The sequence below is a fragment of the Chelmon rostratus genome, chromosome 14 (genome assembly GCF_017976325.1).
Source record: "Chelmon rostratus isolate fCheRos1 chromosome 14, fCheRos1.pri, whole genome shotgun sequence".
NCBI lineage: Eukaryota > Metazoa > Chordata > Actinopteri > Chaetodontiformes > Chaetodontidae > Chelmon > Chelmon rostratus.
In genome coordinates this window covers 7,378,465-7,450,313 of record NC_055671.1, presented here as the reverse complement: position 1 = coordinate 7,450,313, position 71,849 = coordinate 7,378,465, and the positions used below count along the sequence as shown (strand labels likewise).

The 71,849-nt window shown below is 40.8% G+C and overlaps 4 protein-coding genes across 4 annotated transcripts; 3 read left to right on the top strand and 1 right to left on the bottom strand.

Moving 5' to 3' along the window:
- The first annotated feature begins 3,565 nt into the window (after positions 1-3,565).
- Positions 3,566-4,977, top strand: hrh2b (histamine receptor H2b). Its single transcript, XM_041952991.1, has 2 exons — positions 3,566-4,186; positions 4,498-4,977. Exons 1-2 carry the CDS (start codon positions 3,566-3,568, stop codon positions 4,975-4,977), a joined length of 1,101 nt encoding a protein of 366 aa, XP_041808925.1.
- Positions 4,978-18,806: 13,829 nt separating this feature from the next.
- On the top strand, positions 18,807-38,846 carry kcnip1b (Kv channel interacting protein 1 b). The gene is made up of 8 exons (XM_041951963.1): positions 18,807-19,564; positions 34,796-34,920; positions 35,755-35,824; positions 35,905-35,975; positions 36,062-36,169; positions 36,253-36,357; positions 36,788-36,850; positions 37,350-38,846. The coding sequence occupies exons 1-8, from the start codon at positions 19,477-19,479 to the stop codon at positions 37,395-37,397; spliced, it is 678 nt and encodes a 225-aa protein (XP_041807897.1). The 5' UTR covers positions 18,807-19,476; the 3' UTR covers positions 37,398-38,846.
- Positions 38,847-41,005: 2,159 nt separating this feature from the next.
- Positions 41,006-47,232, top strand: npm1a (nucleophosmin 1a). The gene is made up of 11 exons (XM_041952440.1): positions 41,006-41,140; positions 42,489-42,568; positions 43,880-43,999; positions 44,269-44,362; positions 44,555-44,664; positions 44,750-44,826; positions 45,284-45,341; positions 45,428-45,508; positions 45,697-45,807; positions 45,931-46,005; positions 46,633-47,232. The coding sequence occupies exons 1-11, from the start codon at positions 41,092-41,094 to the stop codon at positions 46,681-46,683; spliced, it is 906 nt and encodes a 301-aa protein (XP_041808374.1). The 5' UTR covers positions 41,006-41,091; the 3' UTR covers positions 46,684-47,232.
- Positions 47,233-50,380: 3,148 nt separating this feature from the next.
- On the bottom strand, positions 50,381-54,619 carry cldn7b (claudin 7b). Its single transcript, XM_041952124.1, has 4 exons — positions 54,166-54,619; positions 51,900-52,064; positions 51,723-51,807; positions 50,381-51,371 (listed from the first exon to the last, which is right to left on the bottom strand). The coding sequence occupies exons 1-4, from the start codon at positions 54,386-54,388 to the stop codon at positions 51,221-51,223; spliced, it is 624 nt and encodes a 207-aa protein (XP_041808058.1). The 5' UTR covers positions 54,389-54,619; the 3' UTR covers positions 50,381-51,220.
- Positions 54,620-71,849: the final 17,230 nt, after the last annotated feature.

Here is a 71,849-nt window from a genome sequence, read left to right as displayed (position 1 = left end):
TATGTCTCGTTTGCTCTCGCTACACATTCACATGACATTAGTGAACATTTAGGTGGCTGCTACACCAAACCATAACTACAGCATTTTCCCAAGGCAAGATATATGTTTTTTCATGTGTACAGTCATTTAAACATTATTGCACATTTGAGTTAGCTTGTGGTTTTGCATTTCATACTCTCCTTGGGCTATTTTTTTTTTCATTATGTCTCGTAGTCATTATTGAAACAGTGATATGTGTGCTTGTATATATGTATACAGTCCTAAAATATACTGATAACTATATATCAAAGATGCCAATCTAGATTTTTTTATTTTTACAATAGCTGTAGTCTGTTTAATTTGCAGTTAATGTGTTTTAAGTAACTACATTGCCTCAATCTCAACTCTTACAGTCACTGAAGATTTAGGTCAAACGTGACAGTGTAGCCAGTTGATGTGATTATTAGCAATCATGCAGGAGTGGGTCCAAGTGAGCCACAAAGCAATTAAGTTTATGTTTCCGAAGAGACGTTCATGGAATCAACACAATCCCGGCTAAAGCAACAAGGACAAAGGCGGCCTTTCTTCAGTTTGTGGCTGGAAAAAAAAGTGCAAGAAGCTCAGTAGATGAGGACAAGGCAAGGATACGCACACACTGTGCACAAATCATATAACTTCTCCTTGGATGTGACTTTGGCAAATTGGCAAAGGACGTCCTATACTGCTCATAGTGGTGTCACTTTTCACATGTTGTTAAATTGTCTATATTGTTTGCCCACCATGTGTCATTCTGGGTTAAGTTGTGTGTGTACAGCATGCGGCCAAAGTTTACACTTGGTCCAATACATGCACAGTGCGCAATAAATACCAGCCTTCCACATCCAGTCCTCTGCGTAGTAATGTTTGTTGTTCAAAGAATATGTGTGTTATGGCGCACTGTCCTCATGTGAAGAACATTTGAACATTGTTCCTTGACACTTCTCTTAGACTGGGAAGCAGGAAAAGAATCATTCAATTAATTATTAAATGATCTGGGCTTCTCGTTGTGTAATATAGTGTTGCGTTTCACCTGTTACTTTCGGTCTTGTGGTGCATCGGCGACGAGGCAAAGTGAAAGCGGAGACAAACGTGGATCATTTGCTTTTATTTGAGTTTTGTATTAAATCTTCTCTGTCACAGCTCAGCACCTCTCTCTGAACCTTTATCCCCAGTAAAGCTTGATTCTTGTGGCACCAAATGAGAGCAGCAGGCTGACCAGGGACACAGCTCCATCTAAACTCCGTCAGCGCTGAACAAACAAAGTCACCATGGAAACAAGAGGCGTTTATCCCTGAGGGGAATCTACTGACATTATAAAAAACCTTAAAATCTTGGATTCTCTGAATGGCCGAGTACAGCTGAAACAATGGCTTCTTTTAATGAATTAACCTACAGCTTGAGAACACACAGGGTAAAAGTTTCATTTGAGTTGATGAACTATTGTGCATTTGAACTTGTGTGTGCACATGTGTTATAAATGAATGAATGAATTAAGTTCTGTATTACAACCATATCTCATGTGAAGCAGCAGGGCAGGGATCATTAAGCTGCTGGTTGTGGTGCTTTCTTAGAAAACCCTAAGACATATGTAATGCGTAGATATCTAAAATAATTCAGTGCAGTAGCTGTTTCCAAACAGTAAAAGTGAGACAAATGCATTATTTTTTTCATTAAATCTCCATTTGTGCATATATTGATTATTTCCACCAGGAGAAATTTTAAGGATAAAATTGGTACTATTGTACTTTTCATTATGATGTTAGAATAAGAAAACGCTAATCCACCAGCCCCAAATCATTTCCAGTTCCCTTTCTGGATACCTAAAACTTTGTGAAACAGCAACATTTGACATGAATAATACACACTCAGTCATATTTTTGACGAATTTAAAGTTTGAGGATGCAAACATATTAAAGTGTTCTTTAAGCAAAGTTTCCTGACATTTGGCTTTAAAAATAAAATCATTAGAATATAATTAATGGTGGTCACATATGGTTAAAGCATCCTAACTACCTCTCTTAAATACAGAACCATCTAATGTCCACTAATGTCTGCTGTTGCCTCTGCTTTATAATCATCAAACCTTAATTAGAGAATTTTAGAACTATTGGTCCATGCCAAAAGTCATGTATTTTTTACGGGAGGACAGGAAGCAGATGACAGATTCACAACATTACTATCAGACATTCAGAATGTATACGCTGCCAGAGCAAACTGTCGAACAGCAGAATCAGGGAGTTAGAGCTGGACTGCTTTTTGTATTGGCCAGCACTTTTTATCATTCATTTTAGCAGAAAAACACTATAAAACACTAGAAACACAGCATTACTGCACATGTTTATATCTGGTTACTGTAACTTAAAGCTTGCTGGTGATGCAAGCGAAACGTGAAAAACACCCCTTGGATTGGCATCATTAAACGTCATTAGCTGTTCCTGGGAATCGGTGCAGCTTGTTTATGAGTGAAGTTGCTCTTTGAGGTCGCATGTGTGGAAAAGGTGACAAGTGATAGATGATGATAAAACATATAGCTGAGCTTCCATGCGAGGCACGACAGCTGGGGCTTTGAAAGAGCGCCTGACAGAAAAAAAGTCTGGTGATGGATCATATTTTACTCATCCACATATAGTTCAATATTCAGCTGTCTCACCCTCTCAAAAAGAAAAAATGCTTGAGTGAGGATGTTTGCGTGTCTTTAACATTCTAAAAGCAGCCAATAGAATGTCTGAAAATACATTTTCAAAAAAAGCTTCATATTTTTCTTTTCTTTTTTTAGACTGGAGAGCTTTGTTGACTTTGCTCCTTGGACTGTGACTGAATGTTTTATGATTGTTTTTAAGATCTTGTCTTGAATTAGCCTGACAGTGATGCACGGTATAGCACAGCCCACGCTCCTCTCTGTGGTAAATCGTCCCGTTTCCAGGGGACCTCACCATAATGTATGTTTATACAAAGGCGCATTCTCTTTATCTCTGTGTGTGCTGTTAATCATCCACGTCAAGTACTTGTTTCATGGATGTGTGTGTGTACGGACCTCCAGACCAGAAGGTGGTCAGATTGGAGTTCCCCAAAGAGAAGTAAGCACCAAAGAGAAAGCTGAACACCAGCTAGGCAGCAAGCCAGCACTCCACCCTGCATAAACATGCTCAAGTTATGCCTTATTCTGCTCTTAAACATGAATGTATATATTTCCTTGTAGAACATTGTAAAAAGGCCCATTTAAATGATTTTCTCAGTGACCATTTTGGATTTTCAAGTAATAAGCATTGCTCTTGTTCTTCACCAGGGACGTGTTCACTTCAGAGTCCAGCAGCAGTGGCACTGTGAGAAAAGAGATGGCTGGGAAGAGCTTTCCACTCTGTGATCCACCTCTAAACCTGATTACCTTTGTGCACAGGAGCCGCGGAACAGATCGCCTGATGGAAAAGTGAAGTGGCAGGAGTTGAGACATTTCTGAGATAAGTGGATGAGCCTGTTTAAACATTTTCTACTGAGATAGCAACGGCGGCACTGTCTCAGTGACCCAGTGCCAGCGGAGGAGGTCACCATGGTCTCCACAGCTGTCCGCTGGCTCTTCTTGGTGTCGTTCATTATTCTGACCATTGGTGGGAACGTGCTGGTATGTTTGGCCGTGGGGCTCAGCCGTCGACTTTGGCGCATCGCTAACTGCTTCGTGGTGTCGCTGGCAGTGACAGATCTCCTCCTCGCCCTGCTGGTGCTGCCTCTGTCTGCCACTGTGGAGCTGCGCAGCGGAAAATGGCCCCTCGGAGGAGCCCTGTGCAACATCTACATCTCTCTTGATGTCCTACTGTGTACATCCTCCATCCTGACCCTGCTGGCCATCAGTGTGGATCGATTCCTAGCCATTTCAGCTCCCCTTAGCTACTCCCGGAGAGTTACCCCTCGAAGGGTGACACTGGCCTTGATCGCCATCTGGGCCTTGTCACTGACTGTGTCCTTTGTGCCCATCCACTTGGGCTGGAACACAGCGGACTACAGGGTGCAGCACTTGGACTGGGGCATGGGGGACGAGGACAAGGAGGGACGTTACTGCCAGTTTGAATGGAATAACAACTACGTTCTTATTTATGCCTTTAGCTCATTTTACCTGCCTCTGCTGCTTATGTGTGGAATGTATCTTTGCATATTCAGAGTGGCACGAGAACAGGTCAGTGTTCATTTTCATTTTGTAAAACACGCTGAGGTGGACTATAAAAGGTCATAACTTAAGGCACGCATTACTCTATGCACCTGTCTGAGGCCGCTATTTTGGAAATCAAAACAAAATATGATCTAATGTGAGTGATTTGCATTTTGTGCGGGAACTAATATTTGCAAAAGGCATTAAAATCAAACACAGGCCATATTCACTTGTAATGTATAGCTGAATTAAATCCCTCCTCATCAGACCAGTGAGTGAGCTCATCTCATATTCTGTTTCCACCGGCTCTCTAACCTTTTCTTAACCACTCTTTGCAGGTGCGGCGTATTCGTGCTGCCACTCCATCATTTGCACGCTCAGCATCAACTGCAGCCATAGCCCGAGAGCACAAAGCTACAGTGACCCTAGCAGCTGTGCTGGGGGCCTTTGTCATCTGCTGGTTCCCTTATTTCACCTTCTTCACCTGCATGGGCATGAAGGAAAAGACAAACCCCCCCAACATGCTCCACTCTGTGGTCCTGTGGCTGGGCTACTTTAACTCGGCTCTTAACCCCATCCTGTATCCAGCCTTCAACAGGGATTTCCGCAGGGCCTACGCAGAGCTGCTTCGCTGCAGAGGACTGTCTCACAGAAAACTGCAGTTTAGTCTTGTGTCTCTGCATAAACGACTGACCTTCGCTAACGGACAAAGGGTTCCCCAACGGTCTGAGAAACATATAGACACGGTTAAGAAAGAAACTGAGGGGAAGAGCCTCACCCTACATGAGAGAAATGGCATCCCCGATGAGCCAAGCTGAAATGTCACAGATCTGTTGTTCCACGGCTGGACTGTAGGCTGGTAGCAAAGCCTGAACGTAACGTATATTACAAACCTGCTCCACTGCTCACAGCACTAGATTAGCTAACCATTTATAGTGTCAGGTTGATGCTTAGTGTATAGTGCCAAAGATGATACAATTTCCGTAAAACTCAAGGCACAGCATCAGGAATGTACATAACTTGTTTGTTAGTGGATACGAGTGCAGCACACGAAGCCCATGCCTTTAAATAATGGGTGCCCACTATTTTCTTAATAACATCAGTTTTACAATCAATGAAATTCACAGTACAGAAATATCTGTTTATTAGACACACGCAAAGGTCAAACAGCAATTCCGATCAGAATAAAGAGTAACCAGAGCAGAGCTGAGTGGAGTGAATGGATGACTCAGTACGTTTCCCAGCACGCTGCATGGAGACACAGGTGGTTAAAAGTTTGCAAGCTGTTTGTTTTCCCTCGCCTCAGCCGCGCCGATGAAAGTGAATCAGTGACCAGGAGGTTTCAAGTTACATTTGATATGTACAGTATGTGTATGTTTTTACCTGAATGACTTTCTGGATGTTGCAACCGATTAACTGCAACAAGACATCTGGACAAAATACATCAAAAAGAGTGTATTTTTTTTTCTGCACATACCAGCAACACAGTGGAACCTGCGAGTTGTGATGAGGAGCAGCTGCATTAAAGAAGTGACGCGATTTGAAGCGATGATCCCAACAAGTCCGACTTGTTTTTAAGACTTCTACTGCACATGCACTGCATCGCAATATAAAATACAACATCACCATCCGTGAAATTATCATCACAGCTTTGCTGCTTTTATGCATGTGTGGAATATGTGCCAGGGATTTTTTTCACATGCATTGACATCAGTGAATATATCTCGACACTGCAAACCTGTCAGTTATGCTCAGCAGCGTAAGATGAGGAAAGTAAATGGAGTCTACTCGACAAATTGTGAAAGATAACTTTGAGATGGAAAATTCAAAATTAATAATTTATAATGAAAATAATGATAAATTATTTATCAAACAGGCTAATACATGTTTTTATGTATTTAGTTATATACTACCTAATTTTAATCAAGTGCACTTTTGCATAGGCTATAGATATATAGGAATACTGCAGATACTGCACTGTACAAGGAATAATAGTCTTGTGTTGGCTTTATTACTTATGTTTAATGATGAATTTGAATGAAGACCATCAATGGTAATATGCAGCTTCTCAAGCCCTGTCAGTAACAAGACAAGGCAGGCTGACAGTGATTGTAATGAAAGTTTAATGTGATCCTCGGCGCTGTCAATGGTCGCTTGAAGTAGCTTGATAGAGTAGGTTGAAACAGGGAAGGGGGATGAAATCCCTGTTGGGATGAATTGATGACTTGCCTCAGCCTTGTAGAAGAGGGTATGCTGCTGAGGAGGAGGCATTAGATCACGCTTAGATTCTCGAATATAGGGTCTAAAAGTGGAAGCGATCAAGCCAGCAGCTGCACGGCGACAATATGAAATGGAAGTAATAAAAATGATCAACTCTAATTCAGGTCAGGTAGCAGAGGAGCAAAAAGTGAGAATGGGGGTTCAGGACCATTTATAGGTAGCATTAAATGCAGCTGAATCCTCTGAACTAAGGAGAATGAATTTGTAAATGTGTCACGTTCAGTTCATCTCCAGCACGGGAAAGGTCTCTCAGAGTTTGAGTGTCACATGTGCAGCAACATGGAGGTAAAAGAGTTCTCTATGAAACTTGCTGGAATCCACCAGAGGAGCTTCGGTGGCTTTATGCACGTATATCAAGGCTGAGCTTGTGCAGACATGGAAAGAAGAAAAGAAATGGGATGTTTACAGGCTGCAGCTCTGTATAGTTAAAGATTACTAAGGAGAAATGACTTCCTGGAGCCTCTGTTGGCTGGCACTGCCACACCAGGTGTCCAAAAAGTCACTGCTCCCAGCCAAGACATAGTTACAGCACAGAACTCCCTCCAACAAACTGTTGTTTTGACATTTTTTTTTTTTTTTGTCATGATTATACAGGATAAAAATGTCTTTTACTAAGCTGATAGGTGAGCTTTTGAACTCTGGACAGAGCCAGGCAAGCTATTTTAACCTGCTTTATGCTAAGCTAGGCTAATTACCTCTTTGATTCAACTTAATAGTTAGCGCACACACATGAAGTAGTATGGATCTTCTCATCTAGTTCTCAGCAAGAAAACAATTAAGTGTAACTCTAAAAATGATGAATTATTCCTTTAGAATTAAATACTCCACATGTGTGATTTCCCATGACAGGCTGGTTGTCTCACTACCGTGTTGGGTGTGTGTAAATATTTAAAACAACTTCACTCATTATCATACTGTTATCACTCGCCAAATGTCACCATAGTCAAATGTTGCAAAAATGTATTGTTTATACAAATGTATTGTTCAATTTGTACATTTTCTAAAACGATCCATTTATCTTATATATGTATGTACGTATATCAGTTCAGGCAGAACTGTTGAAGCAACAGAAAAGAAAATTTAAATTTAGGTCTGTGATTCAAACAGCTGGTCAGAATAATGGAAGCTGCTTCTTGATGAGTTTGGAAAGTTGGTTTAATGTGCAATCATTTGTTGCCTTTGCCTGCCAATGGATGCATTTGAAAATTAGTGGTGAGCCTGTATTAGACTTGCGTTCAATCTTGGAAAGTTTGGATGCTTCTTTTCTCAACCAGAGACCTTACAGAGTATAAGACACTAGAAAGATCATTTCCATTGGTGACATTTCTTAATGATTGGTTACAAATGAATAATGATCTGATATCAAATCATTCAAAAAGATGCAAATGCATCTGTGTTCTTGCTCTACACACCATCAGTCCTGCTGACTGCTGCTGTCCATGCAGCTTGTTGTTTCAGCTATTCACCAAGTGATTGATCATAGGAAATATGGAAATTTCTTCTTTTCATAAAGAGAGTTGAGTTTGCAATTCAGCTTTTGCAACTAAATAATACAACTGCATATGTGCATGCTGTATATCAAAATGTACATTATAATTAATGCATTTCATATATCATAAATATACTATTGCATGTATACCTAATGCAAAAACGAGGTTATTATGCATGTATAGATAATAGAAACATTTGTGACATGATGCATTAGTTCTTTTTTAAAATGCATTCATAGTGGCAAGTCAGATCCACGAACAGATTGCACGCATTGAAGCCTCATTGGCCTGGGTTCTGTGCAAATGTTTGATGATAAACAGTGTGCTGCCACTGAACCTGGACTGAACCCCATAAAAATACAGAGCGAAAGCAACAATGTGAAAAATAAAAGCATCCACCACTGACTGGTACCAGCCCAAGACAGCCAAGCCGTGTGATAGGACTTCATCCGGTGGTCTTTGGTCTTCAATTGTTGTTGTAAGTAATGGGACTAAAGGTGTGCTTAATGATACAGCTAAAAATGTAATCATGTTAAAGCTGAGTTAAGAGAGTACATGTCCACAATGGTCCCAGCCAGTGTGCGTCATTGTGTGCTTTATGGCAATACATCCCTTGCTCAAAAGTGTGCTAATCCAATATTGTGCTTGTCCCGTTGCTTATGTAAGGCCTGGTGACCGCGCTACCTACTGAGCTAAGATGTAGAGTCTTTTGTTTTCGTTGTGGTTATCTCTGTTTACTCTTGGTCATTTCCTGTGTTACATCTCTATGGCACAAAGATGAAGATAAAGAATAATGTACAACAGAGCAGCATTTTTATCTCAGTGTCAATAGTTGCATTGTTATTGTTTTGGTGTGTGTGTGGGTGTGTGTGTGTGTGTGTGTGTGAACAATTATTTATTCATGGAAATGGGGCACAGGCAATTCAACCAGATAGACGTAGGTACAGTGTTTACAGTGTTGGGTGTGACTACCAGAATAGAACAAGGACAAGAAGAACACTGTTCCAGTCTTACTAATAACCATCTCAGGTGAATGAAGGGTGGACTTATAAGATAAACTAAACTAAGATAAGATAAGATAAGATAAGATAAGATAAGATAAGATAAGATAAGATATGATAAACTTTATTAATCCCCAGATGGGGAAATTCGGTGTTACAGGCATCATCTATAGAAATAGCAATAGCAAGGCAATGGCAAATAAAATAAAATAAAAAAAATAGAAAATAAGAAGTTGACGATATATATGTACATTTTATACAAAAAACAATACTGAAATATATTGACAGTGGTAAATATTGAGAAATATTGAAAAATTGCACAAGGATTGAAAAAAAGGTCACATGGTTGGCATGGATAAGTTAAGTATAGTATTTGCTCTATTGCACAGTAGATAAATATATGTGTGTGTGTGTATGTGTCACAGCGGAAATAAAAATATATATGCATAGGTGTAGTATTTAAGGGAAAAAAAGAACGTAATATTGCACAGACTATAGCATGTATGAGATCGAGGGATGTCAACAGTAGTGCAAAATAACAGTATGTGTGTGAACACAGTGCTACACTATACAATAACCTGACAGCTGTTGAATGAAGGACCTGCTGTAGATGCTGTATAGATTAGCATAAACTTTGAGACATTGTATAATCAAGTAGGCACAAGTAGCCTATTTGTTGGCACACTAACATACATTTTTGCTCTTTAGAGACTAATGTAGCCCAAGTCTTGAATATGTAATGAACAGGGTGCACTTAGGTCATAAACAGCTTTAAAAAGTAGCTGATTTTGGGACATACGCTTGTAAACTTTGTTGCAGACAGATATAAGATTGATATCATTCTCGTATCTGTTGGTAAAAATCAAGCTAGAACTGGTTACTTGGTTAGATTAGCTTAGCACAAAGACTTGAAATGGGAGACAGCCAGCCTTGCTGTGTCCAAAAGTAACATTCACCTCCCAACACCATTAAAGCTCACTAAATAACACCTTTTATCTGGTTTGTTTGATCCATACAAAAACTGAAATGCAAAAAGCATACACTGTGGATTTATGGCTGGTCATGTGCCCGCTGTGCTTGGATTCGTAACTTGCTGGACTGTTTTAAGGAAACTGTAAAACAAGCAAGGGTCAACAATTTATTTGCATGCAAGTTACATTAATGTTATGATTTATAACGAACTGGAGCCTCTTATGCATATGTGATTGAGGTTACTGACAGACCAAAAATAGGTTAATGCTATGTAATGAGTTTTTGATATGGTGACCAGGCATTAGGTAGATTAGCCACAGCAGGGCACCAGATAAGTGGTTTACAGCCCAAGTGTTGATTTCATCACAGCAGAGAATACTTGATTCATAATTACAATTCATTATTTTCTGCTCTCAGGAGTTTTTTTATAAAATGTTTGTTTGCCATGAAATATGCCTTTGCTGTATTAAAACTAATGGTTATAGCTTACCAGTGCACAACTAATAATCAGATGGCGTTTGTTATGTTTCATTTGAATATGTGATATTCACGTAACATTAGTTATTGTTAGCCCTGAGAATCATTGTGAAGCAGCCTCTAAAGGGGTTAGGGTTAGGGTTCTAAATTAACAGAGGGATGATTTATATACATTTTGTTAACTGTATTTGTTTACCCTACATTTGCAACTTCTTTTGTTTAATATGCCATAGTCAATATTTTAATATGACTCACCATGAGCCTCATAAAATATGCCTAAAATCATATTTGAATGCTTTTTGAACACCAACAGCAAATAAATGAATGCACACATTTGTTATTCTCTGAAATGTGTCGTCTCATTTGGTGAAGGTATTCCTTCATCATCTGTTGGTTTTAGTCTGCTTCCTTATTCATCTCCCATAGACTTCAATAGTACCAAAGTCTTGCCCAAAGCAGAGCATTAAAATACTGGTATTATGACGTGATGGCCCTTCGTTCTTTTATTGTTTCCTTGGAGCGTGAGCTTGTGAGCTTTGGGGATGCTGGTAGATGGATTTTGTTGCCTTTGTGCAGAACCAGGCTGACTGTTTCCCCTAAGTCAAGCCAGTTTATACTGTACATAAAAACTAGCTCATATTTACCATACAAATAAAGGAGTGATATCAACCTTCTATCTCTCTGCCAGACAATATAATGAACAAACGTATTTCACAAGATGTCAAACTATTCCCTGATATACAGAAATGTATTCATAGAAAATTTAACATTTGTTCCAGCAATTAAGCTGAGTTTGTTGATTCATTCTCTGAAATGTCGCTGACTTTGACAGCAGATACTAACTTAGGACCTGGGAATAGCAGGAACGTCATTCTTTACATTGTCTGTGGGGAAAACAGCCCCACCAAATATGGGCTAGAGGTGTTTTTCTGAGTAGAGAAGGATGACAACACTTCTCTTCATCCTTCAGAAGATGAGAAAGAGCTGTGCATTGAGCACGGGGGCAAAGGAATCACTGACAAAAAGCCCACCGCTGCCAACAATTTAACTGTAGCGGCGGCATGCTCGGTGCTGAGGCAGAGGAGCGCCAGTGTGTGTGTGTGTGTGTGTGTGTGTGTGTGTGTGTGTGTGTGGGTGTGAGTCAACTTCTGAAGAAGCCAATTGTAGCGATTTTGTCAACTGCTTTCTCTGAAGTGAAGAAGTGGAGAAGTGGCGGCACTCGGGCCTGGATTAGAGGCAGAGACGGCAACTTCCCCAAGGACCCAGACCAGCAGGGATCCCAAAACACTGGCTGCAGTTTGTTGGTTTGCGGTCCTGTCTTGTCCACCTGTCTTGTAGAGGAGCGCTGTGTCGCATATTTAGCAAATTACCACAAACAATCTGGGGCTATAGCTACAGTATGCAACAGGGCCTCCTCGTTGCTTATTGTGGCCATGCTGAAGGTGCTGCCTTTACAAAGGGGCAGCACATATAGATTTGGCTTTCAGTGAGTGAATTCACAAAGATATGTTGTCTGTGGTGTCTCCATGTTGCATACTGCAGCCTTCTAAGAGAGAAGAGCACACTAACGGTTCTGTGCTTCTATGTTTCTCCACTAGATGGCAGTAGAAACTAGTTTTCACGCTACAGACTTGATCCCCAGATATGATATGTGGACCTCTCAAGGCCCTGTTCTTTCTCCATGTGCTATGCAAAGACTCAGGACTGAAAATATTGATGATGGAGTAGCAGATAGGATTATGCCACAAGGAAGAATCAAACATTGTATTGGATGATATTTCTGGAAGATTCCTGAAAGACACACTGACTACATCATGGTCTGGTCCCTCATGCCATTGAGGCAGCATGCACTCAGAGGGTTGGACTGAGAGTTTCAGAAGTCCATTTGATTCATTAGAAAGGCAAGTCATTAAACACAAAAACCCCTCATAAATGTTACTGTTGGAAAGAGAGAGTCAGCTTTGAGTTTAGAGTGTACAAAAAGACTAAAAGCTTTGATGTTTTTTCTGAAAGTTGCATAGTGATGCACAGTAAAGATGGAGATATTTCAGTACATGAGGACTCTCGATCAAACGGAGCAGGAAAAAAATGTGGAACTATGTCAAGGAAATTATTGATTTAAGAAAATAAGGAGAATGACTTCATCGCCTAAGGAAAGGGGTTCATTATTTAGGACTTTTGGATGGTGCATATATTTCAAATTTGCTTCTCCAGAATCCGTCAAACACTGATTTTGATTTTGATCTTAAATTCAGGAATGATGGACGGATGTAGGTCAATCACTGGTCAGTTTAAAGAGCACAGCTTATTTATTTTTTTGGTCTGATTTACTTGTCATAAGAATGTGATAAGAGTGTTTGAATAACCTCATACATTATGCAACTGAGTAGGAGGTATGGTGGGTGGTGAGGTGCGAAGCGTAAAAAAAGATTCCTGTTTTGGGTTTCTCGTGTGGTTGTAAATACTGCCACTGCACATGACTGGAGTGCTGGCCGGTGTTTGTTAAGTCGCATGTCCTAATTGTCCCCGGTGGACCTGATCAGGACAGTGGTTGCCATAGATAATTAAACAAATTTCTTCCGTAGGCTGCACTGGGTGCAGTGGATTTTGTGGAGGTTTGCCAATTTCTCAGACTAAACACAAGCAAATAAAAAGCTGCTAAGTCCAATTTGTACATTTAATGGCGGCTACATTCAGTGTCTTTTCTAATCTGCAGCTCTCTTGTGTCTGAGACCAAACGACTGCGATAAATTATGTTTATGTCTTCATCTGTGCTGGAACACAGTGTGCAAGCCGCAACAGAGGCAGAGCCTTAATGCGGAGGGCTGTAGAAGAATGCAGCTGAACTGATTTATAAGCTTTACAAAGCATACAGTCTTTTTTTCTGAACTTTTCTTCCTTAACTGACATGTTTCCATTGCTTGTTGCTTTGTACTGTGATTTAGCCACACTAGCAGCATGGCTCTCGTCTATCAGTCATATTAAGTGTGGGCCCCACAGGATAAAGAGTAATAACTTTGGTGATCATCTGCCACATAAGGCAACATATTTATTTCTGCATAGGCCTCCTATGGTTTATGACCAAATGTGTGCAAAACAAATGACATTCCCTCTGCAATGATCAGTGCATAGACTGTATAAAACAATGGATGTAGTCCCCATGACATCAACCATAGACATTAGCAATAGAAAACAAACAAAACCATCCTTGTACTAGTCTATAAACATGCTTATTTCTGTTGTAAAGTTGGGGGTCTACAGCGACTGACTAACTTTTGGAGCCAACCTCAAGTGGACATTCAAGGAACTGCAGTTTATGGCACCTTCGCATTAGCTTCATTTTTAAGTCCTGGAGCTTGGACGCTTATTAGAAAATGCTAACATGCTAATCTGCTAAACTAAGATGGTGAACATGGATATCATTACAATTACTAAACATCACCAGCATTGTCATTGTGAGCATGTTCATATAGCGACGTTAACATTTATCTCAAAGCACCGATGTGCCGAAGCACTGCCTGACAGTGTGAGTAACAGCTGAATGTTGCAGATTAACTTCACTTCCAATTCACATAAGTTTCGTTTGCAGCTTTCAACCACAGAACAATAACTTACTTATGTTCTTTTTCCTGCTACGTACAAGACTGTGTTCAAATGTTACCGCATGTATTTCATGCACTGACATAAACCTGGTCTACTTTATACAGCAGCTTTTGGCTGTTTGAAACTTAGGCTGCTTACTGAGACTCTAACTTGTGGTTTTGAAAAAAAGATTATGAAAAGCTTTTGTGTTACAGCCAATATGTGTTTGTGGGTCTGTATGTGTTTTTGTGTGTGGGTGTGAGTTTGTGTGTGGGTCTGGTAATAAAGCAGCTGTTGGCTTTGCCTCACACTGCCAGATATCTCAGCTCCATGGCCTCCCACTGTTCTTGTCGCTTCTCATCCTTCCATGTTCAGTTGAGTGCTAAACTCCCGTCTAGAGATCCACAAGCAGGCTTGTCTGAGCATGCTCGGTGCGGGGGCTTTGGAGACTTAACATCTGAGTGTGGGAGGCAATGCAGTGCTGCTGCAGGGTTCAGTGGCAGCTGCCTGCACCCCGCAGCAGTTTTTATACTGACAACACTGAACGGCCAACCCTGAGGAGACAAATCTGAGGTATCACTCAGCAGGATGATGAAAATTAATGTAAATAATATTATGGGTTTAACTTTCAAAGCAAAGCAAGTCAATATCACTCAAAGTTTAGTTTAGTTTTTATGAACCCTTAAACATCTTCTTGTTTCTTCTTCTTGTTATTCACTTCACTATGGCAGCAATATTTTCCCCAAACTATGGCAATGTAATTTTTTGTCAGTTTATTTCTTAATATCTCCAGATCACCATGGACACTGGTATTTTTAATGTAGCAGATTTTTTTCCCTTCGTCTTCACCTTCTTTTCTTTCTTTTAGTGATGCTGATCACAAATATGATGGGGTATTGCTGCCAGCTTAAAAAAAAAGCTAAGTTTAACATTAAAAAATATGAAAGAGTAACATTATTTTGTCCTGGAGGCACCAAAATGCAGTCACAGTGAATACCAGCTGGAGAAAATATGTTTTTTAGGAATGTAAATCATGTTTGTGAACAGCACATTGACCAAGTTATCAGCTCTGGTGAGATTATTGCCATTCAGTATCCTACATAACGTGCTATGTAAAAGCTTTGGGTCATGCTCATAATGAGGGGCTACATAAATAACTTGACAGCGCTGTGGAGAGAAGACCCCAGGTGTGATGCAGAAATTAAACCAGTGAATTATGTGTGATGACATTGCCATGCCTGCTAATGGTCTTCAGGGGGCAGACATGATTCCAATGAGTGGGCGGATGCATGCGTTAATGGAAATGTCAGACGGTTTCTTTCTGGACTCACAAGGTGTTTTGCAACTGTGGTGGAAAGCAACTTAGTGCATGCACTTTACTTAAGTACAGTTATGAGGTACCTGCACCTTACCTAAGTTTCCATAGTTTATGTTACTTTATACCAATACTCCCCAACTCAGCTTTTGATACTGAAATGTCACTTTGCTGATAATACATCTGCACTTGTACTTATGCAGGACTTTGAATGTGGAGCTTTTGCTTGTAATAGAGTGTTAAATACTGTTGTGTTGGTACGTTTACTTAAAAAAAAGGTCTGAGTACTTTTTCCAACAGTGTTTGTCTTTACAAAATAGCAGCACATTTTCATTGATTTTCATGGCTAAATCAAATGTTCTTACAAAAGGCAGAAAAGAGCTGGTTAATACTGTTAATCCATACAAATCTAATGTTAATTGCTGTGCAGTCTGCCACTAAACTGATGAATAATATATAATGTGTCTTTTTAGGGTTGGCAGAAAAATGCGGCATTACCTCCTTTTATCCCTTCACAATAAAAGCTTCTTAAGAGAGAGAAAAAGCCCATTGTGACAAAGTAGGCCTGAGACAAAAAACAAAACAAAGTCAATAGGCTGTAAAAGACAGAAATATAAGGTTAATTTCACTCACTTTGTTTTTATTAGCATTTATAATGTAGCTGTATTTACTAATATCCGGCAATACATATACTCTTTTTGACAGTGTGGCTAGCACTGTGCTGCTATTTTTACCCTGCCACTCTGTGAGTAAAGTGCCCCTCTCCTGGGATCTAAACAGGATGTGTGAACAGCACCTCAAGTCACGAAAGCTATGGTCGTCCTTTGGCATTTTAAAATTTTTTTTTACATGTGACATTTAGGATACAGATACTGTAGGACAGAGACCTCCTAAAATGCACCGGTGACTGTGCCTGTGCTGCGATAAATAGAATCTATAAACATTAAATATAGACAAGGCAGAGGACGAAGGGGAGGAAAATAGACGGAGGAAGCACTGCGTCATGCTCTCCTCGAGCGTTTCCCCAGTTCAGTGGAGTGAGAAACAAAAAGCTCTGTCTCCACAAGCAAACTGCAGGCTTACATAACCTGTCTTAGAGTCATTTCGTGATCGACCGTGTGTTTATGGGTGATTGCTTGCATATATGCATTTGGCACGGACCTTTTGGTGCTATTTCAGCAGTGATAGCTTCTCAGTTCTGGTAGGTGCCTGATCACCATAGTGACAAAAATGTGCATTCAGGATTATTGATGCATTTCCTGCTGTACAGATGATAATGATGCCATTCTTCCAGGATAGCCTCTGCTCCACAGCATATTTTTTATAATTTTTTTTAGTTAATCTTTTTTCTTCTGTTTTCTTTCTTTCCCCCAAAAATGCATCCACATGTCAATGCACTCTGGTTCACTCAATACATATTTGATACATACTGAGAAAGCAAATCATACTGAAAATACAAAGTATTCTCTCATCCCATCCCTAGATTCACCTTTCAGAAACCTAATGGGAAGGCTATTTATTACTGCACAGTAGTACCTTGTTTTCCATATGTTGACACAAGAGGAAGCTAGCTGGGTAACTTACTGTGATCTCAACGCTCTGCAGGGAAAGGTTTATGCTACAGTTTGATATAAATGACAGAACTCCAAAGACAGAACAGTTAAAGGAGTGTTAAGTAAAGGGATTAAAGAGATTTATTATAAAAAAACTTTGGATAACATTGACAGGAAGTTGATGCAAGTTGATCCAGGCGAGGAGCGGGTAGGTAGGGGAACTTGAGAGCAGCAGAAGCACAGGGGCAACAAAGACTTGTTACCAGGCTAGTGAGTACAGGCGAAGACTGCTGAGGAGATCTGGGTTTTATCCTGTGCTTGATGAGTGTGGATTGGCTGCAGCTGCGGTGACTGATTGGCGCTGGGAGCAGGTGTAGGTGAGGCAGAGAAATGCCGAGACACACACAAACAAAGTATGCACAGATCTAACCAGTCCCCACCTCTATTTCCACACATCCCTCCATCAACAAACTGTTCTCAGTAACGTTTGCCATAACTCTCCTCATCCACACCCCAAAGCCATATAAAATGTCCTGTCAGCTTTTGAACTGAATCATCATGGTATTTGGCAGGCTGATGCTGGCCAACATTATCTCGCACACTGCAAATTTGTTGGACGCAGTCAACAGTTGAAACAAGAAAAACTGCATCCATTAGACCAACATGTTGGCTCATACTCGCTGTGTCCTCTGGATAAATAGGTGGAACAGTGATGGGCTTCAATAAAACTTTGGTAGCATCTGTTTTTGTGTAAGATTTTCTAAACGGTGTTCTGGAAAATTGCTGCTGCAAAAGTTTTCTCTCCCTCAGATTTTTCAGCCACACCTGGCCTCTCCTCTGACACCTTTCGTTTCACCGTAGAGTTGTGCTTATGAGACAGACAGCCCCGCCCCACAAGTTGACAGGATTGGTTCATTAGGTTTGTGACAAATGTAATGTTGGCTGTTTCAATGTTGACTGCTTATTTCACTCATGATTTGTCTTGTAGCATATAAAAAACACTATATCGACTCGCTAACAAGGTTAAAAACTTGATTTTCATGGGAGAGAGGTCGCAAGCATTTTAATATGGCGACTGCAGCACAGTCTTAATTTTTTTTTTTATGTTGACCACACTTTGAAGCAAATGGGAGAGGTCTGAGGTGGAGGTTTCCTCTCTTATGTGATGGAGGAAAGAGCTCACTGAAAGCACAGCAAAGCCCAAAGTGTCTAATTCATAAAGACAAACATATGAACTGTTTTAATACTATGCTTTCAGAATACTATATTGCTGATGTGTCGCTGTGATATGACCCCTTGACCTCTTGCAAAAAGACACATTACAGCACTTAGAGTGTGTCCAGGTAGATCGTAAGATGTGTGAGATAATGTTTTGAATGAATACCAGTGTGGACAGTGTGTGGGATTTAGTGGCATCTGGTTTGGGGTTGCAGCTTGGAACCAACTGAATACCCTCGTCTCACCCCTCCCTTTGGGCTGCTGTACATGGCTGTGCAACATGGCGGACTGTGTGGAACATATAAAGAGCTCATTCTCGGGTAAAACGCAATGATTCACTAAAGAAGACATAATCATGAATATCATAATCCATTTCTGACATGTTCTGCCAAATGATCCCTCTAAATCTTACACTGGACCTTTAAACCGCAAACCACCAACATTAAGTGCCCTTGTTGTGACACCTCGCTTTGTGCTGGATCGTGGATCATGCAACTGCGTGGGGTTCTCAAAAAGAATGAGCGTTGGTCAGACCGAGAGTGAGGAAGCACAAACGCAAGACAGGGGGAGGGAGCAGAGAGGAGGGGGCGGGTACAGTGGTGGCTGCCGGCGCTCTCTGCAGTACAGATCTGCTGAGAGCACCAGAGCAGAGCTCCTCCACAGACCACAGCCGCAGGGCTCCCACTGCAGCCCACACACAGAGTGCTACCTCACAACACCGCGAGACAGAAGACAAGACAAAGAGGAGGAGAAGAAAAGAAAGCCCAGACAAATTCAACAAGGAGGAGAGAAGAAGTGGACGAGCTTCTCTGCTTTTTCTTGGACGGACAGAACTTCCAGGGCGCACGGCTCTTCACGTTCCACTTCGGGAGTCAGCTTAATAATTTACCTCCTGCCTCATGCTTGTCTGTGGAAAAACAACTTTGCTCTTTTAAAAGTTTGACATACAGGTCTGGATTTTTCTTTCCAATCAACATCTCTGCCCATCAGGCTCTTTTGGCAGTTCTAGCACCGTTTTAATACCTGCCTCTAAACTTCACCACAGTGTGTGTGTGTTTGATCCTTCCAGTGTGTGAGCGTCACTTTCTGACCGAGTGAGTGAAGTGCACCTGAGTGAATACTGATTGAATTAACGACTGCCTGGTAGTAACTGTGTGGAAGGAATTTTTTTTGTTTTTAGCCACACAACAAACTTAACTTTGCAGGTGAATTATTATTCATCTCAGTTCTCAAGACTTTAAGATGTCACATCACAAAAGCTACTGAGACAGATTCCTGCTTGCAATAAGGACCCCACGCTATAGCAATATCTCCTGAGAGGACACTGTGGAGACACCTGCAAGCTCAAACCTTTCGTGGAGATACAGTGGAGGAAACAGTCTCTCTCTGGTGAAGCCTCGGCCCCCTCGGCCCCTGCCTCTACCTCAGGATGGCTGGCTGTACCAGCCGCTGCAGGCAGGGGGTGCTCAAATTAATCCAGTCCCTGCAGAGATTGGTGTCAGGAACCCTCACTAAAGGTACTGTGCCTTTTCACTGTAACACAGACAAACTTACTACAGCAACACAGACATGTTGAATGTACATTTACCCAGTAAATAGCTTTTTTCATGTGTACTTGATTACATACAATGTGGTATTGTCAGAGGGCTACACCCAACATTTAATGTACGGTGTCTCAATGTGACAGTGTGATCCAGTGGAGTTTTTATACATGAGTCTGTAAGAAATGCAATTTTTTGTCAAAAGCAACTGATACTTGAAGCATCTTCATTTTAACACAGTTTTTAGCCATGGAAATACATGTATTTCTTCTATATAGAATCCATTTACATTGTGATGTACAGTACAATGCCCTGTGGTCAAGATAAACATTCAGTTCTCACAACAGCTAAAGTGTTGTCTATCTATCAACAGCTGCATGTCACAGTGTCCTTGAGCAAAACTCTAAGCCCTTGCTTTGCAGGTGTAACTTTAACAATCTCACCCATACAGATGAGGTCAGATGAGCCAGATTTGAGGCATGAAGAGAAGTGGCACACAAAATGATTCACAAAAGTTGCCTTTTTTCTGTCCTTTTTCAAATATTTGCTTTTTTTTTTTTGTTAATTACTGGATATTTTCACCTCTTTGGGGCTTTTAAAAACTTTTAAAAATAAGTAAAAATATAGGAAACAGACCATCACTGCACATGACTGTACATCACTTCTGCAAAACTAGGTTTAATTTGACAGAGAGATAAACTGTTCAGAGGTTAATCAACAATGTCATGCTTTGCTATGCTATTTCAAAATGAATGCCCATTTCTGATCATATATTGGCATATTTATTCAATTTCACCCGCAGTACACAATTTAACACCTTTAACTTCTCCTCACTCATATCAACATATTCTATTCTGTATCACATGTGCAAACAAACACACAAAAGGTGGGTAGCACCAAGGGTGTGGTGGACAGGTAAATCAGAGATCATGGTAAGGTTTATTTTGTTAATGATGCACATTTGTTTGCAGTAAACTACCATCAAGCCTGTTAAAAAGGGGTTGTTGGGTTTGCCTGTGGGTTAGGGTTACAAGTAAGGTTACCTCTTACTCGCAGTGAATCAGGTCTCTCGCGGACTTGGGAAGGAGCTGAATGATGAGGTCATGTATGCGTCACCGCCCTTGGGCGACAGTTGCGATGCACTCTCGACCTCTTGTCATGTTCATCATCTCTGTGTTAAAAGCCCTGGCTCACTTTCTCCTCACAGCCTCCATCATCCATTGTTTGAAAGTTACTTTTCACCTTAACAGCAAAACACAAATGCTGAGTCACAAAGTCAGACTGCAGCTGCAACTCAGTCACGACTGACGAAACACACCCTCACATCCAACAAACACCTCTGCTGTAATATACTTTTAACATAAAAACCTACACACAAATATGGCATGTAATATATTTGTGAGGGTGAATCATTTAAGCTCTCACTGTAGACCATGAATCTCAGGTCTTTGCAGTTTTTCAACCATTTGTCTCCTGCAATACGCATGTAGTGGCCAGCTGCATATTTCCCAACCAGCAACAAAGAGTTTCTACAGCCAGGAATTGATCTCCTACAGGGAAATAAGCGAACACAACAGAACAAACTGTTTTACCTTCATGCTGATCCACTGACCAAACTCTCACACACTTCTTGCTAGATGTCTGAGATATGTTTGTCCAGCAGTGCTGTCCAGTGGACACCGCTAAAATCAACCTAACCTCAAAAATATCTAAAGTAAGCATATTTGTATGGTGGCTGCTTTATATGGAAAACTGCAGTGTAATGTAGTGAAACAAAGTGTTCTAAAATGGTGGCTTTGTCATCCACCGTGCTGTTCTAGAAATAATGAGGCCTACTTACGGCTGCACAGGTTGACAATCTAGGTCATGCACTGCAGCCACATATCTTTAGTGTCTAAAACCTGAGAGACTCTGGACTAACCATCCTTTTATATAACAAAGGAATATGCGAACAATTCCAAACCTACTTCTGCAGCACGAGAACAGTCGTCAATTGTTTGGACTAAGTACCAAAGTAAAGTAATAATGTGGGCAAAAACCTGACGTTCAGATGTTGTCCTGTGTCCCGAGGCTGCAGTTATCCTCTACAGCCACTATATGATTTTCATTAATATTGTTTTTTCTTCCCGGAGTCCAAGCTGTCATTATTTGTAGATGCCAGTTATCTTGTCCTCTGTGTCCTGAGAGGTAGCTGATGAAATGAAATGTGAATTTCATTGAACATCCAGCCCCTTGACATTGTGCCTTGCACATGTTTGCTGCTTCTCCCCAAATGTTCTTTTGGGCTTTGCAGATTGCAGCACGTGGCTCTGCCCTTTTGTTTCTTAAGGTTAAGATGTTTGTGCATTGGGCAGCACAGAGGCCACGTCTTCATTCAGTTCCATAATTGAATGTCACTGAGTTAATTAGGAGCCTCTGGTCAAAATATGAAGTTATAAATTATCAGCAATGAGGCCCATTGATTCTATAATTTCAAACCACAGTGGCAATTTTTTAATTTATGGCCTTTTCTTGTTAATGTAAGAGAAAATATGGATAGTCTCCCAATTCAGCACAACACTTGGTGAAATGTATGTGTTAATTATGAAATATCAGCTTTTATGTGCCCAAAAGGGGTGGACATACCAAGAGTAACACTTGTCTAATACAATGCAGTTTCATACAAAAACACTTGGAAATAAGGCCTCAGAAGGAAGCTGAATTAACATGTTTCTGACACAGACTCAGTAAAATCTGAATTACATTACTTCAACATTAACAAAGATATTTCGATTGTATCACAAATTGTGCATATGCCCCTGTTATTGTGTCCATAAATGTAAAAAAACACATAAATAAAAGATGTCTATGGTGTATAAAATCCCATGAATCACTTCTCATTAACTATATACTGAAATGACAGATATGTATTGTGTATTTCTCAGCCAAATGTAATTCCAAACCTTTAACAGAATCACATTACAAACTGAAATTTGGTGGCTGTCCTCTGTTAGTCCAGTCTTCATCAAGATCATTTTGGATGACAGATTGTGGCATTAATCTGTTCAAAATGGACATTATGAGTGTATTCTCAACTAAAATGGGACTGAGAGCTTCATTTACCAGGCAATGTTTGCAAAGCTCTCATGCGAGGTTATAAATGTCACTGTCATGTGACAGTGGTATGCATCAGGGAAAAACCATACATAATCTTTGGGCAGGGCAACATAAGACATACTCAAACATCAGAAAATGACAAAAACAGAAAAAAAGTCTTTATTTTTTCATTGCGCTTGTAGATTGAAACCTTTAAGATTTTATAAACCTCTTGTCGACTGAAATCCTTTGTGCTTGTACATTGAAATCCTTTTCTGGACAATTTGCTCCTGATCATGTCTCAGAGCATCAGCTCCACTCTGCAGATTGTGCAGAGGGCCTGCATGCTATCATATGCATGGAAGAAGACATGAAAACATGCACACATATGCATATTCTGCCTCACACACGCAAGCATATCAGGTGGACTGAAAAATGGAGATCCCTCATCTCCGACACACATGAATCTTCAGTAGTTTGGTTTGTTATGCATATTTGCCTGCACGCTTACATATACATAGTGACATGATCAGTTAAAAGCCTGTTAACCTTTAAAATGCTCTACTTACAAATGCAGCAGCATGTATATTCATTTTCAGACCTTTAAACATTGCAAGATGGAGAGTCAGAGTTGTGGAAACAGGGCTGGTGATATGCCTTGGGCCTTAAGCTGACTGGCTGCCACTGTTATTCTTAGTTCCCATAGGGCTGCCATGTTGCAAGTGTTTATGCTTTTATACTATACTTCATTCTCTTGTTTCACATAGTTCTGCTTTTAAAAATAGTTTTGTTGTCATCTGTAAGATGTAAGAAAAATGTACTGAGAAGAACTCCTTAAGGACGGTGGTTCGTACCCTGGCCTCGGCAGTCTACATGTCGAAGTATCCTTGGGCAAGATGCTGAACCCCAAGTTGCTCCCAATGCTGTGCATTGATGTGTGAGTGTGTTAACGCTCGTAATGAGCAGGTGGCCTCGCTACCATGTGTGAATGGGTGAATTCAGGCTTGTAAAGCGCTTTGAGTGGTCTGCAGACTAGAAAAGCGCTATATAAATACAGTCCATTTACCATTTATGCAAAGGTCTTTATCATGACAGCCGGCTAACAGCATTACGACAGTGTCCATGCATGCACAGCTCCTTTGGGTATTCCACTGATAATGTCTGGCTTATGGTGTATTTGAATTGTGCATTGGAAAAAAAGTTGTTATGGCTCAGACAATGAGAACTAGGACCCAGATGCAGAGTGGAAAAACAACAAGGTTTATTCAAAACAAAGTCCAACTAAGGACGCCAAAAATGGGAAAAGAGTATCAACTAAAGAGTTACAAAACACAAAATGCCCAAAGGGGAATAATACATGAAACAAAGTAACAACAAAAGATCAAGACAGAAAAATACTCAGAATGAATGACTCAGGGAAATACGCAAAAATACAAAGAGCTGGTACGTGGCTAGACGCTTCCCCAGGAGCAAGACAATACGTGCAACATGCAGGAATAATCTGGCACCAGAGGAGTGCTTGGACTGGGCTTAAGTAGCCAGCGCTGATTGGGCTGATTACTGTCAGGTGTGGTAGTCAGCTTCGCTCCTGAGGAAGATCGGCCCCGCCCCTGCTCATGCACCTGTGGGCAGAGGGAGAGAGAGAGAGAGAGTGAGCACAGGGTAACAGAACAGATGGTAACATGACAAGAGTATCAAATTGGGAAACAGATGTAAAATATTCTGCTCTTTTGTCATGCAACAAAAGAATATTTTTTCATCCAGAAGGTTAGCATGTTAGCATGTAAATGTTTATACATGACAGTATAGGCTGGGTAACATTAAACAAAAAGTGATGACTCAATATTACAGTGTAAACATTGTATGGTCTTTGCTAATGTTAGCAAACTTGTGGCAAAGATTACTGTAGGTCTATAATGGTTTACACAGTCAGTTCACTGACTGCAGGCCTGCGAGTCTTCTCCACTTGTACTACACACAAAACTCAGCCTTTGTGGATGTATTATTTTGGTGCAATACCCAACATTATCAGTAGGTGGCAGCAGTGTCCCAACATGTTCGGTAAGCACTGTTGTATACTGGGCTGTAACAGCCAATCGCACGGCCAACAAACAAACACAAACATGACAAATGTGTGACTACAATTTTCCTTTTAGATATATGAGGAAAAATGTTAGATAGGTAGTTCAGTTTATTGATCACATAGGCTACAGCATGATATGTGTTCCACAGTGAGCTACATAAAATGATAGTTACTCAGAGTTTTGGCATAACTAATGTTATCTACAGGGTGTAGAGCGCCATCTGGTGGCTGTTTACTGTGGGTGTCAAAAAGAACTGCTGAACTAACACAAAACACACAGTACGCATTGAATAAGGTTCAAAAGACCAGATGTCGCTGCATACAAACACAAAGACAGGACAACATCATTTTGCTCGATACCAGCAGATAAACTCTGCATGATTAGCCAACGCTTTGTTAGCATTCAGTTAGCATGAGATTAGCTAAACCCAACCCCATCATCACATCATTTATGTGGGCATTTGTCTTTCATGCCCACGTTATACATTTCTGTCGATGAAGGATTGAGAGATGACAAATGAGTGGTGACAGATAATGACAGCTGGTACGCCATACTCCAAAAATATGATTCCCATCCCCTACAAGGGCTGAAATTACATTTCACATTAAGTCAACTACTTATGTAGCCGACTGAATTGCTAATATCTGTCAAGACCTGAAACTGCACATGGTAACTTGAGGAATCTGTATTTTATAGCATTTGCCAGTCTGAGTTAAAAACATATATATATCTATATATTATCCAAATAAGTGTTTCCACAGACACATGCCTTGGACCTTCAACATTACATGTAACTTTATATTTTAGTTCAAAGCTGATATGTAGCTTAGCATTTAGCATTATCCCATAGTTGTCATTTGTAGCCACAGTGCCCACTGTTCAGCTTAAGTTATACAGTCTTGTTTTAAAAAAAATCGTGTTGACCATGAACCCAAAATGGCGAGTGTTTGCTTACACTGTAATATACACGCTCTTGCCTTTAAACCATTTTCAAATAGATGCAGGTCCTACTGGAAACAGCAGGAGAGCAGCTGCAGATAGGAAGCACTCATTCGGCCCTGTGCTGTACCTGTCCCTTGCTTTTAGGAGTCACATATGCATAACCTTGCAGCAGAGTCGCATCATCCCACACTGCAGGAGACTGATTTATATCTATAGCCCATGTACTTCAACCCTACCTGTACTATAATCAATGCATATTGCAGAATTACCCAGTATTATCCTGTATTTGCTAACTGTTTTCCCCAAAATTGGACCAAAATCTCCTTTCCTACCCCATCTCTCTCTCTCTCTCTCTCTCTCTCTCTCTCTCTTCTGTGGCTGTAAAAGCAGTGGATTGAAGCTGACAGTGCATCTCGGCTTTTAATTTTTTACATCACCTCACTACACACTTTTATGTAACCGTCTTCGTCTAGATTTATTTTTATCTCTTGCCTCCCCTGCATGTTTCTCTGTTTTATTTCTCTCCAGCCTCATTGTTTTACAATGATATTTACATGCAGGATCTACTTTTGATGGACAAACATTTGGTGCGGTGAACGGTATGGCGATCGCTGGGTGATGTGTGGTGTTGTAGTGGGGTGCTACGCATTCAGGGTACATGCTCGTATGTTGTACTTTTTAATTTTTGTCCATGCTGTATTTAGTCGTGAGCAAAATGAGCTTCCAGCTGCACCCAAGCTGCTGATCGCATCAGACAACCTTGTACCCTGCTGCCATCTGTTGTTCAAACAGTAGCACCACAACATGATAAAAAAAAAAAAGAGTGTTGTGAGCTAACAGTTCAAAAACACTGATAGAGCCAATAAGAAGTTACTGAACACCATCTGTGTGGTCTCAACCGACCAATAGACATACAGTCATTTATGTATTTGTGTGTTTGCTGACATATATCCATCACACTCCTCTCTTCAGACCTCTTCTCTCCTGAGGTGTGTGTACGGTTACTTGAGTGTGTTTGCTTAGTCAGAAGCTGGTTTCTTTTCCTTTTTGTGCTCTGAGTATAATCCATCCCATCAAACACAGCCAGTGTCGTATTTTCCCAAAGAATATCTGTCTCATTTTGAGGGCGCTGCTCTGTACAGTAAGAGCACTTTCAGCACTTAAATATGAGCAAATTAATATTTAACGGAATTTCTCCTTCATTTAGCACATTTTAATACTAATTCAAAAGACGCAAGAAAATGATTTTATTGAGATTATACATTTCCTCTTCTTGAAATTCATTTTTTAAATCTGCATTTTCAGAATCCTCTCATTATATTAGTAGAAGGTTTTAAAAAATATTGTTACACTATACATTTCCTACTATACATTTCCTACTAATTTGGCTCCAACCTATTATTTTATTTGTGTTTAAATTGCTTGTTTTGTCTGACTAGTCAAACAGACCTGAAGCTGTTAAATTTAGTTTAATATAAAACAGAGAAAAGCAGATAAAGTAACTAATTAACTAAAGTAATTAAGAATTACTAAAGTAATTTGAATAATGAATGAATGAATGAAGATGAATGTAATCTGTCTGGTGACGCCTGTATTTATTAATATGTTGAACAGAGCCCACCCGACAAATGAATTTGTCATGTAGCCTTTTTCCATGTTTATCACGTCTTAAAGCACAGCTCGTTCTAATGTGGAGTGTACAGGAGACAGAGGAATATCAAGGTGAAGAAGAGAGCAGCAGAGACGAAATAATTCAATGATGGGAACTCTTGCATAACAAGTCTAGACCACTTATCACGTCTGAAACTGCCATCTCATGCCAACGCAGGGATGGCAGTTTCCTCCAGATCAAAAGAGTTTCTTACTTCTTCCAAATTTCATTTGTCAGGCCTTGTGAAAAAAAAAAAGTGTTGTTGTGTTTTATCACATTTACACATGGATTCAGTCAGAAAAGGAAAAACTGAGGACACAGTCTCAGTCTCTGGCATCAGCTGACCTGAAATAATGCATGAGTTAAATGACTTTTCATGAATGATAGTAATGTATTTTTTAAAGTCACATGAAAGATGAATGCAGTGCAAGTCTGGAAGAGTGGAGTATTCAGAAATAAAACTAAACAAGTCCGGATAAGGGAAAGCCATGCCGTCATGCACCTATTGATTATTGCATATTGATACAAAGGATAAATTAACACTCAATAAATCTTGTTAAAGGGCGTACGTGCTGTTGACAAATGTGTTCACGCTCATTTTCTCTTGATTCTTATCTTATTGATCCTCCACCTTTTGAACGGTGCCTGTAAGACGGTTGTGATTCCTGTCTGTTGGTGGCGGTGAGCTGATCTTGTGTAGATCGTGAACGTGTTAAAACATAATGAAGAGATTATGAAGTCAGACTGCAGCGCAGTGTCCTTGGTGCTTGTCACAGTGCAGGGTGATATGGTGCAGAAAGGCAGTTCCAGATGGCAAACATCTGTCATGGGGATTACAACGGGTTACTTATAGTAATCTGAATACTTAAATCGCAGTCTGCAAGTGTTTGTATGTGTTCGTTGATGCGTCAGGGGGCTTATTTCTGTTTCGAATGGGAGATACGGAGGGGAAAGAATGTTTAAAAATCTGTGATATCACTCAGAATTTTTATTTAAGCTTTCTGGTCTGCGACGAAGCGACTGTGCTGATTTTTCCAGGCAGTAAAAGCAATAAATATTTGATTGGGAGATGCGGGGAAATCACTGAATGAAATGAATGAGTGTCTGCAAAAGTGAAAAGGTAACATCTTTGTTTTAGTGTGACAATATTTAAATAGAGGAAACTGGGATGCAAAAAGGAGGAAGACTGTAAGCAAAAGGCAGGACGCCTGTTAAATTACTCTACGGAAGGTCTGTTAATAAGGTAACCACTTCCTGCAGGCCTAGTGTGAGAGAGGTGTATATTTATCAGAATTATGCATGACTTCATGTTTAATTAATCAGTGCATGTTAAGTTCTTATCTCAGCTCCACCTGGGCAATCACAGGACTGCCCTCAGCAAACCACATACACACACACACACACACACACACACACACACACACACAACTTCATTTGAATACCAGTGAGCTGCATGCGTATGCCTGTGCAGCCCTCTGCTATTCAAACTGTGCAGAAAAACACAGAGCAGAGATAAGTTTTCGAGAGTTACATAACTATGAGGGAGTAAATATACACTTTATGACAGACTGCAGAGTTCAGGCTCTGTGGTGTGCTTTTTTTTTTCCTGTATTTTTGCCAGTTGATGCCTCTACACTCCTTTCACACGGCTTCTGCTCTTTTTGCAGCTGTAACAGAGGAAGTGGAACGCAACTTTCAAGAACCAAGAAAGCTGAAACGGCGTTGAAAAAAAATGACAGACCATGAATTTTTTAAGCCAAGAGAGGTTTTTTTTGAAGCCCACACAAACATCAACACGCACAAACACACACACACACACACACAAACACACACACAGAAAGCAAGAGTGAGACAGAGCATTTACATCTCTGCTCTGCAGGCAGTGGAATATTTAAAAACACATTCACATGTTCTGCGCTCCACTCCGTCCCTTTACACTACACAGACCTCACATAGAACAAAGCATCAAAACAGTCAGTTCTTAAATGGCCTTCCTTTGATTTGATAACGGTGACTTAAGATCTTCGGCTGAGTCCTGCAGAGAATCATTGTCTGATAACGTATCCAGTCCTAAAACAGACCATAGCAGTCTCAGACTCATTAGCTGCCTTTTACCGCAGTGAATGATATTGTTTAAGTAAAGGAAGCACTTATCAAATCATAAACATGGACTTCTGCTTCCAATAAAGCTGTCTGAGTTTTAATGCCAAGCACTTTACATTACTCACTCCCGCTGCTTCCCTTTCCCCAGCACACAGCCTCATCTTCTTAAATCGAAGCAGCTCCATGAATATTCATCGACACTATTAAACACTCTATCGCTGTTATAGTAAAAAAAAAGAAGAATCATTCTCTGCTGCCTTCCACATAAGAATAAGAAGGATAGAGTAAAAGGTCTAGCCATGTTACTGTGGTTAATTCACTCACAAACACACGCACACAAGTGGGCTCCACTGCCAACACAATGTATATCTCCCGGCTCATTATGGCACAAACTACGCTTTAGGGAGCAGAGCACTAATTTGAAGTGGTTTTGAACTGAGGTCATCGTTAACCATTGGGTTGAATTGTTTTGTGTGCGTGTGTGCACGCATGTGTGTGTGCGTATGTGTCAGGGAAGTATAAAGAGAAATGAGTAATGAAGAGCAGGCAGTTGTAAACGCATGACCTTCACCTGCTGCCATTCTCTTGTCAGCGGTGTGATTACTGAGTACAGCGCTGGTTACCAGCACTCCACAATAACACGAGGGCATGAGGAGGCAGGGAGCTAGGAAGAGGGGGAAAGGCTGACAGATGAGTAGAATGAGGCACACAGCGGAGGGAGTGGCGCAGGAAGGCAGGAGCAGCTCGTATGTGTGTGTTTGAGAGGAAGAGCTCAGAAATCCAAGAGAATCAGCTCAAAGAGGAGGGTCGTCCCTCAGTGACAGATCTGAAACCAGCGAGAGGAAACAACGGGGGCAAAGCCCCTTTAAGATACAGAGCTGTGGAGGCAGATCAAGACAGAACGGCAGGCTGACAAGATCGTTGAAATAAATAGAGGACTATTACTCTCTGGGTTGTTTGACCAGGCCGGTTTCCACGGTGACAACATGGGTGCAGTGGTGGGCACTTTGACCATGCAAACCAAGCAGAGGAGACCATCCAGAGGTACGTCAACGTTTGTCAGGAAAAGATGGAGTGGAGACAAAAGAGCAACAGAAAGCTCGACTAAACAGAGAGAGAGAGCAGAGAGAAACATCCTTAGAAAGAAAACATCCACATCATAATTTGAATCAAATGTTCTTCATCATGTGTGTTTGTTTCTCTGCTATTTTCTGTGTGTTGCACATGTGCACATTTACCATAAACAAAAACATTTCTATATTTGCCATATTTCTGTGGAGTAACTATAAATTATTGAACGAGAAAGTCCATCAGAAAACAGCAGAAATAGAACGGCTAATGTATTTACTGAATGTTTCTTCCATGTCACCACATGACACTGAATGGCATATACAGTATACAAAGTACATTAACCAATAGACTTGGTGATTTTTTTTTTTATTTCAAGTTTTTCATATCAGAAAATGTATAAATATTCACTCAAGGAAGTGGCAGTGGAATTGCGAGGGATCAATATGAGGTGTGAGGCGCAACACACGTAACCGTGGTCATGATGGAGAGATTACAGTATACCATGTCCTTGAAAACAACCAGAGAGCAAAATCACTGCCCCTGACCCTATGATTATGTGTGTGTGTGTGTGCACGCTTGCGTGTTGTTGTCCATATGTGGGTGTCCGTTGAACGTGTCAGCGAGCGAAAGGGAGAGGGGGAGCGAATGAGGGTTCAGGCAAGAGTATGTGAATTAACACGCAGCTCACATATCATACCTCTCTCTGGCCTTATGCTTGAGATCCTCGTTGTCATGGAGACTGGGTTGTAGGGGCATAAGAGGAGAGTGTGAACAATTCTCAGCCAGGATGAATGATGAATTTGTAGCAGCATCAAATAGAGATAAAATACATGAAGCGGCAAACAAATCAATTACTCTCCGGTGGTGGACGCAACGCCCCACAAGACGAGGGTGATGATCGCTCGCCCTTGTTTTGGTAAAAGCCTTTAAGAAGCCTTTGAACAAAATGGGGAAAAAATGGAGTGAGATCATGCTGGGTTTTTTTTTTTAGGTCCATTAAAGTTTGTCTTGTGTTGCCAGCCATGCTGAGATAAGACAAAATGGATAAGACTTTATTGATCCCCAGGAGGGAAAATAAGTATCACAGCAGCACAAGAAACAGAGCAGAGAGGTGGGTCAAAGTAGGATACATATAAAAACAAGACACAGTTAGACAGCTCGGTTTATACAATGCTATGTTGTACATGACTGAGCATATAGTGAAAGTACTGTATATCTGTATATCTGTCTTGAGGACTTATTGCTTGTGTCACCAGCAACCAGTACAGCCATTCCACATGTCACCAGTATGGTGGACACGTCTGTGGTGGGCACAGACAAAGGTCGCTGCAGAGACTGAAGATCTGAAGCAACAGCTGCTGTTGTTCCATGACACGAATGTTAACAATATATCAGAAAAGAAAATAGAAAGTCAAAGCTGCCATTCTGACAAAACTCTCTGTGTCTTTAGAAATGAAGGAACAGCTTGAGAAGATTGATGATGCCAGTGCCTGCAGACAGTTAGCTTAGCTTAGCACAGAGACTGAAAGCAGGGGGAAACAGCTAGCCTGGCTCTTTCTGCAGACAAAATCTGCCAACTAGTAGCATCTCTAAAGCTCAAAATGTAAAATGTAAGAATATGTCATATTCTTTGTCTCATCAGTATCAAAATGTAAAGTCTGATAATGGCATGTTATGGTTTTGCAGGGGAGAAAGCGCTCAATGAGCCAGACTAACTGTTGATTGGGCGCAGCAGCTTCCTGGAGTGAGGTTGCAAGGCAACAAACAGGGGCTCTAGGAAGTTACTGAATTAAACAAAGAAGATATAACATTTTATTGATGAGCTTTAAAGCTGCTGTTGGGTGGACTTTGTTACCTTTGGACAGAGCCAGGCTAGCACACTGGACACTGACAGTCAAAGCTACATTTGGACCTGCAGCACTTTAACAACCAGTCGCTCAAACAGTTTACACTGCTGCTCTGACGCTGCTGCAGCAGTTTCCATTCACAGCATGGCAAAGCTGCTGCTCCTCTTTAAAATCACTGTCTGACACACACTTCTTCTTATCTCCATCCCTTCATGACCATTCCCACCCAGTACATGCTGGTGAGTGTTCATGAGAGGAGCAGCTGTTGCACCATTTGCTCCAAGACTGCTGCCTTGCATTTCAGCAGAAAAGTAGAGCGTCCAACATTTCAGATGCAGACTTCTGAGTATAAATCTTTTAGTTATAATCTGGTGATGTTGTCATCTGGTTAGATTTTTATCCTCAGTCAGCGTTCTGCCATGTGTTCTTCTCATTCTCGCACCGTCTTTCTTCACGCTTGGTTCTCTCCTTCCAGGGTCTTACCCCTCCTCCAATCAACACCTCTGCCCCGTTTCCTTTTCTCACCCTCATTTCATTTCATATGTGTTTGATCACACTATCACATTAGTGGCAAAGCAAACGCACCGTGGCAGAGAGAATACGGGCGCACAGCAAAACAGCACATTTGTTGTTCTGCTGTCACGCGATGAAAGGCTTTTACTCACAGGGGAAATAAATGCGCAAATTGTGTTTGACACATTTTTTTTTATAATCATTTGATCCAGTGTACTCCCTGCTCACGTTCATCCTGGCCGTCTATCCCCATGACAACGAGAGTCAGGGAGATCGCAACAGGAGCTCAGGGGAAGATGGAGGGAAGATTGATAGAAAGCGTGCCGTATGTTCAGATGATAAATTACTGTAAATATTCTAAATGCTCCACATTCAGTAGAATGAAGAAAAACCTCAAGGGTCTAAAAGGGGAATAATGTATGAAAATCTGCCCCAGAGTATGAAAATGTCAAATAAACTGCTTAAATTAGTTGGCTTTAGCTGGCATTTTCCGTGTATTTTTTTATATCATTTATAAATTAGCATAAACCTAATCGGGTAAACTCATAAATACTGTATGTAACCTACATATTTGTAAGCTTTGAGAAAGTGTTTGATCTCAGTAATCACATGTAAACGCACATGTACGGCTGTAAGTGGTGCACTGATGGTTGAGACCTTTCTGCATGGACTGAAACTGAAAGCTAATAAATAAGAAACTGGATCTGAATGAGGATGATTCAAAGAGCTGAAGCCATTATTCTCGTAGAAAGAAACGCAGCAGCTAATTAGAGCTTACTTTCGTATTATCGCCGCACACAGCCGATGCCTCTGAGGAGCTGCTAAAAAGTGGATGACCAACAGGATATTTGATATGAATTTCAAATTAAGATTGCCTCTGGCAGACGATGCATGATACCTGATAGGGTTTCAGTGATGAGGATTAATCTTGACGCCGCCGGTGAATGGCCCGGAATGAATGAGTCATCAGCGCCATCCAAAAAACAGGAGTATTATATTCATTTTAATCTCCTTTTCTTCAAGGCCTCGCTGAGCCAACTGACGCTGACGCAGCTATAGTGCAAAGTGTTGTTTGGACTCCAGTGTGTGCACACATGCGAGCTGGACAGCTTTGTTGTGCAATTTTTGCAGGATTTCTTGTGTTTAAGGAATCAAATCAAAGATATTGCATACAATATCACTTGGTCTCCATAAAAGCAAAACATACTGCTTCTATCAGAGGGAGATATTGGGATATGAGTATAACTGTGCAAATTACAGAAACCACCATGTGTAAATATGCCATCCTGCCACATCAATATAAGGCTGTAGATGTGTGCTCAGCCTGCTTTATTCTACGTTTCATTTGTCCTCAGGGTCTGCCGCTGCCAGTGACTGCACTGAAGTCTTCCGGAGATCACTTTATGTGGCTGTTTTCTCTCGGATGTTTGCTCATGTTTGATTGGTGTGTGGACTGTGTCCGCTGCCGGATGCCGGGATGTTAATGTTGCCCCGTAGCTGGAGATAGTCATAGTGACAAACGCTCACCCACAGCAGACCCTGAACTCTTCACATTATTAACCACCATCCGTCTCAGCAGCACCCGATACTGAGCGCCACGCTGCCGTCGATAAAGCCCTGAGGGGGACACACGTGGCTCCTCTCAGATCCATCGTTTTGTCTCTTTTTACCTCTTTGTGATCCTGTTTCTGTCTTATCTCCCTGCTGCTTCGCGAGCACTCTTTTCCGCTGTCTAATCACATTTTTGATGTTTCTTGGCGACTTAACTTCGCTGAGCTGTCTCTTTCCCGTATGTTACAGTTTCCATATTTCTCAAGACTGGGGAGACCACATGTTAGACAGGGACTGTAGGAGTCTTGACATGATTCTGTATAATAAGTACATTTCCTTCTATCTCGCTCCCTCTTTCTCTCCCCTGTAGATAAAGCAGATGATGAGCTCGAGATGACGATGGTGTGTCACAGGCCAGAGGGACTCGAGCAGCTGGAGGCCCAGACTAACTTCACCAAGCAGGAGCTGCAGATCCTCTATCGCGGTTTCAAGAATGTAATCACACACTGCCTCATTTTACCATCAGATTATTTTGGTACATAGAGCTTCTGTACTCCAGGTACCTGAGACCTTAAATATTTGGATCACCCTAATTCCAAATAAAATATTCTCCCTTCTATGGAGGGCTATCTAACAATGCAGGTCACATCTATTTAAGCTAACAGCTCCACCACCAGCACTGCTAAATGCTAATGTAAGCATGATAGCGTGCTCACAATGACACTGCTCACATGCTGATGTTTAGCAGGTGTAGCCTAATATTTACCACAGTCAACATCTTAGTTTACTGTGTTAGCGCCAGCAAAATTAGCTAGTTAACACAAAACACAAAGAACAGGCGAGAATGATGCGAATGTTGTCAGTTTTTGGTCATAAATTAATGTGTTGGACAAATTAAAAGTTTGACCTGCTGGTGGCATGAGATAAAAAGTCAGGGGATTACCAAAGTCATTAAGATTCCTCCTCTAGGGACCGTCAATATGTGTGCAACACTTAATGCCTGGATTAATGGTTGCAATATTTCAGTCTGGACCAAAGCGGTGGAGCAACAGACTAACAAAATACACCACTGTCATCCACGGGGCCATAATCTGCTAGTGCGGCCACAAAATCAGCTGCAATGTCGCTTTCCTCAAATGATCTCTAACTAACTAACTGAAAACCTTGCTATGATCAATTACTGGGACCTATTTTTTTTCTGCTTCAGGTAAAACATCGCCTAGGACAAATATTATTAGGGTCACATGACTGAGACTGCACACTTCTGGTGAACTCGATGATGTTGCTGAGTAAAGTAACCTTGATTCATCTTGTTTTTTTCCGCCACAGGAATGTCCAAGCGGTATGGTAAATGAGGAGACGTTTAAACACATTTACGCACAGTTCTTCCCTCATGGAGGTAAAGCTCAACATTTCAAATCTCTTTCACTGCCCTGTGAAGCGTTTTGAGACCTGACATGTTCATTTTCTGTGCTGCAGATGCAAGCATGTACGCACATTACCTTTTCAATGCATTTGACACGGCAAACAATGGCTCCATTAAGTTTAAGGTACGTAAAGTATTACTCGTATCTTTGCTTCCACGTGCTGCGATGTGTTCTGAATCTGAGTTTGTGTTCTGTCCCATCGCTGCCAGGACTTTGTCACGGGTTTGTCTATCCTGCTGCGAGGAACACTGAGAGAAAAGCTTGAGTGGACCTTTCACCTTTACGACATTAACAGAGACGGCTACATAAACAGGGAGGTGAGACTGTGCTCTCACACTGTGTAGTGTTTTATGTGTCATCTGAAGTGTCTCACCACTGACTGAATCTTCTCCTCTGTCAGGAAATGACTGAGATCGTGAGAGCCATTTATGACATGATGGGCAAGTACACCTACCCCGCGCTAAAGGGGGACGTCCCGCAGCAGCATGTGGATGCCTTCTTTCAGGTTCGTTTCTAATACATAAGATCAACACGAATAATCAACGGTGACAGGTGATCATAAACCCACGGTTTACACAGCATGAGGGAATGTGTCTCATCAGTAGCTTCACAAATGAACCTCCACGTTTATTGAGGCACTTCAGCTGTACTTTGGAAAAAGGCTTATGAAGTTCTGTATCATGAGTAATCTCAGTCCCTGCAGTCTATATGGCAACTTTGCCGTCATAATTTTTAACCTTTTTTTTTTTAAATCTGTCGTTATCCATGTTGTATTTTGTAGTGTGAAAAGTCGCCTACAGTTTCTGCTAACTTCCAGTACAGAAACTTCAGGGTAGAAGCTGTAAGAAAGTTCACAATGAACAAATCAACATAATTATTCAATATTTGCTTGTTTTCGATGGTGATTCACTGTATACAACAATGTTTTTCCACAGAAAATGGATAAAAACAAAGATGGAGTGGTGACTTTAGAGGAGTTTATCATAGCCTGCCAGGAGGTATGTATTGTCCTACATTGAAGCTGTCTATTTCTATATGTAACTATAATAAAACATATTGTTGCCAACTTCCAAGTGCCAAACTATGAAGAATAAAGATGCAGATCTTGCAGTGCATAGATGTATCTACAGTTATTTGTTATACATTTAAAGTTTAACCAGGGAAGTTCATTCTTGACCTTTTGGAAACAACATGTAAGAATCTAAACACAAAGATTCACTTACAGAGCCGTTAGAGCCATTAACTGCAATGAAGTCCATGAGATTTGGTTTAATGTTCTGAAAGCTAGTAAGTGGACCTTTCAGCTTAGATTACTTTGGAACTGATGTTCTGTTTAATGTGCGAAGAAACAAGATGTTCTATCTATAAGCCGCTGTCTTCATGCAGCTTGTACACCACGGTTGACTATACATTGCTATACTACACTATACGGGGGTGCAGCACATTGCTAGTTAATTGCATCATTCTGCCCTGATTACTCGTCTTCTTTCTCTGCAGGATGAAACCATGATGAGATCCATGCAGCTGTTTGAAAACGTGATGTAGGACAAGAGGAGATGATGGAGACAAAGAAAATGAAGAGGGCTTGGTGTGAGTGCTTGTGTGTGGATGCATATGTGCAATATCCGGTCCCTTCTCCTCTCCCCGTCTCATCCAGCCGTGATCTGGATACAGCCAGTCAATGTCTTGAATGAAGGGACTGGACTGGAATGCTTTTTGCTTTCCTGCAGAGATTTTTTTCACACAATACAGAGCGACTGATGTGACAGACTCGGACATAACAGACATCACAGTCTTGGAGATTGGCCTGTTAAAGATAGAGATGCTCCTGCGTTACATGGCTGCTCCAGACCAGCAAAAAGCTACTGTTCAACCAGCGGAACCGTTGTCTCTTTTTTTTTTCAAAACTAAATGCATGCTTTTGCAGAAGTTTTGAGTCATTGCCAAACATTTGTTAGATTTGTTATGGGAATTTGGCCATAAGAACTTCTACTGTATATTTATCTCATGCATCTGGTGGTTGACGGATATGGCATATTTCAAATGTCATGTGTTGGTTTCACTGTTGCGCTGACCCCTGTACTTTTGTGTTGACCTGGCTGTTGCTTGCCTGCTGAGTTTGTCTGATGCTTCCTGTTAAGAGTCTGTCTTCAGCTTCCAGTAGAAAGTCAAACAATTCGGACAGTACATTTTGTGGGTCTTAAATCGTGCGTGTGCCTGTCTTTCTGTCTATGTTGGGACTTAGCAAATAGAAACGAAATCGATTCATTCTTTTATATTTTCACCTGCTGCTTTGCTTCTTGTGGTCAAATCAGTGTGTTGTCAAAAATGTAAAAAACAATATTGTGAAAAATGTTCATAGATTTTGGATTTCATGATGAGGTGCCCGCAAAATGAATTTGTTGATAATTAGTGAGAAAGAGGCTTGTGATCATCAAACCAATATCTTTATTTGCACAGGTGACAGGTGATCAAAGTGTGACTCATCGGTGAAGACAATGACAGGAAAATATTTGTATGATTCAACCTTATTGATCTCGCTCAGAGGTGTGTAGTTACAGTCAGATGGTTGTTGTTGGGCCATTCTAATGAAGTCCTGGTTTCAGATAATCTTGCAGGGAAATACCACTGAATGTCAGCTTTGGAATGTGATATTTTGATGGGATGGAGGACAGCTCCGTCTGTACAAGTCAACATTTGGCACTGCCTCCTCCTGCGTCCGATCCGGATCTGTGATGCCACACTGACGTCCAGGTACAGACAGAAGAGGGTGACTCCTGCAGATGGTTTTCTGTGAGACAGAGAGTATCGGAGAGCATTGCCATAACAGAAATCTCACCAGGATATAGTAGCTGAAGCACTGAAATATTCATGGCTGTTCTCTTTGCTGTCGGTGGAGCAGCTCTTCGCTGTATGGTACAGCAGTGTGGCATCACAGCCTCTGGTCTCTGATATCTTGGTTTGGAAAAGAATCTCACAAACAGAAAATTTACTCTAAGCCATAAAAATAAATATGTAAATTCTTAAACTGAGTGGTGTGTTACTTTTACAGTTGTTCTTTGTGTTCTTTGTGTGTGTGTGTGTGTGTGTGTGTGTGTGTGGTGTGTGGTGATCTGCATTTGTTCTATGTATACCCTTAAAAATTTATACTTTAACCATAAAACAAGGATAAACCTAAATAAATGAAAGAAATGCAGGTGCTTCTGTACAGGGCTGACAGAGTCACTGAATGGTTTGATGTGTATGGAAGCTACATTAATCCACATACTTCTTTCACAAGGCCCAGATTCCAGCCCATTCCGGTTATGGCTGCTCAACTACTAACAGTTAGAAAAAGGTTAGGAATAAAGGTCCAGCTAAAGGTTCTCCTTAGCTTAGCTTAGACTCCTCCTGGTTAAAAATTGGATTCAACTTACAAAATACATAAACAATACCATTCCCTATAACTGGTTGGTGTAACTGCTATACAGCAAAGTCTTCTATAACACACACACTGGATTAATAGATTAATTAATGGTATTGAACACCACAAACTCACATGAGCTATATCCAGAATATATCTACATGCATCTGCACAGTAAAGGCGATTTGAGGGGGGAGTACATCCTGCATTGTCAACCTTCCATCCCCACTCTCCATCCCTTAGTAGCAGAGAGTGCAGGGACAGAGTGGTTGTTTAGTTGAATATGCTGGTCTAGTCTGCCAGACTCATTGATCCTTTATATGACTGGTTTGTGCATGTTAGGATCCATGGCACCGACCACGGCTCTGATATCAGCAGCCTAACTGTGCTGTGTATTGATAAATGCATGGTGCTGTCTGTGGTGCTGAAATAGCAGACCGATTTGCAATTGTGCCTTTTTCTTTGAGTCCCACCCTTCTGTCAGTGTCAAGGTTCAAGGTAACTTTATTGATACCTGTAGGTAGATTTGTTTTGCAGTCTGGAGAGGGCATCTCAAACATTATGCACAACATTTAAAAAAACACAGGACACATACGGAAGACAGATTAACAGCAGACATTGTCAGGTACTCCCAGCAGCTCACTGATCATGGTTAAAAGACTAAACTAAATAAATAAAATAAATAAAAGTCATTAGATATCACTAAAAATGCCAATATAAAGACCTGTTAAGAGCATGATAAGAAAACATAAGAGCATGGTACAAGGGACAGTAAAACAATGATAAATAAATAAGTAAATGAATAAGTAAGTAAGTTAAGACCACGTTAAAATAGGAGAGACCTCCTATTTAAAAGAGAAACAGCAGCAGGAACAAAGCTGTTCCTGTAGCGAGTGGTCCTAACTCTCGGGACTATGAATCTCCTTTTAGATGGTAGCAGCTGGAACTCACTTGCCAGGGGATGGGAGTCATCAGTGGAGATGGAGCTGGCCAGTCGCTGTACCTGCCTAGTGTGTCATTTTACACCTTTAATATTCTCTAGACTATAAATACTCAATCCTATTCTATACTGTAGCCTATATACTCCATAAAGTAGTGTCACCTTCATGATCAAAGTGACAAGTAGCAACGTGCAGTCACAGGAGAGTGACAGGACAATAGACACACAGCTGTCTGTAGTATTGCTTAGAGAGAAACGTGAGAAAACCCTGCCTGAATAAACTCAGTCACTGCATGAACTGTAGAGGTGTATTTACTGATTACTTTAATACATGGTTATAAATAGACAGTTGTAGTGTTCCCATTGGGCCATCCCCCCTGTTAAGAATTAACCAACACTGACTACATATACAGTACAGTGCATGTTTAAATAATACGACAACAAAGAGTAAACTAATTCAAATAATTTTCACAATCAGAATTATGGGCCTTTATTGTCCACAATAAAATTCATCAGTGACAAAAACATTCACTAAACTAATACAAGAGAAATTGGGTTAATAAAGTCCGCAATGTTTAAAAAAAAAGCATTGCAATTTTTAATCATTTTTTGATATTTGACCTTTTAGATATTTCAGGGTTCAGGTTTGTCGAAAATTTTACGTTCTGAAGTCATACAGAGAGAGAAAAGCACAGCCGGTGTGCTGTGTGCGTTACACACTGTGGTGCACTGGGTGGCGCTGGTTCCTCTGTACGTGTCTTGTTGGTTTTCTTTTCAGCATTAAGCAGAGAAGAAGAGAGGAGGCGGAGCCTTATGTTAGTTAGCAGTTAGTAGTTGGAGTTAGTTGTTCTTCCTCTGCAGACAAGCAGCAGGTTGTCAGCGTTTTAATCTGTAAAATGAACGGTTTAGACGAAGAGCCAATGGCGCCACAGACCTTTCTTTACGGTGAGATAACTTCTGCATGTCCTATGTGACTTCAGGGCTTTTAATATTACGTGTCCTCATGTTTGACTGCTGATATCTAGACGAGAAACATATTCACTTTCGCTGTCCGGCTGCATTTGGTCCATTCTAATGCAAAGTTATGCTTCTGTTGCCATATTTAATAAGTTAAAGTGTGATATCTGGTGTTATTAATAACACTAACATAGTAGTAGGAGGTTGAATCAGCGGCTTCAGATCAGACTGCCATACACGTGTTTGACTATCAACATGGCGGCGCCCATGACTGGTGAACAATGTTGATATTTAAGCATTTTCTTCACACTAGACGTTGGGGTTGTTTTGTGGTGTCGTTTACATGCCGTGTTGTTTGACTGCAAACTTTTAGCTAATGTTCGGCCTGACAGTTTTTAGCTGGACGGCTCAAAGCCAGCTCAACGTGGGTTCAAACACATGCGGACCCTGCTGACGTCCTCCTCTGGGTCGATAACGTGGGCCCCGTTACCTTGTTTGACTTTATCCCGGGAAACACTTGTTTAATGTTTTTTACTGCTCAGACAGTATTGTGACTGAATTAGCCCTCAAGTCACACTGTATTAACGTGAATGTATGAGGTTTCGTCGGATCACCTGCAGCTCTTTGTCCCATCACCCAGTCTGAACTTTCCCTCCTGGTGAGATGGAAACTGTATATTTTTAGACATGACTTACACTTTCTCTGCAGACAGGATCATACTCTCTTATGCTGCTGAACTTGACTGAGATCGGAAATAATGTGAGCCACAAACTCTGACTTGAATTAGAAAACAGGGTACTGAGTAAAAATATTTCCACACACCTGTAATATCCCTGTAATTAATCAGTTAGGAACAGCTGCACTCTGAGAATGAGGTTCCAGATGGAGATAAGAAATCTGGTAAATTTGCTGCTTTATATTTTAGATTACTTTAGAATAGTGTGAGGCAGCTATGCCTCTTTACCAAAAGTACTCTTTACCAAAGTATACTGAAAAGTTATATTCTTAGCTTCTTAAGAAGTGCAGTGAAGTTAGATTTGTCTCTCTGTGTTCTAACTATTAGGAAGCACCACAGACCCCAACAGCTGTGAATAGTTTTCAGTGAAATCATTGGATAGTTATCTCTTGCAATTGAGGGGACTCAAGGCCATGTGGAGTTGTTCATATCAGCAGTCTGTAGGGCTCCCTCTTGTGTGCATTTGAATATTTGCACTTTACACCCCAAATGTTTCCTGTGTGTCACAGATCAAATGTGCGTATATGCTTCAGCTCCAGAGCTGCCGCTGTTGTAGGAATTTGCTTAATTTTTTTCTTACCGTTTGAAATTTTTCTTCAGGCTGTGTGCTGGAAGCTGGTAAGGAGGTGGTGTTCAATCCTGAAGACGATGACTTTGAGCATCAGTTAGATCTGAGGATGGTAAGTACTCTCCGGTGTTCAGAGGGCGCCTGTAATGCAAACTATAACACATCATTTATTAAAACTTGTTCTATATTCTTCTGCTGACCACCATTTTCGCTATTTGTGAAACTTTTTTGAACTATCACCACTCTGCATGTTCTCAGATTGCATGGCACTTTCTGGCATTTCTTTGCTCTTGTCATATTATCGGTATCTCCTGCACAGCTGAGGAAACAGCACAATCGTGGCTGGAAGTCGGGAGTATAACACAGCTATAATGTCAGGAATCACAAAGAAAAAGACAAAAGTTTAATTTATTTATTTCTAAACAATAAATGGAATCTGCATATACAACATTTTTGCGCTAACAAGTGCTACCAATGTTACAACCTCAACAAACTAGGCTTTTTAACCTCTCCTCTCTGCTCTGTGTAAACACAGCCGGCACTGAAGTAATCTTTTCACTGAATATCCGTCACATGAGTTTATGGAATAAAGGGATTTTGATGACATATCGCTGTTTTAGCCTTAGCTTTGCTTATTTTCCCTGTCAAACATGCAACAATCATTTTACACTGAATAGATTGTGTGATTCATGCCTTTGACTTTTCCTCACACTCTTTTTGTTGATTGCAATATGGCCAAGTGCAACATCCAAATTGCAAAAGCTGCAGTAGTTAAAGGTAAAATGTGTCACAACATACCATTATAAATGAAGCATTGTGCTGCTACAGAGATGCTCTGGCCTACAAATCATCTTCTCCAGACATAGGGGAACATAATTATTTGGTATAGACCCCAGCAAAAATCACGTCCCTTTTTAAAAATTTTTTTCAGTGAAAATAAAATACAAAAATTACTGTTCCCACTAAAATTATGACTCATATTGCAATCCCATAATTAGTTTTGGGTTTTTTTGCAAATCAGCCCTGGTCAGTATCCAAATCAAAAGTCAGTAACTGGCAGCAAGTTTTGCATTTGTTCAACCAAAAAAAGTTTTCATTTTAACTAATAATTGTGTAGCGTCATCTAAGACGTTTATCATACTGTGAAAATCTCATACCGTTGCAACTTGTCTGTGTATGTGTGGTTGCACATTTTACTTTTTGAGAAGGAACTAATAAATTGCATGGAAGAGGACACAATCTTTAACACGCCTGTGGTGAACCATCACAGAACCAAGTGTTTGATCTGCTTTACTTTCACACATTACACAAAATGAACCCAACAGGGAGAAGTACCCGAGTTTGCTTGAAAGTAACCAATCGAGTCAGGTGTGAAAGCGCCCTAAAGCTTCATGTAGAATTACAGCCACATTTCCCTCTCTAGGCCTGCGTGGACCCCAGCACGAAAGATGAACTTCACATGGTGGAGGTGGAAGGACAAGACATAGAGGGGCAGAAAATCAAGGCAGCACTGGTCTCACTGAAGCCCTCCAATCTGCCAAGTGTAAGTAAACTTCATATGTGTCAGCGTGTCCAGTTTCAGCCTCCAGTCAGCCACCCACACAAGTCTAAGGTTGCATTGAATGAACTCTAATGAATGCTCATCACCAACATTGGTTCAGGCAATTAATACCTTTCACTCATTTAAATGCTGCTCTGTGTAACATCAGTATCACTAACCAATACCGTCTTAACGTTATTGAAGACCCAGTTAGATTAGAGTCACCGTTCAGGCCTGTACAACATGGATGCTAATGTGGGTGTTTGTTGCAGGTGTGTCTCGGTGGTTTCACGATCACACCCCCGGCAGTCTTCCGTCTGAAAGCAGGTTCTGGTCCAATCCATATCAGTGGGCAACACCTCGTCAGTGAGTATTAGTTGAAACAGTTTACAGGTGATTTAAGTGGTCAGAAAGACGCGTTCAGTGTCTGATTAATGTGGGGTTTCTGCATTAGTAGCTAGTTTCAAACATTTTTTTTTTTTCTAGCACAGGGTATCCACTTGGTTTTGGTGGTAGTGTTCAAACCTAGTCTACAACACTTCTGAATTGCCCTTATAGTGATGGAGGCTGATCAGTCTTTTGATGAAGATGACGACGATGAGGAAGAAGAGGAAGATGTCAGAACATCAAAGAAAAGACCAGCTTCCTCCCCTGCCGCCAAGTCTCAGGTTTGTTTGACATCCTTCACTGTTTTAGTTTAAAAAGTTGTCTGAATTCATGTGGCCATGACCCACTTTTTTAACCTCCTCACAGAAAAAAATGAAAATGGACATAGAGGAGGATGATGACGACGATGAAGATGAGGATGAAGATGACGAGGACGATGATGAGTGAGTATCAAGGCTCACACACTATGCTGACTTTTTCGAACGACACAGGGAGTGTGCTTCCGACTGGATGGTGAGGGTGCTTTTTGATCTGCTGCTCCCTGAGAAACAGTTCAGCTGTATGTTTGTTTGACTGGGATTGTTTCTCAGCACTCAGGACAACAGTTTGGACCTCAGCTGCTTGCAGTGCAACACATTTGGCATCATAACAGACAACAGGGAATATTTCAGTTTGCAATGTAAGCCGTTATTCACAATTAAGGTACTAGCTGTAGTGTAAGACACAGAGGACCATATCAATTAAGTCTATGCTTATTTTTGGTACAGGACGAAAACTGTTCACAAGATGTTGTGGCTTCCCAAAAACATTCTCCAAGACCTAAAAATGATTATCATCACTTCTAAATGTGATGGTTGAGAATTTTTTTTTGTTTACATTTTTAACCATGATTGTTTTTAGGGATGATGAGGAGGACGATGAGGAGGAGGAGAGCGAAGAAGAAGAGTCACCTGTTAAGGCAAGTGCATATTCCGTACAGTTAGGGCAGTTCCAGCCGAATGAAGGTGCAGTAATTTCTCACTAACAGCTGCTTGTTTGTTGCAGGCCAAGGCAGCACCACCCAAACAACAAACCCCTGCTCAGAACGGCAAGAGCTCAAAACCCAACACTCCGGCCAAAAAGCAGGTAACAGTTAGCTTTCATAGACAGGACTCTGTTAATCCACTGATGAACATGTTGGCACTCTACTTAACCACTGTTGGACGTCGTCAGTATATTATTTTTAAAGACAAGAATTGCCTGCAAAGCTTTCTCTTACCTGATTTAATTTCTATTGATCTTTTCCTAATGTCTCAACCTGATGTTGTTCATAGGAAAAGACCCCTAAAGGTAAGGGTGAGAAGTCGCCTAAAACCCCACCCACTCCCAAAGGAAATTTAACACTTCCTGAGATTAAAGCCAAGATAATGGAGGCAGTGAAGAAGGTCAGTGTCCTTGTCAGATATATTTATTGTTTCATTACTCTCCTTTTCTTCCATTTGAAAATGTAATACATTAAGGACCCACTTTAAATTTGCTCATTCCTTGTAATTCTTTCCACTCTACAGGGAAACACGTTACCCAAGGCCCAGCCCAAGTTTGAGAACTTTGTGAAGAATGGTTATAAAGTCTCAGATGCCAAGGTACAGTCCAAGTCTCTGGTGCTACCCATCATTGTCCTCAATTAACAATTTCACCTATAAAAAGTTTAATACACCTGGGAAAGACTGATGCTTGTCATTCCTCAATTTGACATTTTGAAACTACACAGTTCAATTGAAACTGTTTAATGCTAACTTTTACTGTCCTAAATTGTACTAGTTAGAAACTGATGTGCCTTCCCATCATAAGGGTTTGACTTGAACACAACTTGTAACCATTGGTCATATATGATGCATGGATCAAAATATGGAAGTTAAAAGAGTTCTGCCCATTTTCTTATGATTATAGCATGTTTTGTAGAGTAATGACAGGAAATTAGCATCTTTGTAATTCACTCTGATCATATGTGTTATAGGTAAAAGGGGATAAAAACTGGCCGTTGTTTACCCATTTTTTTATCATACCACTAGGGGGCTCCAAAGTTTTCAAATCACACAGCAGAAGCACTGTTAAAGTAAACATACCTAATTCTTTATGTTCAGGAATAATGGAAGTTATCAGAAAAGACATACTGTACACAGGAAAGACTTTGAAAAGAGACATTTAAATGTTTGAGTCTCTGCTTCATGTTTTGGCCACCATGTTAATTGACTTTGTTCTTTCTTTAGGCTATTGCAGAGCTGTGGAAGTGGAGACAGACGGTGAAGGATCCTAAATAATCGTCTCTGTAGTTTTATTGTCCCTTTTTATGACTTGTTTGTACCCACAGCACCTCTCAAACCCTCTTAAGCCAACCTCGGTGCCTCACACTTCATGCATCACCAATTCAAAATCTAGTCCAGCTCTACCTGCCCCCCCTGTATGAAGAGACTAGAAGCATGGCGAGGTGGATGGTGACAGGTGGTGTCTTTCCTCCTCCATCACCCTCTCTTTAGGGCAGAAAAATGATTTGGTTTGTTGAATAAACCCTGGGAGAGGATATCTTGTGCTTTTTTTATATAGCTATATACAGTACATATACAATAAAGTTTGATTTGGCCTCATGCAGGAACAATAAAAATGCATCAGATTAGTACCCACACGTAAAAACACACACAAGACTAGAAAGCAGCTCAAGAAACTCTGAATTAATTACTTTATAATTAACCTTAATGTTGGCCATGGTCGCTTCAGCAGTAATGGTCATTGATATAGCTTGAACAGTATTGATAGTCTAGTACCCTCATGAACGTTAAAAAAAAAAAAAAAAACTTTTGCACTTTTTGAAACGTTTTGAATGTTTATGCTATCGTGAGATTCCTGAGTTTAACATCCCGTGACTACGAACTGTCCACTTAATACCAGTTTGAAACATTGCATCAGAATTCAACTTCTTGTTGTAATTTTTCCTGTATTTTACCGTCCGGAAATGATCAACCATTTGGTATCAAGCAACAGGCTGGGTTAACCTTTAAGCGCCATGAATGAAGCGGCCTACACGAGTGCAGACTTGTCTATTTCACTTGTTTGTATTGCAATGACGACTACTGGAAAATAGGCCCAAGGTTGAGAACGTACTCTGTGAGCGACTGAATGCATGAAGGAATTTGCAAATGAGTTTCTCGGAGGTTTTTTTATTCAGTTTCGAGGAAACCAGGATTTGCAGATGTTCTAAGAAATTCCCTCCTGTACTCAGGTTTAATGAAGCCACAGATCCTGTGCTCGTCTCACCAGTTAAAGTAATATTAAAAATGTTGCATGAGGCCCGTCATGGCAGAAGATCATTCCATGTTCTCAAGAAACAAATGTATGTTTGTATGACTTAAACTTTGCTGTGGGTTTGGATGGGCTGTCCAAAGATTAATCGAATAAAATAATAATTTGGAAGCGTTGCAACTGTTCTATTTCTCTATTAGAATAACTGATCATTTGACCCGTTTTTATTAAATATACAGTGAATAATTTTCTTCAGTTCTTTTTTTAAACGATGTGCAACAATATTAAAATGTCAAACACAGAAAATTGTGTTTCTTTCAACGTCCATTGTAGAATCAAATACATCTTTGCTGTGTTTTGCAGTAACTATGGTTGGTGTACACAGCTGTCTCTTTCTTGGATTCTTTTTTAAGTGGCTTGACTTTCCCTGCAGGACGGCTGCAGAAAGTGCTGTTTCCTAAAGAGTTGAGTATTAAAACGGTTAATGCTGAATCCTGAGAGAACTCATGAGGAGGTTATCTGCCCTTCAAAATTCATTTATAGTTCTTTAATCACTAGGTGGAATTTCAGCTTTCAATTTCAATTAGAAACCCAACTTCAGCTCATGAGGTGTGAAGTGTCGGTTTTCTGCTCATGTTGCACCTGATCGTGCTCCTTCCTTCACTAAGATGTGAAACTGGCTGTTTTCTCCAAATGGCGCGTGCTCCCTTTTTTTTCTATAGATTTTTGCAAATTTTTTTTTATTGACTTATCAAAACATTTGATAAAATCTCTGCAGCACAATGTGTCTTATCGCCTCTTCAAACATGAACACAAACCAACTGTGTGATTAAAGCTGTGGTTAGATACAGTGCAAGTGCACAAATACTTTCTCTAACAGTAACAATGATTTTATTTTGCCTTCAAATCTCTGCATTGCCGTGATGTGTGTCTGTGAGCTTTTATTTTGTGTTTCTGAATATAACAGTGTTGAGACTGTTATTCTTGCGTTCCGCTTCTATGGTCGTGTGATGCACGTCATCCAGCTGAAGTGTCGAACAGGTCGCCTGACATGTGGAGACGCACAGGAGATTCAAAAACAGGGAGGACACTTGAAGGCACTTGAAAAGTTAAGGGGAAAGCAGATTTTGTGGGGGTGGAGAGTCTAATTTCAACTCCATCCAGCATGAGGCACATTTTTTCCACTGCAGCTGTGCCTTGTGGTTTAGGCTTGTAGGCATTTTCTTACATTTAAGAAAATCTTGTCCCGTGCAGCTCTAACATGAGTCTACAACACATGACTCCAGTCATTCTTCTTGAGTGTGTGCATGTTTATGTGACGGCAGTGTGAGTAGTGGGTTCACAGACTTGGTAATACGGCCACCCTGAGACCTATCTGCTCATTTTTACCCTTAATGGTCCAATAAATGATGACTTAGAGTCATGCATCATTTACTGTCAGGATGATAAAAAGGGTGATGGACAGAGATAATTTATCATCATTTGCTGGTTCAGTAGCACAGAAATGTATGATGTGATGTCCTGGATTTACTGTGATAAATAGCCCAGCAATGATTAGATGATTAGATTAGAGAAGCCAACAGGTGTACGTGGTCAGAATGTATGCAGTGGGGGCAAATGTTTGCACGGGAAGCTGCAAGACTGAGAGGGAAGGAATGGTCACATGAGCCGCTCTGAATGCTGAATACTGTGACACACACCCTGATAATGACAAATTACAGTCATCAGCAAATATTCTTTTGATGAATATATCAACAAAGTATGCATTATTATCAGGTGGTCACTTTTCTCAAGAAGTGTTGATAGGAAATCTGATTGAAAATAGTTCTCTGGTTTGGCTGCATCATGTGAGTTTATAGGACAGAAGCAGACTCGGGTCAGATGGTTTGGCCACTTAGGAGTGAAATCATTATCGTTATTACTTTTCAGATCTGACCTGAGGGGAGGAAAGAATAATGATTGGAGAACAGCAGGCGAAATGAGAACAGAGGAAAAGAAGAACTGGAGCAAGACACTGCTGGGTCCGATAAATGTCAAGAATCATAACTTGAAACCTTATAATGACTAAGTGAGGAATGAGGTGAATGTGTAACAGCTCAGAATGGATGGCGTATGCTGGAGTACACACTAATACTTTTACTTATACTTTGAAATATAATACACTATTTATAATGTGCAGTACATCCATGCATCCATGCAGGATATGCAGCGTCTGCCCGACTGGACGCAGTTACTTATACACACCACAAGGTGGCAATAAAAGCAAAGCAACTCTCATTTTGTGAGCCATTATGATGCCGTGTGCCCATCAACACACAGGAAGATGGCTTCCAGCCAGAGAAAAGTGAGGCCCTGATGAGTTCAGACTCCTGCCTCAGTGGGAAAATCATCTGCAGCCCGTGTCTCTCATGTTTGCTCACTAACTCTTCAGATGCCAATATACTGTATGAACGTGTCTCACTGCATGCAGGACTGATCTTACATGTCCCATTATTCTGTTGTTGTGTGTATATTGGTGTATAGCCTCTTTTTTCCCCATTATTTTATTCATATTTTCATTTATTTTACTTTCCTCTTTTAAATTTTATATAGCTTACTGGTTAGAAATATTTAAACAGTTTTAATTGTCTGGGTTTTTTAATTCATTTTGTAAAGCAAAGATCACTGTTTTCTTTTATGTAAGGTTAGTTATTCTGCATATAATAATTTCCACAAGCCAGAAACGGTACATTTTTCACTTTTATTTTATGTACAAACACAAAATCACAATTTAAAACATTTTAAAAAACTGAAAATTTGATGAGTGCAGCAACAGCCATTGAGAATTTAAAAAACAGGAGCAATAAGCCAAGCCCATTCACACAAACTGCGATCACAGAATTAAGCCCCATACAGCTCACAACATCTGCTGCTGTACGTATGTCAGCCAGAACATTGGCAATGTGAGTTAAAGGAATCAGTTAACTGTCATTCATATACTTGCAATTTCACTCTGGCACTTGATTTAAACAAATAGTCTACAACGATGTCACAGTCATATAAATAAGGTACAAATACATGGAAATAATGGTAGCAAATTGCTTCTCAGGTGCCAGATGTTTAAACCTATATGGATGCAGCCTACATTGTAACAAATGGTGCAACATTTGTCCATTGCAATATCTGATTTCTATTCAGTGCATTCAAAGTTTTCCCAAACACACTGTACACTCCAGCATGCGAAAAATATCCTCTACATACCAAGTTGTATAATATGACGAGTGTTTCACCTTAATCTTAACTTAGTGCTTTACAGATGTCAACTAAGTGAATGGTATACAAATCACTAAGCAGTGACTGTAGTTCCAAAGAGGGCACGGCCAATGAGCTCTTCAAGAAGTAAACAGCCATTATTTAAAACTTTAATGCATTTGTTAAAATATTATTACAGTAACATCACAGGGTAGCCCTGAAGACGCTAAAATAAAAAAAAACAGGTACTCCTGGGATACATCTTTTCAATCTCTGAGTTGGACTACATGTCAAAGTGTTCCTTCAGCCTCTAACACTGTCCTGTCCTGTTCAGACGTATTCCTTGCTGCTGGGGGGTCTGGAGATGGGATACTTCGGTGTAGGTTTCCCTCTTGGGCAGGATGCTGACAGCATGCCGCCTCCTACTAAAGCCAGGAATGCTCCGGCCCAGGCGATGAAGATGGCGGAACCAAACTCATACCTTCAGAGAGAGAAGTTGCAGTGAGTGAAAAGGGTTAACAGGTGCCAGCAGAGCTCCAGCTAACATCAAAACAAACGTGCACAATGCGTTTGTTGGCACAGGAAGAGTGGTTGGACACATGCAAATATCTGGGTACAGAATGGGGAGGAGGATGAGCTTAAAGCCAGTATCTTAAATAAACCAGCACATCTAATGTGTGGAGACATTGTATTATTAACTAAAGGAAATGATCAACTTGTTGTTGGGTGGCACCTGTTCTGGTTGGCAATGCATTCACTTTATTCACATAGGCACCACAGCAAAAATGGTACATAAAGGTAACACTTCCAGCTTAAATCCTCATGCACTTACTTGGTATTGACAGGAGTGAAGGGGTTGTAGAAGGCTTGGATGATGTCGTGAGTATACCAAGCGCAGGCAACGATGGCACTCAAAGCTGTGGGAAAGCAGAGAAGATCATCACTGACGCCGTTCACAGTCCAGGAAGAAGAAATACACCAAACAAAACAGCGCTGAATGACTTCTTACCTCCAATCAGGATGATGATGCCTCCAGTCATGGCAATGCGGGACTTGCGTGTTTTGTCATCTCCTCCGCAGTTGGTGCACTTCATCCCCATGCAGGCTGCGCCCAGGCCGCACACCGTCACGATGATGCTAATGATCATGAGAGCACGGGTTGCCTGGAGGGCACCTGGGTAAGGACAGGGCAGGGTTAATGCATAAATTACTGTGGCACACACTTTAAAAACTATTCAATCAAGGGAGTGGCAAAACTTGACAGGCTTGACAAAAACCAAACCGTTATTGGCATCTAAAATTTATTCCTACATTTCTGTTACAAACCTCAACTTTTATGATTTTCACATGATTTGTGTGTGTTTAGAAGCCACCATTTGGAAAAAGCAGCGTAAACAAGCACTGTTCATGTACAACAGAGCGGCTTCTGTCTCCTGTGTCTCAGTGCCGCTCCCTATAACAACGCACCACAGAAACTGGCTCTAACCGGAAGCCTGAAGGAACTCTTAAGGGGGGGTGGGGGAGTGGGTGTGCGGGTTTGTATGCGTGCAAGTCAGAAACAGGTCTAACCAGGTTTCAGGTTTCATTATAGAGGAAGACACTCCCAACTTCAGGTGCTCACAGCCTGCCTTTCAGCAGGTGGACATTTCATAGCTTCACTGCACTATGTAAAAAGACACAGGCCCTCTCTAAAATGTGAAGAATTTCCATTTAGTAATACTTTTCCCACTTTAGGAATCAATCGTTCATACTTCAGGTGTGTGTTAGTGGATCCTGAGCAGGTATTTCTGAATAATGAGCCAGTATTTGTGCACTTGCTCCATATCTAACCACAGCTTTAATCACAGTGTTTATCACAGTTGGTTTGTGTCCATGTTTGAAGAGGCGATAAGACACATTGTGCTGCAGATATTTTATCAAATGTTTTGATAAGTCAATAAAAAAAAGCAAAAATCTAAAGAAAAAAAAAAAAGGGAGCACGCGCCATTTGGAGAAAACAGCCAGAGTCTGAACTTTTAACCCAGAAGTGAAGTAGTAACAGAGCTGTAGGTGAGTCAAGACAAACACACAGGGAGGGACCAGCGTATGAAACATTTCCCTTTGACTTTGTGGCAGTTTGCGCCTGAAGGCAGCACAATCAATCAGTTGATTTTGAAACACGCACAATGAAGAATCCAACTGTCATGCCACTATTGACCCATTTAGCCACTGCTGTAAGATAACAGAGGGGTCATAAAAACCGCTACGGGACATGGACTTCTGATCTGGCCTCAGAAAGGAAATGGAACAATTGTTCCAACTTCTTCATTTAGCTTCAGATGTTCTTTTTCGCTCACAGATTACGTGATCGTCGATGAATAACCACTTTGTTTTATCACGTTTCCCTGAACCGCCCATGCTGCCACACGCCGCGGCCCGGACGGGGCCTTTTGTAATTGCTTAACCTGTTCGCTATGCAAGTGTTGTGTTCAAAAACATGAGAAAAAAATGAAACTAAAAGATTTTATGTCCTTTTCCCCCACACATTCTGTGTGATGGAGTCAACAGCTTTGGGCCTGAAACGTAGTAAAGATGGCTGTCTGCATATTTGATGCCCTACAGGCCAAAGACAAAGCAACTGTTTGTGGGGCTGGTGTTCAGGCCTGTTGACTAAACAGTGCCTCATACAGGTGTTGTTTAACCTGTAACTACCAGTGCTGTGTAATACAAGCCCTACACTTTGGAGGAGGGGTAGCCTCACTGGACCACGGCTACAATGGCTAATCATTTCCCAGGTGGAAAAGTGATGTGCACATTCCACCCTATCAAATGTTGGACTTGATGTAAGTCACACTGGGAAGCAGAAAAACCACCACGGTAAGATTCAAAACCGGGGAGAACAGTTGTAAAAGACAGCTCAGGAGTAACTGTAAAAAAAAAAAAAAAAAATGGCCGAAAGAAAAACTTCTATAGTCCAACAGGTGCATGTCTGTTACATCATTTCCTGTTACAGGTTTTTGTATAATCAGTAAAATTAGTTATACTTTTCTTTAAAACTAGTTTCATGTCCAAGACGAGCTTTGAGTGATAACGGCAGGTCTACATGTGTTTAGGACACTTCAGAGGCCTACAGGAGAAAAAAGAGAAACTGAAAACAGCACTTAACAGTTTATCCAGGTCTGTAAGCGAACAGCTCTACCCATAATATGACTAAAAACATCTTTCAAACATTTTGGACTCTCTGTTCCACAGGAGAGGACCTCGGACGCCCAGAGTCCAGTAAGTGGGTCACTTACTGTTGAGCTGCAGGATGGAGTCGTAGACTTTGCACTGGATCTGGCCTGTGCTCTGAAACGCACAGGACATCCACAGTCCTTCGTACATGGCCACCGCGGTGATGATGTTGTCCCCGACATACGCGGACATCTTCCACTGGGGCATAATTGTGCCAACTACCAATCCAATGACGCCCAGAAGGGTCAGGGCGAATCCCAAAATCTGCAGACCTGAGTTGGCCATTTCCACTCACTTCTTCTTCTTCTTCTTCTTCGACGAATCAACAAAGACGACGTCCACCTGCTATAAAAGGTACAAATCCGAAGTTTGCTTTACTTCTGCCGGAATGAGCTCCTCTGTTATTAACAATCTGCGTATTGGTTAGTTTGCTGAAAGTCAGTTCGCAGACAGCGGTGATAATACACTTTCTCAGGTGTCTCTGCGGTGATTCTTCGCGCACCTGTTGCTCTGCTGCACCTGGAATGAGGAGGGAGCAGCGGGAGCGACCTTTTTTAGGCGGTTTCTGTTGCAGGTGGGCGGGGACGCGCACGCAGTTTCGACTCATCAGCCGTAGCGGCAAACACCTGAAGTATCATGACGTCAGTGTTTCCGGAAACGGACCCCTGAGCTGCTAGATGGATAGCTAGATAGCTAGATAGATTGATAGATGTGAAGTTTATAATAAACCAGTAAATATCTTTAAATGTTATATACATATTATTTGATAAAACCAAAATAAAAGGGGACAATTAAGAGCCACCATTAGTCATTATTGTAATACATGTAAAACACTGTATATTGTAATATTTTACATTTATGATTATAATGAAGAGGGAATAGAATTACACATCAGATATGGCTACAGTGTGTAATGACACAGTACACTCTATATATTGTAGGCTGATGTATTAGATCAAAATTATAATTCCAGCCTCCTGTAAGATGGAGAAGTTTAATGCCTGCACTGAAAGTATTTATAACGCTGCTGTTTACACATGTTGTCACAGATAGGTAAAGCACCAAGGAGAGAGCCATGCTTCTGTGATGTTGCTGTCTGTTAAAGCCAAAACATGAAGTCATTACGCACAATTAGTAGACAAAGGACAATGCACAGCTACCTGTTGGCTTAACAGAGTGAGTGCCAGATTGGGAAGTTGAAGTTGTAAATGGAGATTGAGTGGAATTAAGTTCTTTACAATGAACATTATATTACCTGGAGACATGGGGCATGCAAGACATTACACAGTGTGATGTGATCACTAGCCTTTTCACCATCTGTTTTCAGGACGAGATGAACTGCAAGAATCACATCTGTAAGGAAGTAAGTTCAGAGAGATTCAACCTCACACACACACAAACACAATAGTCTTCATTATACACAAATAGAACAATCAACACCTAAACATGGCAGTATGGAGCCGTGAGCTGGGGGTATCCACCACCAGCAAGGGATTCAGCTTTTTATGAAATAAGAAATTCATTTTGAGTCATTATTAATTTCTTGCCAGGCACTTGGTTCTATATGTTACATGGACTGAATATCTTTTGCCAAGCATTACATCCTACAAAAAGCATTGTTACTCTGATATAACTCATTCTGTCTGATTTTCATTTTATATATTCCATGTAAATATCAGTGTGTTTGCTGCATTTGTTTATTTACAACCCAAAGCTAATTCAAAATATATACTGAATGTGTGTGTGTGTGTGTGTGCGTGCTCTCAGCAGACTTGAACTGAACACTCTGTCGAGGAAGAGGCACATTTCGAAACCAGGAAAATCAACACTGGGCAGCAGGAGTGGCTCGCTGCTGCTGCCCACACACGCTAAATGTTAAGCCAGATGAATAGGCTAAAACAACAACTGTTGGTGTGAATGCCGTGTATTCATGGATCCTGTTGCTATGGCAACATATAGTACATCCATTTAATAATAAGTGCATCAGATGTACTGCAGACTTTCAGTTGCGTGAGACAGAGAGTCTGCTGGTGCTGTTGTGTGAGCAGCTGATGCCTGATTCGGTATTGACTCAAGTCTACAGAGTTGAAACGTTCCCAAAAGCCAAAAGTGAATAATAGACCACAGTGTCCTGGATCAAGGCATCTACTCACTGATCAATAGACGTGTTTTCATCAGGCAGCCTAACCCCAACCCTCAGCTTCCCTTTAGACACTCATCTAGGCTGGTGCGGTTAAAGAAAACAGAACTTCTATTTTTGATTTCCTGTTAGTAGTTATTTTCTGTGTTTCTGTCAGTAACCATTCCTTCCCATTAGTTAGTTAGTACTCCTGTTTATGTGAGCATAAATAGTCACACCACCACAACAAAACATTTCCCTCGAATAAATACCTTCCTCATGACACACAAGCAGAAGGTGGAGATCTAAGAAGTAATCCAAAGCAGTGACATTGAGTTTTATTCTTAGGGGCTCTGTGCCCTGAGGGAGAGCACTTTTCAGATGACGGTTTGCTCTGACCCGTTCACTGTGACAGCATGAGAGGAAATCCCGGAACTTCCATGTCCGTTTTCAGCCAGCTAGACTTAAAAGTGTTGTTTGCCATGTCAGATTTGCTCTGATCTTGATGTACGGTGTATATATCGTACTTAAACCGGGCTACATGTCAATCCGACAGAATGGTGCATGTAAGAATCAGTTTGCCTTTTGACTTCATTCTGTGTCGTACAGCCGTGCAGTGATCTGGCGACAGCAGCTTCTGAGTTGATTCCGTAGCCTCACCTGTTGAACAGGTTTTTTTTTGGGCAGCTGCTAGTATCTGAGGAGTTCTTAGAAAACGTAAAACATGCCACCGGAAAAAAACAAACACAAATTCCACGCACAAGCGAATCCAACAGGCACAGCCGTGTAAATTACTCACACACATTCACTGGATTGCATGATAGCGTCTAAATATAGGTTAGACAGGGACTGTCAGGTTCAATTGATACTTGCGCAACATTGAGTATTTTCAGATTGATACCCACGGTCACTGAGTCATCATGCACTACAGGTGAGAGCGGAGCAGATATGTTTTGCCTGTCACAAGTCCCTCGGCCTGCCAAATGACTCATCTGAAGAGAAACAGATGACAGTGAATGCAGCAGTTTGAATGTGTTTATTGTGCTTCACAGGGCGTGTCCACTCTTGGTCAGCTCCCTCACAATTTATTCACACTTCTCTTAAAGGTAAACAGCAAGTTAATGATTATTTCTTTAAAAGCTTGATTTGGATGGTTTATACTGTATCTGTATTGTCGACTCCAGAGCTAACTGAGGAGCAGTTTCAGCCTTAAAGTAACTTTGTTTTTCAGTTGGATCATCATCATCTATGGGCAATGTAATTTCATAAAATTAAAATTATACTTAAGAACTATTAAGACTTCACTATTAAGAAGTTTTCCCCAGAAACTAACATGCTGAAGCTTAATCTCACTAAACAGAGTTATTACCCACCTGGAAATCTTTCCCAAAAACTCCTGTGATATTCTGTGTCATAATTTTGGGTGGTTAACATCTTTTTTTTCTCTGATCAGATGTTTTCCAATTAGGATTTAAGCTCGTCATCTGACACCTGTGTGCTGATGTTACCTTAGTGACTCACTGTAATCCTTCTACCCTGAGTGTGCATGCTGTAGAATCATTCTAGGGAGCAGGCTGTTGGACAGAAGGTTACATGGGGCGAGACAAAACCAAAGTAACTCTGAAGTGCAATGCTGTCATCTGGTGGTTACTGTGAATATGAAACAAAGCTACAGACGCGCCCATTTTAGCTCTGGCTCAGTGGCTGTGAGTAAAGCATCATTACCGTATAGTCTCTCTGCAGAGGGACCATGTCTGTGGCGCATTTTAAGATTTCTGAAACTATTCAGAAAATATTCTCAGTATTCTCTTATACTAATTCTATGTTTGAAATATTAAAGGCTTAACTTGATGTAACTGAATTGGGGGCAACCTTGAAGCCTAATCTTGGAAGTGACATAAATAAAATCAAGTCAAATCAAACAGAGCAAATAAACGACATCGTCAGTTTTTTACAAATCCTATATAATGTTTCCCAGTTGTGTTTGCAAAAATGCAAAGGGGAAGTGCAGGTTGTTTCTTTAATTTGATTGTACTTTCCTATTCTAATTTTAATTCTAATTTTTACGATGATCTGTGTTTTGTCCATGTTGAATATTGTCAGCAGCCATGAGCAACGGTGGTGGATAAAACTATTGTCACCTGTCAGAAACTATAAATGTAAACTGCAAGCTATGGTACATGATCAGCAGCTATGCAGTTAGAAGTGCTATTTTAGTGTTTGAATGATATCCAATTAATTCCTTAACTGCAGTTTAATTATAATATGTACAGTAGCTTGTTTAAAGCTGCAGCTGTGAAGTGCTAGAAATGATCTTTTACTTATAATATATTTCAGGTCATTTGTCACTGGCTTTTGCTTATATTATGTGAAATGTTTTGCTTCTAAGATGCAGGATGCAATCAATCAAATGATGGGTTATACCTTTTCATTGTAACATCTGTTTCTGTAATTTCGTTCATTAGCTCCGTTTTCGGTTGCCTTGCTTTGTATAATAATGGTCTTTCGCTTCATGGCAATTATCAATACTGAGAGGTCATTTTCATACACGCTGATGTAGTGTTAGTGATGTTAATATCAATGAAAGACCCCTTGAATTATGTGTAGTCACAAGAACATTGGCATTCCGTGTTTGGAAAAACATAATTAAATGCAGCACGTGTACTTCAAACCTCCAAGGTTGCAATTTTCCCACGTTTGTTCAAATTTAGCATGTAGATGCCTATAAATGAAACATGCACATACTGAGGGTAATTGGTTCCTCCAGCTATCGTGAGAACTATATTTGGTTTAATGCCTTAATCCTTATTTGCTGAATTAAGAAATATAAAGCTCCATTCAGTCTGCGTGCAGACTGCTCCTCTCTGTGTGGGTTTACTGAGAATAATCTTATATAAATGCACAAGTCATGCTTCCATGAGATTTGAGATGCCCCAGTAAAGCACAAGGAGGATCAGGGGAGGAAAGAGGACTGTCTGACCCTGACTGAGGTCACATCTCAAAGGGGAACTCGTTGTGAAAGTCAGTGACAGCCCAGGGCACGCGATAATCTGCTCAGATCGGATGCTGCTCAACTTCAGCTTCTTCTAGAGGATGACTTGTATCTTAATTATCCCAGTCTGTGGGACACGAGCCATCATCCATTTACCACGGCTCTCACTGAGAGATTGTAATGGCTAATTGACTTCTGGGTTGTGAAATAGGAGTAATTGCAGCTATTCATCCGTCTGATACATTTCAGTTAAATAATCCTGGCTCTTTGAAAAGACAGATGACTCTTCAGCAGATCAGACAGATGTGAGTTTGTTAATCTCGCACAAGATGAACACAGTGCTGCATGTTGTCTGGACTGGATGCTTTTGAATGTTGTATTTCAGTTTCTCAGCGCTGCAGATTTACATCAGCTTTTTCATACATCATGTCAGTTTGCCTTATATGCTCCATGGATGTGTTTGAAAATGTAAATGTGAGCTGTCACTGTTACTCTGTCATGCTGTTCGTGGAAATACCTGGCAGATGTCCTATCTGTGTTTGTGTTCAGAGGGAGTCACGGTTGATGCAAGGGAAGGGGAGATGCATAGAGGAGTGAGTGACAGATGGCTTTTGTGAAAGGTCATGAGCTGGATTCAAGCCATCTTTTTAAATTCCATGACAAAATGAAGATTATCAGTGCAATTATTAAGTAAAGCTATGTATTAAATACTTTATAGCGAACTTTTAGCTCTTTATAAAGCAAGTCTGAGTAAGTTTCTCTCTTGGTTTATAGGATTTTACCCTGTTGACCAACAGTCAGATGAGTTTATGGATGCCATTTTCTGTCTCTGCCTGAATATCCCCATACATTCTACTTCTTACATGAGAAAAAAGATCAGTTCAAGTGTTTTTAATTGCAAATAACATTACTGTCTGATTGTGGGTGCAGCGGAATGCTTCCGGGGGGGCAGGTCGACACAGTAATCTCCTCTGCAGATCTTCTGGTGATTTTCCATTACAGTCCGTTCTTTTCCTCTTTGGTGGCCAGTCAGACTGTGACACAGAGAACAGACCGAGGCCTGCTGGGTCCCACATCCCCGGAGTCCAGGAAGATTGTGGATGATAGAAACCTGTGGGATTCAAAGTATGATAATCTCCATGGTTTTGAGCATGTCAGTAGGAGAAGAAGTGGAGATGGCATAAGAGGGGACCCCCTTCTACGGCTGCCAGCTGCCAGTAGGCAGCATGACTAAAGCGCCCATCAGCCCATATTAATTGCACACGACACGACATAATGATAATCATTACAAATGACTGCTTCCAGTGCGGAGATATGGATGTGTTGCATTAACTTGCCATAAAGACTGGACACAGAGGGAAACTGCTCGCTCAGCTTTGTTAAAACTGAATATGAAAGCTATTTTGCCCCTTTTCCACATTTTCACCCCGTTGGAACAGTGGCACCCACTGTCGGAAGAAAGACACGAGCCTCCTCGATCAACTTTAGGCCATGTGGACCAGTTTTCACACACATTGTGACGATTGTCATGATGCTTGTTATCACTTGTCAGTGTTGTTTATTGTCTACCTCTTCATTTACAAGTTAAAATATTGCGTATGAAGTGACTTAGTAATGATTTTGAGATACTGACTCATTATTGTGATAAAGCTTCTCAGTATTTTCAGATACCAGTAATAATAATAATAACAGCTAGAATAAGGGTAACAAATAAGGATTAAAAAAATATGTAAAGAATATAATTTCAAAGATTTAAAAATTACAAATATTTATAATCCACGTCTTTAAAAAGTTATGTACATATTTTTAAGCATACTGCTGATCTGGGAAGAGCTCATCATCCTGATGTTCTGAGGGACAAAGCATTTTCTTTTTTTTCCCCTGTGCCTGTGTTGGCATTTGCCTAAGCATAGGATCTGGAAGTCCATTGCAGGGGTGGTGAGGATCTGTCATAATCCTTCTAGCTCTGGCTATGCACCTTCTGATGTGTGAGTCCTGCAGGGTGAGGAGTGTAGATCTGAAGGCACGCTTGCTGAGCTCAACACTCTCTAGGGCTTTAAGGTCCTGAGCAGAGTAGTTCTCATACCAGTTGGTGATGTCCCCTTTTAAGGATGCTTTCCACAGCAGAGCACAAGGACTTTGGGACCTGGAGAGAGACCCTGGATTTCCTAAGCCAGTTTCTTAGTGATGAGTATTTAGTAGGTATCTGAATCCACTCTGCCCACAAGTGTTCTTTGATTCTCAGTGGCCTGAAAACCTTTCAGCCTAGGCTAGTTAACCGTCCCCCATCCCAGAATTTGCTGGGAAGGATGAAAAAGAGGGCGTCTTAGCAGTCCTGTCCACTGCTAGAGTAACTGGCAGCTGTTCCCTGGCTGCCTCTGCCCAGTTCTCCAGTGTGTCGTGGAAGAAAAACCTCAGTGAGCTCACTTTGTGCATTTCACCCAAGAGGAGAGGGGACACAGCTGGGGGGTCATGTTACAATTCTTTCAAGGATGAAAAGAAAGACGCAAATGGCCCAAATCAGCTGTCCTGGCTCTAATAGTGCGTGAATGTGCTGTAGCAACCAGCCATGCTGACCACAGTTTTCACAGCATCATACAGAAGTCGTGGTGGACTGGTAGTCCTCTGTCTTCACATTTGGATTGTTGGAAAGCATATTCAAAGTTAGAGTAGGTTTTGAGAACAATCGCCAAAAACGACAGGCTTCAGTTCGGTGTCCTTATCTGGTCCAACGATCTCATTAGTGAGTTAATACCAAAACAGGACATGTCTGCCTTTCTGGGACGGATATTGAATTTGGTTCTGTTCTCACCCACCAGAGTGGACTCTTACATCAACTCTGGTACAGTTAGTTATGGGAAAATGGGTCATGTATGGTCTGTGTCTCAGGCTGTGGGGTTGAGGGGTTGGTCCTCCACACTGCTGTGGAGAGACTGGGCAGGTATAAATGAAAGATTTCCAATGCTGTGTGGCTCTCTCTCAAATGAAACCTCATGTACGACAGACTCTACAGGGTTATGGTGTGTGTCACGCAGTGAGTCTTTTCTTAATCTGGCTGGAGTGAATCAGATGTGCACACCATTTGGCTTCACAATGGTGCACCTATTTGAGTAGAGGAGACTGCACCATGCCCACTGTCGTTCTCTCTGCACAACCTACTGGGAGTGGATGCGTAGCACATGAGTGGCCTCTTGTTCTGCTAGACATGTTTCCTCCACTAGCCTTGATTTCCCCAACAATGTCTAGACTGAGGCAATGGTCCCACTCTATGGGTTTTGCCCATGAGTGGTTTCAGTTGAAAACTACTGGGCTATCATGAGCTTTATTAATACTCTTCAAAATGCCAGAGCATCATCCACAGACCACTTATGACTGAATGTAGAGAGTGCTTTAGGAATGCTGTGCTGAGGCACAGGATATTCCCTCCCAGTGCGAGAGTCAAAGTGTACTGTCAGTTTTGATGTGGTACATACCCTGGTTTATCACTTCATGAAGGCGCACGGAGATCTCTCAAGGTGGCTTTGCTTTGGCCGTGGCAGATTTGAGAAATAGCTGTTTTTGAGAAAACTGTCAACTAATATTTCATCATTGCCAAGAGCTAGACCAATAAAGCCTGGTACTAAACAAACATGAGCAACAACAACAACAACAAAAAATCTGTTAAATTTTAGAATCACTAACCATATCCAGAAACACCACTGCGAGGTGTTTGGCTGAAAAAGTCCCCTCATCCTGATCAGACTTTAATACACCATTGCATATTCTGTATTTTAGGAGAGCATAGTTTAACCGTCCCCAAAGATGCCAGCCATGGCCATGTCCCCATGCTGTTGGCACTGCCAGACGCATACGTTGTATCACGTCAGACAGTTTTCAGATGGCGCGCTAACCAAACCGAAGTTGGTGTAAAGGCTACACAATTAACACAGCTACAACAAATATTTGAGGGTGGAGGGTGAAGGTGGAGGCACAAATTCTGAGTACAGCGGTGAAGACGGGGGGTAAAAACGTGAAGGGCCTGGAGTAGATACTAGCTTAATTCAGTTAGCCCCGCAACTGACCATGACCCTGAAGAAGGAAGCGACTGACCTGCGGGTTAGCTTAACTTACGTTTAGCTACTAATTCACTCCCTTGTGAGCGCTTGATTTGAGACTTCTCACCGTGTCTGCACAGAAGAATGCAAAGAACAAGCACCTGGTTTAAGGTAAGTCAGCTCGCTCTGCTACTGTGTTAAATGTTAAAACATGCTAAGCACTGAAACAGCTTGCATAACCGATGTTTTGCCAGTTTATGAGGGTTTGTGTACATCTTATTGTAGGTGTGTGACTTGCAGGTGCCAGTTAGTGTTTTGACAGTGGTGGTTAGCTTGGATTTTAAGTGAAATTCAGCATTTTTTTCTAATGTGTCTGAGAAATTTGCTATGTTGTGACTGATTCATTGATGTGTAGAGCGAGGCGCTCTGGCTTCTTAGGCGTTCCTGTGCATCTGATAATCTCTTTCTAAATTACTGATTAAATCCTTAATTTACACATGCACGTGTTGTTGACTGAAACTTGGCATATATACAATGCAATCATCTAATATCACTGTATGTACTTTTGGATTAGATATCTAAATACAAATACATATGTTGCATGCATGTCATACAGGCTGCCTGCTCTTACATACAACTCTGAGCTGAAGTGGGCATTAGAAAGGCTGACGTTTGTGTGTTTTTGCTATAGATGTGTGTGTGTGAAAGCTTGCTTTTGTCAGGTTTACACTGAACTAAACTGAATGATTCCCATTTCTTGCTGTTACATGGTTTCTTTATGTTTTTAAAACAGACTATAGAGACTGTATTTACATTGTGTGGGCCCTCTCAGAGATTTGGTTTTATTGGTTGGTTTATTGTTATTATAGTAGTAAAAGCCTCATGAGATTACATACAATCTCAAAGAATTAGTTATAGTGTTACTGTCAAGTATCAGTGTTAGAATCCAGAGGGACAATTTGAATTAGACTGATTATCAAATACAGCATCTGTTGAACAGAGCTGCATGGACATCAGTGTGTTCACTGAAAGGTTATTAATTAGTTTATGATTTTAATAAATGTGACTAGAACTGCAATGATTAATCAATTACTTGTCAATTATTAAATGAATCAGCATCTTTTTTGATGATTAATTAATTTGAAAGAAAATTGAAAGTCAAATTGTCTGATTTTGCCTCTTCAATGATAATATACTTCTAGTTTCTTTACTCGTCTGTGACAGTAAACTCAATGTCATTGGGTCATGAACAAAACAAGACATATGACTACGTCATCTTGGGCTTTAGAAAACACTGACTGACATTTACCACCACTTTGTGACATTTGATAGACTAACAACTAATTGATTAATCGAGAAAAAAATAGACCGATTAATCAACAAAGAAAACAATCGTTAGTTACAGCCCTAAATGTGATTTAACTACAGTCGAGTACAGTCAAAATATGACATTTTTTGAGTTATTTGATAATTTATTTTGATCTCCATGTGACTGAATAGAGGTGATATATGGAGATATACGAGCTTCTCTCTCAAGCCACCCCTCCAAATACCTAAGCTGTCTCTTATAGCTGATGCAGTAACAACAGTCTGAAACCAGCACTGCTAAACTTTAACCTTCTTTAAAATTGTTCACACTGACTGGATTAGGGACAAAGTACAATTCCACTCCCCCTTTAAAGATAGTGTATGTAGAGGAAGGAAAGGAAGAACCGGGGCAGGTCAGCTGGTTCAGGCTGCCTTGCTGAGACCTGCGGAGCCACCACCATGTCACCTGTCTCTCTTATAAACACTGACACACTTTCTAGTAGCATTCATAGCTTTCACTTTGGTGTAAAAACCTCAAATGTATTTTCTCATTTGAATATGTATTTGGCAATGTTATATTGTCCTTCATTTATTTAAGCATACAGGTCAAATAGAGGGAGGGTAAATATGGAGATAACCCACAGCACCTTCATCAATAAGGAAACTAGTACAGCATTTAAGAGGGACTTTAAAGGAATTGGGGAAAAAAGAAGACAAACCAGCAAAGGGCACTGCTTACAATCATACAAATATATGTTATTTTATTGAATAATATTCCAGAATAAGACATCTCCTTTCAATTCATGTAGGAGTTATTGTAGAAATGTACACAGGTCTGATGGCAAACATGGAGAGAGGGTGAATTGAGGGCTTGTGTCTGTAGATACTGAGCGGGAGTCATCCCTAATGAGCCAAAGAACAGTGACGTATGCATGCTTTGCAAAAAAAAAACTCCCATGTCAGTCTAGACAGTCAGCAGTTACAGTATTATTGCAGACAACTGGTTGCCTTTGTAGCCTGCAAATCCTGATTGTAGTTGTTAGCCCGTTGAATTCCCTTCCTTGAGTGCAGGCTGGTAGTTCTCATTGCATATTGCTGGTCTCCATTCCTGCCTGCTTTCTGAAGTGGTCAAAAAAGCCAAGATGCTCCTGCCGCTCGCCTTTGGCTCTGTTTGTAAGGAGTCCAACGTGTGTGACACTCGGGAGGGGCCTGAGGATTCAAGCCTTCTTCTCTGTGGCTCATCAGTGCCAAGGCCCATTTTTATTTATGGCTTCTTTTTTTCCCCGTTATTTTTATTTATTTATTTTTTCATCGTCAGTTTTTCGGAAGACAAGAAATTTGGAGCTAAACCAATAAGAGTAGGAGAAGGAGGTTGTTGGAACTTTCTGGAAGACTTGCGTGACCGTAACTCCGAGACCAGCAAGGTTGTTCCTGTGCATGACAGGACACATGCTGGCTTTAAGAGTTGTTATCCTGCTGTTTTCACTTGAATACATTGCATCTTTCACAAACACACAACTCAGGCGCACAGTGGGATTCAGTTTGGATAAATTTCACTCGGGGGGACAAATCAGTGTGGATACAACAGTGCAGACCAAAGACAAAAACACATCAAAGACGGGGGGAATATTTGGAGAGCAAAAAATGATCGTCCTCCTTCTGAGGGGTTTGCATTCGAAAGGAAACATGACAAAGCAGAGCAACTGAAAGACGAAAAAAAATCAACAACACAGACTATATTAGTACATATCTGAAAACATAGACCTGACATGTATCATTGACAGAACATACATGTAAACTGGCAGCATTCCACACATTTAGGCCATCCAGACAGGTATTGTTATCTGTAAGCATGCTGCTAGGTTGTAGAGAGATCAAGGGGAACATTTTACATGGCTCACATTTTTAGCATTCCTCAAAGAGGCCACTTGCTTAAACAGAATAAATATGATGCCGCTGAAGCAGAAATCCTCTACAAGTACAAAATAAATGGCTTCTGGGTTGTGCCGTTTAATTGGAATGCTTATTATTTAATTAGGAATATTTAAACACAGTGTTGCAGCCAAGGCTCAAGCCTTCTAAAGAATCATGCTTTCAATATTTGATACATAGGAACAGTGAGTGTGGCACACACCCATTTTGTACTGTAATTTAATGACTGATTTAGATTTTACTTTTTGATCGGGTTTGTTTAATTCAGTTACCACATAATTCCAAAAAATTAGATGCATCATTTTGAACCCCACTTGGCTTTTTGTAAAAACTGTTTTTAAAAAAAAAGAAAAAAAACAAAAGAAAAGATGCCAAGCATTGTTTTGTGTATTCAAATTATTACTACATATTTACTGGGCACCTTTCCTCTGTGCGGAATACTGTTGTGTACAAATTTTAGTTCTGATAAATGAACAGATTCAATAGGAGAGCAGAGAGTTGTTGCACTTGGAAGTGTTGCACATAAAACATCAACACAGCATCATAACCACATTTGATGAAATTAAAAAAAAAAAAAAACGAACCTGCCATGAATTGTAGAAAATCAAACAGTAAAGCAGCAAATCGTGTGAAAATGTGGTAAAGCAGCTTCCAGCGTGATTGGACTGACATGCAAATTCTGCATACAAACCAAACAGGGTTTCTTTGTGCCGCTCATTTACAGTGTTACCTTTTAGCAACCCAGTGCTTCCATTAGAGGGAGCCAGTTATACACAGATTTTCCTCATAAATTGACAAACTGCATGGTACAAGTCTGCATATTGGTTTGAACTCGTTGGCACAGCAGTATTTAACAATGACTGTAAATAAGTGCAGTGTATGAGAACACTGCAGTGAACGGTGATTAACTTCCGTTTTGGTCACAAGGATCTGATTTAAAGTTGGATCATTCTGTTGATTTTTGGGCGGTTCACAAAAGGACCGGAGCATCACTTGACATTTCTACATTTTAAACGCTAAGTATAAAAGAAGTGCAGACCTTATCAAATCTTAAAATCAAAAGATGAATAGCTCTCTATGGTCTCATGTTAATTTATGCCAATGGGAAAATGGTATCGTTTTAATGTTATTAAAATGCCTTGCTGATACTTTATAATACATTTAAAATCAAATGTTACCAAGAATTGTTCCAAAAAGTTTATGTGGATGTTGGCAGTTGTTGTACAGTGCAACAAAAGCATTAAATCTCTGCTGCACTGCTTAAACATTGGTGATGACTGAGCTGCAGTTTAATTTCATTATTGCCTGTTATTCCCACTAACTCTGATAAAGCAGTGGGATTCCCTGTTTGTCTGTTTTTTTTGGTATAATCTCTTAAAACCTCCCAAGACAGCGAGTTAACTTTTGAATGTTTCAAGCAATTACCAGTGCTCGTAAGGTGCAACGTGCCTCCAGTTCTTCAATGACTTTTAGTAGGCCAAGTTTAGGGACGTGGTTTCATGTGATGCACCTGTGCTACCTTTAGCATATATGTGTCTCAGAGGATAGTGTGGCTGCTGATGCTCACGCCGTTTCAAACAAGAGCAGCGTGTTTGTCAGGCCCAGTGTCGAGGCACTGAGGAAAACCCCCCTCTGCTGTCATCCAGCTGGGTTCTTTGTTGAGTTTACGGATAGAAATCAAACAACGCTCCTCTGAGTTCATTATGAACAAATGGATTTTGCGGTCTCTGGCAGACCTTGGGGAAATTTTTTGCACCTATCACAGGATGGCCGTCTCTTGTTTGTGTTTTATTGAGTCTATCGATCATTGTTTCAATCTCACACCCTTTCTTTTTATCCTTGCTTCTCTGTCTTGTCTTACCTTACTCTTAATCATAGATGCACACACATTTGTACACGCACACACACTCACAAACACAAACCTTAAAAACACACTGTAAGTATACACCTACACAGGCAACATAGTGCTGAAAAGAACGTTAATGGGCTGTAGCTACTGTAGACTGCAGTTAAGGAGATGTGTGTAGGAAAGGGAGTATGACTTTAAATCTCTCACAAACTATATAGGTATTTTTATTTCCGTGTTACAGAGCTTTCTGACTTTCTGACTTCTTCAAACTACACTAACAAAGACCCTCTTAATAACTCTTCTACTCTATAGCTAGCTTTTTCTGACAACCTCACATGACCATCGTCAACTTTCACATTCAAGACCAGAACTAGTCTGACTTAGCAGCTGCATGACCAAAATCCCAACCTACGGTCACCTTCATTGCACTTACTTGTTCGTGAACCTCTCAGCATCCTTCATTTCACATTCATCGTGATCTTCCTGTCTTACATTCTACTTCGTTCTTCAGTTCACATTCAATATGAGACTATTTAACATTCCCTCATCTTGTCTGTCTACTTGCGGTATCACCGTCAGGCAACTTACTGTGGCGCTCTTCAGTATTATGATAGTAAGGACTGGGTGCTTTTTGGGAGAGAAATCTATGGAGGATTTGGCTCTAATGTTTAACATGATAATGTGACAATGTGACATTTAAGTCACGGTGAGGGTTAACTCTATAAGTTTACTTGCTTTCTATCTGCTTTAATGCACTGTAAAGTAGAGCTGCAACAGTTGGTCCATCAATACAAAATTAAGTTTTGATTCTTGATTAATTGTTTTTGTAATTTTTCAGGCAAAAGTGCCCCCAAAATCGCTGGTTCCAGCTTTAGAAATGGGATGATTTGATACTTTTCTCTGCTTTACATAATTGTAAACTGAATATTTACTGGCTTTGGGCTGTCAGTCAGATAAAATAAGACATTTAAGCATGTCATGTTTAAGAGACAAAAATTGCCAGTATGTCTCATTTTGACATGCAGGGTTCCCTCGCTGTCAGTCAGTCACTGTTCTGCACCTCCAAGTGTTTTCCTTTTATAGAACGGTCTTGCGATCAAGTTTAAATGTGAACTGGCATGAAGAAGCCCCCAGATGGAATACACAAATAATGCACACTGTATGAGTCCTGACAGTTAAAACAAGCCTATAGCATTGTGTACTACCTGCTGTGCACTCACTTTGATATCATACAGTAGATGGTAATGCACAGTTAGAAACCATACAAGGCTGCACCAAATTCACTAGGGAGAAGAAAGCATTGGCTCATACGGTAAAAAGAAAAATACAGAATTGTAGGCAAAACCTGCTACAAAGACAAAATATCCAAATTTGAATGGAATGATATTCCCCCTGGAAAAGCCCAGAAAATTAAAGACTTAATGAAAAAATGCAAAGCCCTCCAAGTAATTTCCTCCATAGACCCCCTGTCATAAATAGCGCACAGTGCCTTACATTAATTATCATATCCACATGCCGCATAAAACCCTGCCAAGAATTTTTCTAACTTTGCTGCAGAAATTCCTTATCAACATTCCTCACGAATACACCTGCTAATCCTTCAGTCTAAATAACTGCCTCCGTACGCTGACCTCTTTACAATTCATCACCCTATTTCAGACTTACTCTCACCCTCAATGCAGCACATTCATACAGCCTCTGCTTCACATTCTGTAACCCTCCTTCACATTATGTTACCATTAAAATTAGACGCCATCACAATGCTTTTGACCTCCTGGAGATTATCTGTGATTTTTAACAACCATATAATGAGCATTTTTACAGTTTGTCTTTCACCTCTCCCAGCGTCGCTCTTCCTCACATAGCACGGGAGGGACTTACTGCTGTCTGTGTTTGTTGGTGGTATCCATGCACGTTCGCTTTGACTGAACATTGTGGTGACATTTTTTTCACTCAGTGTGTTATCAGAGCAGACAGCACCCTACAGCAGCCAGCATTGACATGTCAACAACCAATATCCTGACAGCTCCCATTTATAAGCCTCAACTTCCATCAGGTTATTACAGATTTTCTCTAAAATTGTATCTGATTGAGAGACCCTGTGCAAATCAAAACATTAGTTTATTGCACCTAAACAAAGTATTAAATTAATGAAGCACCATCTGCAGGTTCAGTCCCCAGGAGGAGCCCAGGGATCCCGCTTCATGTTTTTTTTAATGGTAAATGCTACACAAGACGGATGTTCCCTCAAGTATCACCTAGTCCCAGACATATCTGAGACACAATGTCGTGTCCCGTCTGAAGGACACGGTAGAGGTTACCCACAGTACCTCTATCCATTCCCTGTGCAGCACTCATTCACACACAGAACCTTACAGTGCATCCACGCACCGGGGTTAAAACACAATCACATCAGGACAATCACTCGGACAGCTACATTTTTGAGGGAGATTCTTCCAAGGTGATTTGATAAAGCTAGCGAGTGGATAAGCTGCCAGACATCCTCCGAATAACAAGTGCTCCAGCTCAGAGGCTCCTCTGGCTTTGATGTTTGGCTTCAAACCTGGCTTTATGCTGACAGCAGAGCAGATGCTGAGTGAAGTACACGCTACGGCTGCTTTTTCAGGTGACTGCGTTCTGATCCACCCTGGATTTATACCATGACCCAGTGGTTCATCTGTGGCCTTTCAACGAGCTAGTGCAATATAATATAAGTATATAATAAGTGGTCACCTGGTAGAGAAGAGAGGCTGGACAGAGGGTGTTGTTCACTCTCTCACTCATTCACACACTAGTTTTTTTGGTTTTTTTTTCCTTCACTGGCTTGTTTCTACAAATATTGCTCAGGTGTTTTGATTCTATCCATGAGAGTTTGCAGTAAATACTCTGAGTATTTAATGCTGGATTTTATGGCTCATCTTCCCAGGAAGAATAGTTAGTTGTTTTGTTTTATTTTATGACACTTTGCAGTCTGCGTCTCTCTCCTGACCTTCTAATCTTTCTATTATGCTCGTCTTCTGCAATTCTGAAATATTCATTATCCTTAGGGTCACCATCATCTTTTAACATTTTTGTCAATGCCTTGCTATTTTTTGACCTTATGTTTCCAACACTGTTATCATCTTAATTATCCGTTACAGACAGATTTTTCACAGCTGTGTCCATTTCCATCTGGGATGTCATGAATTCAAATTCTTATCACAGGATTGACTGAAATATTCACAGAAATAAAAAAAGAAGAACAACTGCTATTAGTGTAAATGTCATAAACTCCTGTTTAAATGCAGCTGTTATTTTGTCCACACCCCTTCTCATACACTCCTCTGGCTCAGCTGACCTGACCTGACCCAGGATTCCTGCTGATATCTCTCCTCTCTGAGCTGTTTCATCTCACTTTGAGCTTTAGTTGACCTTGGTGATTAGCTTAGCTGGTCGGCAGATGGTGGGTGGAAAGCTGGCTGAGCCACACTGTCACCAACTTTAGGGCTCGAGAGGGGGCCCATGGGTGAGGA

Excerpts from the sequence above, each read along its gene's own strand:
- cldn7b (XM_041952124.1), bottom strand. The coding sequence starts at position 54,388 with ATGGCCAACTCAGGTCTGCAGATTTTGGGATTCGCCCTGACCCTTCTG. Across the intron at positions 52,065-54,165 it reads CTCCATCCTGCAGCTCAACA|GTGCCCTCCAGGCAACCCGT; the intron begins GTAAGTGACCCA and ends GTCCTTACCCAG. Across the intron at positions 51,808-51,899 it reads CATCATCATCCTGATTGGAG|CTTTGAGTGCCATCGTTGCC; the intron begins GTAAGAAGTCAT and ends GCTTTCCCACAG.
- hrh2b (XM_041952991.1), top strand. The coding sequence starts at position 3,566 with ATGGTCTCCACAGCTGTCCGCTGGCTCTTCTTGGTGTCGTTCATTATT. Across the intron at positions 4,187-4,497 it reads TCAGAGTGGCACGAGAACAG|GTGCGGCGTATTCGTGCTGC; the intron begins GTCAGTGTTCAT and ends CACTCTTTGCAG.
- npm1a (XM_041952440.1), top strand. The coding sequence starts at position 41,092 with ATGAACGGTTTAGACGAAGAGCCAATGGCGCCACAGACCTTTCTTTAC. Across the intron at positions 41,141-42,488 it reads GCCACAGACCTTTCTTTACG|GCTGTGTGCTGGAAGCTGGT; the intron begins GTGAGATAACTT and ends ATTTTTCTTCAG. Across the intron at positions 44,665-44,749 it reads CCCCTGCCGCCAAGTCTCAG|AAAAAAATGAAAATGGACAT; the intron begins GTTTGTTTGACA and ends ACCTCCTCACAG.
- kcnip1b (XM_041951963.1), top strand. The coding sequence starts at position 19,477 with ATGGCTGGCTGTACCAGCCGCTGCAGGCAGGGGGTGCTCAAATTAATC. Across the intron at positions 35,976-36,061 it reads ATGGCTCCATTAAGTTTAAG|GACTTTGTCACGGGTTTGTC; the intron begins GTACGTAAAGTA and ends CATCGCTGCCAG. Across the intron at positions 36,358-36,787 it reads ATGTGGATGCCTTCTTTCAG|AAAATGGATAAAAACAAAGA; the intron begins GTTCGTTTCTAA and ends GTTTTTCCACAG.